Source organism: Larus michahellis, chromosome 11 (genome assembly GCF_964199755.1).
Source record: "Larus michahellis chromosome 11, bLarMic1.1, whole genome shotgun sequence".
NCBI lineage: Eukaryota > Metazoa > Chordata > Aves > Charadriiformes > Laridae > Larus > Larus michahellis.
In genome coordinates this window covers 1414026-1471337 of record NC_133906.1, presented here as the reverse complement: position 1 = coordinate 1471337, position 57312 = coordinate 1414026, and the positions used below count along the sequence as shown (strand labels likewise).

Sequence of the window (57312 nt, the reverse complement as noted above, 5' to 3'; positions counted from 1 at the left end):
CTACTGACAGCCAGGCAGATGTGAGCTGGGACTGAAGTCACCAGAAGCAGCCAGGTCCCTTTCATGTCCAAAGCACTGTCCTCCTGGGTCCCTGGCTCCCATGGGCCCCTTTGAGTGTTCCCTGCCCCCTGCTTCCACCAAAGAAGCACGTTACCCACTTGAGACAAGGACTTTTCTGGGTTAATCCCAAAAGCCGCATTGCAGCCTCCCCAAGCCCGTCACTGAGCAAGCGGGGGGTAAGAGAAGGACAGCCACGGCGTGTGGCTGCCTCAGGACTTCATCCGAAGGTGAACCACTTCCCACATCGAGTCATCCCACCAGCACATACTGGCTTGCCTGTTTCCAGGCAGTTCGTCCCTACGCCCGCACAAGCCCAGGTTATCTCTGCAGCTCCCGAGGCAAGCTGGTGGGTGACGAGCATCCAGGGGAAAGCTTACATGAACCATAGAAAGCAATGCGCAAAGCCAACAATAAGCCGTTACTGCCAGCCCCAGCCCCTCTCCCCAGCAGTTCAAAGCCCTTTATGCCCATGCCTTGGTACAAATGCCTGCGGAGTCTCTGCCCAAGCTGGAGCATGGGGCAGGGAGCTGTGTGACATCTCTGGCCATGACCCCAAAGTGATCCCACGTACAGGGAGGGAGGGAAAGGCACCCTGAGCCCCAAGCATATGGGTGAAGTGAATAAAATGAGCTCTTCTGGGCTGCTCCAGCAACTCAGGAGGCCAGAGGGACACACATGTCTGCTGAAGCTGAGAGCCCTCCTCCAAGAGCTGAGCATTGATTCCCGCTTTCTTGTGCAGCTCAGGGACAGCCGGGAGACAGGGTGAGCTATTAAAATACAATTTATTGGTACAAATCAGACATCGTGAAACAAACTCGGTTTAGAAAGAGCTGTCATGTTCTGCACAGATGGATTGGAAATGAACTGTCCCGTGACCGGAGCGATTGGCAATGCTGGCAGACAGACCGGGTGGACAGGTGTAGGGCGAGCAGGGCAGGGGGAGAGACTGTTCTGGGGCTGGAGTCCTGCCCGTGAGGGCTCCTGACAGCCAACTAAAAGTCCTCAAGGAGATGCAGGGCACAGCGTGAGATGTCTGTCCCATGCAAGTGGGGCTCCCAGTGGAGTGATTCCCCAAGGAGTTCAGGACTTGGGGAAAACAGAGATCCAGGTGAGGGCAGGGGGAGGAGGGAAGAGGACTGTCACCTGTGTCAGGGCCCCTACAATGGCTGGAAACTCTCTTTCCTTCAGATGATGTTGCCTTGGGCTAGAGAGTTACCCAGCAGGGCCTCACCTTGTGCATTTCTGAGCCATCCAATCTGTGTGTGTGCTCCAGCCCATGCTGCTCCCAGAGCAAAGACTGGCTGTGTCCTGGACCCTGGCTGTGTCCTGGACTTTGGGTCTCCAGTCCTGCAAGTGTCAGGTCAGGGTTTGAAAGGAAGCACTCACAGTGGTTGGCTTTTGCACTCACTTCCTGGAGAAGCCAGACATCAACGGCTGCTCTGGACATGCAAAACATCCCACTGGGTCTCTGGGACAGAGCAATGGGTCACTGCCCCAATATGTAGGGTCAGGCTTGACTGAACCAGGCTTGGTCTGCGTACGTTTACCATGCCTACTGGGACAGAAATACAGGCATGCAGCTCGGTACATTCACACAGCCAGACAAGACAAAGAAGTGACAACGTTTACAGAGATGAATGGTCCCTAAGGGGACGTGGGAATGGATAAACTCAAGGCAGATTTGCTTAAATCTGGTTGTATGGGCCCCCACCAGCACCTGCTGCCAACACAGCTTTGCAGGATGAGGTGAGAGAAATGCCCCCCGCCCCCCTATCCCTATCACTTCTCAGTATTGTGCTCCTTAAATCCTTTCCCCATGCCCTGGTGGGCCACTATCTTAGCAGCCCCACAAAGTCCTGAGTGGTCCATACATGGAGCTGTGTGCTGCGGGGGGGGACCTGGCAGCTGAAATAATGCAAGTGATTCCCAGGGCCTTGGGCAGAGCCATCCAGGCCCAGCTCTGGTCATTATTTCAGGTCGTTGTTGATAACCACACTGTCATGCATGTCACAGTAAGTTGTCATCTTCTTCCTCTTGCCAAAGGTGGAGAAGCTGTTCTTGTTCTCCCGGCCTAGGAAGAGAGGCCCATCTTTGCTGGAAAGCAGAGTAGGGGTGCCGGGGATGTAGACATTGTGCTGATAATCCAGGGCTGGGATGTGCCCTGGGTACAAGGAGCTGTACTGTGGTGTCCAGATGCTGTTGGTGCCTACCGAGGCCTTCTGAAACTCTGGAGGAAAGATGAGTGGGAGAATGGCTCAAGGGAGGTCACACCCATGTCCCAGGGTGCAAGCCCATGGCCGTGTGTCGCCAAACTCCCTTCTGGAGCCTGGACACCCCTTCCACCCGGCAAAACTCTACCACTGCTAGGAGCAGGGCTGTGTCCCCCTACTGCACCTCCACCAAACGACAAGAAGGTCTGGTCCTCCCAGCCCCAGTGCACCGATACTAACCCGAGACAGGGGTCACCAGCGTGCACAGCCTCTCGTGCTCCTTCTGAAGGGCTCTGCGGATTTCCCCCACGTCCTCCAGGCTCTGGGAGCTAAAGAGAAAAGTTGGGTTCAAAACTGCGTTGGAGATAACCTCCCCATCCCCACATCCCCCCTTCCACCCACTCCCTCTGTTCCCACAGGGCCGGATTTGGTACCTCTTTAGAGCAAGTCGCTGCGTGCTTGGAGGCAGCCAGTCCATGTTGGGCTGTTTGATCTGGAAAACACAAGGAAGGGCAAGGCTGGTTATTGGGACTGTTAATCAGCCCAGCCCTGCCAGCACAAGGCTTCAGCAGCCAGGGATGCAGGACCCTGTCTCCTCCTTTGTGGAGAAGCACAGAGCACACTCCCATTTCAAGGAAACTGAGGCAGTTTTGAACCAGCCTGTTCTCTTCTGAACCTTCCCCACCCTCCTGAGACACTGGGATTGTCTGGGGCTTACTCTTCATTCTCTGGGAGTTTAAATGCCCAGGTCTGTCCTTCTGGGGAGAGAGAGGGGCTTTTCCTATTTCCATTAATTTTAAAAAGCCTTTTTTTTTTGCAGGTGTGATGGTAACTTAGCCCAGGTTTCAGGCACCAAAGGGTGAAAGGTGAAGAAATTGGCTGCAGACCCAACATCTCAAGGGGGGTTGCAAACAGCTAGGGGAAAATCCCATTAAGGTATTAGAGAAGTGAGTCCAGCGGTGCAAGGAGACGTGCAGGAAGAGCCTCTTGGCAGCGAGTCTTGGGCTCTCCTTGGAAGGGCTGTTTTATTAAAAGTCAAACGTAAGTGGATTAGACGCCTCATCACTCTCCATCCTTGTAATCGCGTTTCGGAAAGAGTCTTTCATCGGGAAAATTAGACGTTCCTCATTTCAATACCTAACAAATGTTGACATCAAAATCCCGCCCTGAAGACCCCACTCCCTCCCCGCTGGCACAGGCTGGTGCGGCACAGCGGCCAGGCCTGGGTGCCAGACATGGGGACACGAGCAGTGCCAGCAGGCTTGGGACCAGCTCTGGGTGCAGCAGTGGGACACCGCGGACCCCTGCCGGCACGGGGAAAAGCGGACCGGCAGCGACGCTCAGGCTGTCCCAGTGTGAATTGCTCACCCACACAGAGGAGATGCCACCCCCACCATCCCACCCCTCCAGGGCACGGGAGCATCTCCATTGCCTCTAATGGGTGCAAAAGGTGTCAGAAAGGGATTTCCTCTCGCCTCAGCCAAGCCTGACGCTCCCCCAGTAATTAGACACATCGGGAAGCTCGATGGAGAGTTTCCCGCTGCCTGATGGCTCCTAATTCCCGCACTGATCAAAGGTGCCAGTTATTCTCTGTGAAAAGCCGTTTCTCTCACGGCACAGAGGCTGACAAAGGGAGCTGGGGAGACCCTCAAAGCACTTGTAGTCATCGCCAGACATGACATTACCTGCTTGGAGACCTGGAGATGCTGTCCTGGCCGGGACCGCTTCCCAGGGTCCTTCTCGTTGTTCCGGGGCGGGCTGCAGGGTTTGAGGAACATGAAGTCGCTCTGGGCAGACTCAGGACCTAGGCAGACCTTGTAGCAGTAGCCCGGGGGGCCACCCCCGGGCACATCGAGGCAAGTGGCAGCCGTGGTCCCCGTGGGGGGCTGCGCCGTCAGGTTGGACGTCTTCAGGCTGTCAGAGGAGGGTCTGGACCCAGGGCAGCAGTGGCAGCGGGGCGGTGAGCAGCCATCGCCTTGGTGGGAGCGGTGCTCTCCACGGCACCGAATGGCTGTGAGGATGAGGATGGCGAGAAGGAAGGTGAAGGAGATGGAGCCCAGGGAGACAAGGAGGTAGAGAGTGACCGGGGAGGATGAGGAGGCCTCTGGGGGGAGGCTGAACTCGCTGAAGTCAGAGAGAGTCTGCGGCATGGTCTCCACCACCGAAAGCAGGAGGGACACGGTGGCTGAGAGGGCTGGCTGCCCACCGTCACGTACCTGCACCAACAGCCGCTGCCGGGTTGCATCCTGCTCTAGAAAGGAGCGGAGGGTGCGCAGCTCACCTGTGTCTGGTGCCAAGCTGAAGAGGGTGAAATCAGTGGCCTGGAGGAGCTGGTAGGAGAGGCGTGAGTTTAACCCCGCATCCGCATCCACTGCCGACACCGTGCCCACAAGGTAGCCAGGCCCGGCTGATCGCGGCACCAGCTCGGTGGCCACGGAGCCATTGCGCGGCATGGGGGAAACGATGACTGGAGCGTTGTCGTTCTGGTCCAGCACAAAGATGTGGACGGTGACGTTGGCGCTGAGTGGCGGGAAACCCGCATCCTGTGCTTGCACCTGGATCTGGAAGCTGCGGATCTGCTCATAATCGAGGGAGCGCAGGGCATACATGTGCCCGCTGTCCGAATTGATAGACACGTAGGTGCCCACAGGCATGCCATGGATGTGCCCATCGGCAATGGAGTAGGACAGGTAGGCGTTTTGTTGGCAGTCAGGGTCCAATGCGCTGACGGAGCAGATGGAGGCACCTGGCGCATTGTTCTCCATCACATAGACGCTGTAGGAGGGCTGGAGGAAGCATGGGGCATTGTCGTTCACATCGGACACCGGGACGGTGAGGGTGCTGCGGGTCAGCAGGGCAGGGGAGCCCATGTCCCGTGCCGTGATGCTTACGTTGTACTCGGATACAACCTCCCGGTCCAGCGCCTGCGTGGTGACTAGCGTGTAGTAGTTGCGGAAGGAGGAACGGAGCTCGAAGGGCACGTCGGGGCCGACCTCGCAGCTCACACGCCCATTGTCCCCAGAGTCCCTGTCCAGAACACTGATGACAGCGATGACGGTGCCTGGTGGGGCATCCTCCAGCACAGGTGTGGACACTGAGGTGAGGGTCACTTCTGGCGCGTTGTCATTCACATCAAGGAGGTGGACAAGCACTCGGCAGTGCACAGCCACAGCCGAAGGCCCACGGTCCTTTGCTTGCACGTAGAGCTCATGGAGGCTTGCCCGCTCATAGTCCAGAGGGCCCTTCAGCAGCACCTGCCCACTCCGGGGCTCTATGTGGAAGAGGTCCCGGACACGTGGTGGCGCATGCCCACTGAAGGAGTACTCGATCTCTCCGTTGGGGCCCTCATCCAGGTCAGTGGCATTGAGCTGGATGACCAGGGTGCCGGCAGGGGCATCCTCAGGAAGGCTCACACCGTACGAGGGCTGGTCAAAGGCAGGCACGTTGTCATTCGCATCCAGCACGGTGACAAGGATGTGAGCTGTGCCTGAGCGCTCGGGGACACCGCCGTCGAGAGCGGTGAGCAGCACCCGGTGCGCGCGTTGCTGCTCCCGGTCGAGGGCGCGCTCCAGCACCAGCTCTGCAAACTTGCTGGCATCACTGCGCGTTTGCACCTCGAGCGAAAAGAAACCATTGGGGCTGAGCCGGTAGGTGTGCACCGAGTTGGTACCCACGTCAGGATCCTGGGCGCTCTCCAGTGGGAAGCGGGCACCGAGCACTGCAGACTCGGCCACCTCCAGCACATACTCTTGCCAGGGGAATGTGGGCGCGTGGTCATTGATGTCCAGTACCTCCACCTCGACACGATAGAGCTCCAGCGGGCTCTCGACGAGGAGCTGCAGGTGGAGCAGGCAGGTCCCCCCGGCCTCGCACACCTCCTCCCGGTCGATCCGCTCGTTCACAAAGAGGATCCCATTCTCCAGGTTCACCTCCAGGTGCTGCCTGGCCCCGGCCCGCGACACGATGCGGAACCGCCGTGCCGACAGGGTGGACACGTCCAGCCCCAGGTCCTCTCCCAGGTTGGCCACGAAGGCTCCGTGCTCCAGCTCCTCGGGCACGGCGTAGCGCAGCTGCCCGCTCGCCGGGCGCGGTGCGGGGGGCCCGGCCAGCAGGAGGAAGAGGAGGGAGCGGAGGAAGAGCTGTCCCCGCCCGCAGCCTGCCTCGGCCCCCATGGCCCCCCAGCCCTCCCGGGGACGCCGGATCCCACTCGCGCCGCCGCGTCCCTCCTCACCTGTGCTCGCCCCTCGCACTCCCAAAGAGTTTCGGGCTCCCGGGGGCGGCGGGGGAGGGCCCTGCCCGGAGCTGGGGGGGCGGGGGGGGGGCGAACCGCGGCCACCGGCGGCCGCTTAACCCCTTCCCCGCTGGCCCCGGGGAGGGAATGCAATCCGGGCCCCCGGTGCCACACCGGAATCGTTCCACCGGAGCCGGGGGCGGCTGGGGAGGGGGCTAGCCCCGGGGAGGTCCCCTTAAACGGCGGTGGGAGCCCGATCGCTGCCGGGGGCACCGATATTACCCCGCAGATGCTGCGCTCGTCCCCGCGGTAGATTAAGAGGAGCCCGGATCGCGGCGGCTGCCAAATCCCCCCGCCGCGTCCCCCGCCGCGCCGGTCCTAACCTTTACCAGATGGTTAAGCCCCTCCAGACTTGATTACATTTCCCTGCACACCGTTTTCCTTGTAATGCGGAGTTTTTAATTACCGGAGCAGGGGGGATTACAGCTCTGGATAAAGCTGAGCCCATCAGCGCGGAGGCACAGAGAGACCCCCCCCCCGGCTCCGCTTCTTCCCTGCCTGCTCCCACCCCCGGCACCCCGCCCGCCCACAGCCCCGCGCCCCTAATCCCGGTCCCCCAGCGGGCACCCCAATGCCAGCCCCCTCGGGCTCGGGGGGCACGATCCCGCCGGAGACCCGAGGACCTCTTTCCCCCCCCCCCCGCCCCCTCCACGGAAGCTCCCCCCGCGGGCACAAACTTTCCGCCCTCCGCGGAAAGCGAGGGGGAGGCGGGCGCGGAGCGAGCCTCGGGTCCCCCACCGGCCCCCGGAGGGCGACAGACGGAGCCCCCCGCGCCCCCCCTCCCCCTCGCCTCCCCGCCCCGGTACCGATCACGGTCCCTCCGCTGGTCGATCCGTTCTCTCCGCAGACCCGTCTCCAGCCGCCGCCGTGTCCGGGCAGCTCCGCGCGTCGCCTCCCACCGCCGCCGTCCCCGGGGGCGCTCGGTAACGGGACGGGGCGGCCGCTCCCCCCGCCTCGCCCCGCGGCCGCTTAGGATGCGGATAATCCCCTAACGATCTAGTTAAGGGCTCGGAGGGGCTCGGAGCGGCTTTAGCCGTGCGGTGATATTCCGCCGCCTTTGTCTTTGCCTCCCGGTCCCCGGTGGGAAGGGAACAGCCCCCCCCCCGCTCCTCCGCTACCCACGGGGGAGGCAGGATCCAGGGGCGACCGGAGGAAGCGGGAGGCGGCGGGGCTTGGAGGGGTTTGGAAAAGGGATTTGGTCCCTGGGAGCGCAGCGCGCCCCACGCGGGACCGGTTTGGGACAGGGGCGAGCGGGTGGCACGGCGGGGCGAGCGGGTGGCAGCAGCGGCGCGGCCGGGTCACGCGTGGCCCCGGGCGGCTCCCGGGTGGAAGCGGGACGGCTGCCGGTAAGTGAAGCCCAGGCTGCATCGGCAGCGCCCATCACGGCCGTCCCGTCCCCCGCACCATCTCCCACGCCAGGGCCACCCCTGGCGCCGTCTTTGTCACCCCCCCGCCCCCGCCGCCCCGATCTGTTTCCTTCTCATCCCACAATTCTCCCCCCTCCACACACGATCTGTGTCCCCCCCGCCAGCCCTGCCTCACCGCCCAGCGCTGCCCGGGGCTGGGACTCCGGCGGTGGCACGGCCAGGGTAGGGTTGCTCCGGGAGCCCCCCCGAGGGTTGCTCAGGCCGGAGGGGGATGTTGGGGGGGGCGACACGACAGGGACGCTGGACAACGAGATTTTCCGGGGTCTCGTTTCCCGCCCCCCTCCAGTCCTTCCCCGTCTCCGACCAAGCGCGTTCCGGGAAAAATCCTCGGAGCGGCTCTCGCCCTTTTGTTGGATTCAGATTAAAATATTCATTCTCCCCCCTCCCTGGTGCAACATGCTCCCGGCAGGAGCCGTGGCCCCCCGGGCCCCCTGCCCGGTCCTGCCTGTCCTTTTCCCAGTCTGCTCGGCGATCCGCCCCCCGCAGCTCTCCATCACCCCTTCCTTGGGAGGGGATCCATCCGAGTGCCCCCCATTGCTTTCCTCCCCTAAGAGAGGTCACGGGATAGTCCCATTCTGTTCCTTTTCCTCCCTTCCCCAAATGCTGGGGTCCCCCGAGCCCCCACGATTCCAGGGTACCAAGTTAAAAAGTTGGGGGCTTGAGAAAGGGCACGGGCTTGTCCCCAGGATCCCTTTCCTGAATGAAATGGCACAGGCTGGGGGGGAGGCTGAGGATGCTGCAGAGGGATGTGTGATCCAAAAAAGAGCTTTTTTTTGGGGGGAAGGGGGGGGCATAGCAGAGGAGGGTGGACAGCAGAATGGGGGAGATGGCCTGGGGACAGCCCAGCACCCCAGCTAACGCCCAGTAGATTTTAAAGTCTCCCCTTGTGACCCAAGGGAGCATTCAGCTGCCACCGCTGTTCTCACCGGGTAAGGAATCAGGACACGGTTAGAAGCTTGGTTTTGGAAGATGCTGGAAGCTAGGAGAAGCGGGGGCGGGGGGGGGGGGTGTCTCTCTGAGATGTCTTGGCACAGGCGGGCGGGTGGCCGGTTGCCGCAGGTCGGCACTGATGTGGCTTGGCAAGGCCAGCCGGAGAGATCAGGGTGGGATGTTAGCAGGAGACGCCGCAGGTTGAGCCGCCTTGGAAAAGCCACGCAGAGAGAGCAAAGGGGTTTGGGGGGGTTGGAGGGGGAAGGCTGTCACCCAGCTGCCTGCAGGCGCCAAACCTTGCCCGGCCACCACCGTCACTTTGTTTTCCTGCCCGTCGTGTTCTGGGCCAGTAGAAGGGTCTGCAAAAAACGCTGTCCCTGCCAGCCCGGGCGTCCCTTCCCCCAGCTCCCCAAGGCGCCCGTCTGCCCAGCCGTGCATGTGGGTTTGCTGCTCCCTTCTTGCTCCAAGCGAGAGCGGTTATAGTTCCCAGTGCCCAAGAGGGCAACGGTGGTGGGAGGGGGCGGTGTCTCCTGACTGAAGACGAGATCAGCTCCGGCCCTGCGGCTGGCAAATCCTCCCCAGGCTCGTTGTGCAGGGTCAGGACCTGGGGGCTCGGTCTTTGAAGTCCCAGAGCTCTGTGCAGCGGGATGCCCAGCTCAGCGCCCCTTCCCCGCCGAAGCTTTGACTCCCTGCCTCCCCTTGGGAGGAAAAAAGTGCCCCGAGGGGGGTGGTGGCTGTCTCCGTGTGTTTGTCAGGGCTGGTGGGGCACTCTGCCTGCCTTTGGGTGCTGGGATGAAAACCAGGAAACATGTCCAATCTCCTTTCAGAGGCGCACAGGGATGGAATGAGAAGCTACGGGCATGAGCTGAAGAAGGGAAATTCTTGTTAGGTATTAGGGAAAAAAACAATCTTCACTGTGAGGGTGGTAAAACACTGGCACAGGAACCAGACTCGGGCAGGAATTGCCATTCTTGGAGATCCTCCTGAGAAACCTGATCTACCAGCCCTGCCCTGAGCAGGGACCTCTGGACGTCCCAACTGATCAAAACCATCGTGTGATTCAGAAAGCCCCAATCCGTAGCAGCCCCTCTGAGCAGAGGTGAAGTAGTCACCAAGGTGACAGAGACCGCTGCCCAGAGAGCCGTGGTTTCAGGAGAGCGCAGGTCCCATGTTTGTCAAGGAGGCATTTCTTTTCACAGACGCCTTGCCCAGAGGTGGGGTATGGAGCAAGGAAGGATGCTGGGGCTCCATTCCCACTGGAAGTCCAAGTCCCTGGGTTCTGTCCTGCAAGGTGCCTGAGTTGCTCAGCACCCTCGTGTTCCCTGGCGGCGGTGCAGGTAGACCTCTCGCACCAGGCAGGTTTGGAGCCAGGGTGCGTCAGTAAAGTTTTCCTGAAGTTCCGGGCAGTTTGTAGGTGAGAAGATGTAGCTCAGGTGGCCAACTCAAGGGCCGCTACTGGTAAACTGGATTCTCTTGGCCAGCGACACACAGCAACACATCCCCCAAGGCCTCCTGCTGGGACAGATGGAGGCTGAGGCAAAGGCTCAGCTTCACATGGACCCTCCATACCTATTATCTACTTTTGAGCATTTTCAGGACATGGGGGTCAGTCTCCGCTCACTTCTGGGTGAGCCAGTTCTGGCTCCCTGCAGGACACAGCTCAGGGAGCCACCGTCTCCGCTCCGGTTTCAGAGAGGCGGGGGGATCTTCTTGCAAGCCCAAGCCTGCAAAGGGAGCTGCTTCCATGGCCGGTGTCTTGTTCCTCTTGAAGGAAGAGACCTTGGAGCCAAATCCGAAGAAGGGCTGTGTTCCCGTTATCCTCAGAGCTGGGACTCGTACTGCCCTGGGCAGCCTCCTGGAGGCTCTTCCCTAAAATGTCCTGTGGGGATGTCTCTCCTCTGGGAAGGACTAAGGAGCGGAGGGGTCTGTGAGGAAAGTAAGGGTGGGCAACGGCATGATGCTTGCATGGGGGGAGAGCAGAGGCTTTGGGAGAGAGGAGGTAACTGCTCTCAGGCACCAGTGTGACTGATCTGGGAACACCGCACGCAGCGCCGGCGTCTGAACTTTTGAAAGAAGATCAAAAAGCTGATTTAAGGCTTGGAAAAATACCTTACAGGGAGAAGCGTAAGCGAACCTGCCTGAACTCTCCGTGCAAAAAGAAGCTGGAGGAGGTTTGACGGCAGGGCCAGGGAGGCGTCACAAGGAGGAAAAGCTGGGGACAACAGGACAGATAAAGGCATGTGGACCCGCAGCTTGAGCCGGACGGCTTCATGCTCTGGGCCGTGAGAGGGGATCGAGCTGTCAGACCTGTGGATGGTGTCTCTGCCTCTTGGTGCCTGCAGATCCCTGTGGAACAGAAGATGGGGGTTCATCAAGCCCCATTTCCCCAGCGTATCTTGATGAAACGGGAAGACTGGCCCTGGGGAGAGGGGTTCAGAGTGACCCCCCCCCTCCTCCCGCAGAGAAACCGCTGCAGCTCTCCCCTCCATGCGGGTGATCCTACAAGAAATTTGACCTGCTCTTTCCTATGAGAAGAAAGCCCTGTTGCCACCGGGAAGTATCTTGTCAGCTCCCAAAGGGCTCCAGGGAAGGGGCGATAACCTGAACATAACCCCAAAATAACCCTAACAGCTTCCCTCGGCAGGACTCCAGGATCCTATCCCCTCTCCTCTCCTCTCCTCTCCTCTCCTCTCCTCTCCTCTCCTCTCCTCTCCTCTCCCTCCCCCTCCCCCTCTCCCTCTCCCTCTCCCTCTCCCTCTCCCTCTCCCTCTCCCTCTCCCTCTCTTCTCTCCTCCATCCTAAATAGCAGCTGGAAATGTTGGAGTTGGGACCCCGAGGAGGACCCCATGGGGCGGGAGTTGGGGTGGATGGTTCCTCGTCCTCTGCCCACACACATCTTGCCACCAACACCCAAACAACAAATGGGTGCCTGCATTTCGCTTTGACATCCCCCGTCCCCGGGCTGGGTTGGTGGTTTCAGAAGGGAAAGGTAGAAAAAGGCATGCTCTCCTTTGTCCTCATTTCTGGTTTTTAGCCATCTGCTTCTGTTGAGCCATCCTGGATCTCCAGGGATGCATCTCTGGAGAAGAAATTCCCATTTCCAGTTCTGGACAGATATGGGGATGCTCCCTGCTTCCCTGCTGCGCCCCCCCCGCCCCGGGCCTTCACTTCATTTCTCTGTCCCAGTTCCCAGGCTAGGGACCACCTCTACCATCCCACCCCCTGCCGGGGGCTGCGTGACCCCCTGAGACACCCCCCCAACATCCCCATCTCCTCCCGGGAGCTTTGCGGATCCTCCAGGTCTCTCTTTTCTCCCTCCCCCCACCCCCCCCCACCCCCGCTTCCCCCCCAGCCCTACTTCTTTCCTCTCTGTCTGGGAGATCAGTCATCGAGGGTGTCGACAAGCACGCACCCGACTCCCCCGGGAGGATGGGGAGCGCTGGAGCTGGGGGTGGTGTTCTGCTGCGAGAAGGCAAAGCTGCCATCAGCAGGCGCTTTGATCTGCAGACAATTACAGACGAGTGTAGGACCTCGCTCCGCTCAGCCAATAAATAATGGAATTTGTGCGTTGACACAGACAGATTTCCCCCCAAACTGTCAGAGAAGGGGAGACGGAGAGTGAGCGAACGGGGGGCCCGAGCGGCTGGAGGGAAGGGGAGAGGAGCGGGCAGGGGAAGGGCCTGGGGGGAAAACAGGGAGAGGGGGCAAGGGAGGGGAAAAAGGACAAGTTTGGGGAGGCGACGCTGATGAGGGAAGCTGGGCAGGGAGGAGAAGGAGCCTGAGGAACACATATTTGTTGAGGGGAAGGAAAATCAAGACAGGAACTGTGGGTGGAAGGCGGGGGGAGTGCTGCATACGCAGGAGGCTGGAAGCAGAGCGGGGGGGAAAAAATAATATCTGAAGGTGGAAAAGAAAGAGAAGGAGGAACAAAGGGATGGCAGTGCCCCCGGGGCTCCCCGGCTGCCTGGCAGATCACACGCTTTCCGAGCAGGGACCATATTCCCGCAGCCCCTCCGCAGAGCGGCCCTGACCCCCCCTGGGGCACCCCGCGCACCGGCGGGCTGGGGGGAGGTACGCGCGGGGCGGCGAAACGGTGCCGCTGGTGCGCAGCCACCAGCAGAAATTTGCTCTGAGATCACAAGTCCCTGAAAAAACCTCCCGCGGACGCCCCGTCCCCATGCACCCCCCCGTCCCCACACCCCCCCCTGCTCCTCCCCGTCTCCCTCAGCCTTCCCCAGCCCGGGGCTGTTTGTTCTCCGGCTGATGATGGTTTTTTAACTTTGCCAGCGAGAAAGAGATACCTCTCCTTTGGTCAGGAGCCCCATCACCCAGCCTGGCAGAAACCATCCAGCCTTCCAGCAGCCCTCCAGTGGCAGCAGATCCAACCGGGATGGGGGTTCCCACTGGGGCCCTCTCCTTCCTCCCAGTTTGGAGCACTCAAGAGCGTTGTTTGCTCCCTCTTGGCCCCATCTGCGGCCCGACCATGCTCAGCATCGAGAGTGGCCCAACTTGCCAAGGTCTCCCGGCCAAGCACCACCTCACTGTAGGCGGCCCCCGCTCCCTGCTTGGCCCTTCGTGGAAAATGGGTGTCCAAAAGTTTCCCATCCAAGCTCTGGGTGGGAAGCAAACACCTCCCAGCCTAGGGACCACCCCCCCCACCCCAAGTCTACCTTCCCCTATCCCAGCCTCCCATCCCTTCCTGATCCCTTCTGTGGAAACACCACTCCAACCAGGGGCTGGACCTTTGCCCTTGCACAGTTTGGGGACACACCGTGTCCCCCCGGGTGAGAACAGCAAGACAGTGACAGGTTGGGCCAAGGGTTGACCAATGGGGGTGGCACCTAGGAAACAGGGTGTCCGTAGAGCTGGCGGGGGCAGGAATACCGTCCGCAGGGCTGTGTGGGACGGTGCTGCAGCAGAAGGTTGGCTGACGGGGTGTGGGAGACCGAGGAGCCTCGCAGCCCGTCCCCGGCAGAGTTTGGTGGTCCATTCTCCTGGCACCACGGCACCAGGTCAGAGCAAAGCAGGAGTCGGGGGAGATTCCAGGGATATCGCCCATGGAACCTGTTTAGCTTAATGACGGCAAACGGCGAGAATGGCTGCCTAACTGGGGCAGCGGTAGCTTATGGCCTGAGCAGTGGGAGGACCGGAGCTCCAGCCAAGCTCTTACACCTCTGTTTTGGGAGGGTGGAATGTAAAACTGGTGTAAATCGCTAAAAAGCTATGTCTTTTCCGGTCAATGTTGCTACTGAAGTGACTGCAGCAGGTAATGATTCAGCTGGCCAAGGCAGAGTAACGCACAGGGCCAGGCTGGAACCCCTTCTTCTCCAGGATCCCTCTAGGTCCCTGATCCCAGTCATTCTACTTGGGAAGGTGGGAATGCTGGGCTGGATCTGGCTGCTGCTGCTCCGGTCCCGAGCAGGACCTGAAAAGAGGGACGGGAAGGTGGGAGAGCAGGAGAGGGAGGGGTTTAGGGGGTGCACAGCAGCCTCCCCAGGTCCCTCTGAAGGAAGGAAAACGGGGGGAAAAGCAGCTTCACGCTGAGGTTCTGGTGCTCAGCCCCTCCACGAGGCTCCAGCCCTCTCTCCCTGGATGAGGCCAGGGAAGAAGATGGCTGGGAGAGAAGAAGCGGTGGGGGCAAGATAGATTCCAGCTTTCTTTAGGGTCTGCTGTGACACCCCAGCACTTCTCCAAACACTGCCATCAATATTTAACGGGCTGGAGCCACAGTAGCGCGGCTCAGGCTGATCATGGTCCCCAGCCTGGCTAGGACAGGGGGTGCGCAGGGAGGTCTGATGGAGCCGGAGATGCTCCCCCCAGGTCTTCCCAGCCGCATGCCATGAGGAGCGGCTCCGTGGCCAGGGCAGAGCCTTGAACCCTCTGCCCGGGCGCTGAGAAAAAGCACCAAGCTGCCTCCAGGCACCTCAAAAACACTTTCACGGTGAGACCAGGCAGGAGACCCCAGCCTGGATGTGGGAACCACGAGAAACGCCCCTCCTTACTCCACCAGATCCCAGTTTGAAGCTGTGGAAGAGCTGCGTCCCCTTTTTGGCAAGAGCGAAGCAGGAATCAGCAGGCACAAGGGCAGCCCGTGGGGGGAAGCAGGCAGGGCAGCCACAGAGCTGGGGCCTCCCTCCCTCTAATTAAAACCCCCAAACCCTGACCCAGGCGAGCAGGTCCAGCACCAGCAGCCTCACAGTTCCACATGGAGATGGAGCGCGCTCAGGAAGAGCCACGGAGCATCGCTGCTCCAGGGCTGGGGGCGTAACACCCCCCAGCAGCGGAGGGAGCAAAGGGTTAACACAGTGGATGCAGGCAATGTTATCTGTCTCTTCTCTAAATATTATTTCCTCCCATGAAACCAGCTTTTCATCCTTGGCTAGAGGCAGCTCCCGCTGCTGGGAATCCAGCAGGAGCTTGTATCTGCGGCCGCACACACCACTGCTCCCAGCAAGCCGCCCAGACAAAGAGCCGCGCTCCCCCGGCGAGAGCAGCCCCAGCGCTGGGAGCTGGGACCGGGCAGCAGCAGCGGCGCAGAGATGCTGGGGCTTCAGCCCAGAGGGTGCAGATGGCCTCGGGCTGAGGTTTGGGTATGGCGGGGCGTGCTACCGAAGAGGAATCTTGTTAATGAAAGGCCTCTCCCGCCCTGCTGGACCGCGGAGGGATTTCCTCCCCCGTCCCCCAGCATGGGGAGCAGCAGGCAGAGGCACAACAGGCTGGGTCGGGCTCCAGGAGGCTGCACGATCCCGGCCGTCTCGCCGGGGAGGTTTTTCGGGGGCTGCCCATTTCACATCTCGCCCCTCAGGTGCGCCGGGATGGACAAGAAACGGTGGGATGCTCCATAGGGAAACCAAGGCAGCAGCCACTGGCTCCAAGGTCACAACCTGGGAAAGAGGGAGGGGGTGCAGGGCAGCCCCCTCCCCAGAAACCCAAACCCAATTCAGGCTGCAGCGAGGGTCTGGTGGCTGCAGAGCTGGTGGCTGGGATAAAATGGCTGCTGTTAAATCTTCTCTGAAACGTCCTAAACTTTTAATGTGTATGAAACCACGGCAACATCCCTTTTGCACCCCGGAGGGCACAAAGGCACAAGCGTCTCCTGTTTCCCATTCAGCCGGAGCCACGTGCCGCAGTCTGAACATCGCTAGGTACGTGGCTGGAATGAAAGTCGCCTTTCCAGCTCGTGTGCTCAGAGAGCGTTTGCCGAAGTCAAAGGATTGCCAAGTTAAAAGGGTCAAACCTCCAAGGACAGTTGTATCTGACTGGCTATATATCATTTCAATAGCATCTTCAACGGGGATTATAATCTGAATTGAAGCGGAAAGACCCGAGGCAATGAAGCTGTCAGCAGTCTAAGATTAAGGAATTAAAACAGCAGCAAAGCATTACAGGATTTGTTCTAGATGTATTAGAAAGAGCAGGCTAAACACACTGCAGCCTTCCTTGGGTCGGAAATTTCATACGAGTACAGAGAAGGGCAAGAGCAAGGATCTCATCAATATACATAAAAAGAGAGAGGGGAGCGAGACAGAGCTATGAAAACCCAGCCACGCAAAATATAAATCCTAACTGTAGAGGGAAATGAGTCACACACGGTTTGACTGAGGTAAATAAAAGCAGAAATGAAGTGGATTTAGGGGAGGGCAGAGGTGAGAAGACACCGATAGCCAGCAGACAGGAAAAAAAATGGCCCTTAATATACTAAGGCTGGTAAATTAAGCAACGCAGCCCAGCCTGCTCTTGGATCGCCTAATGGAAACGCAGGTCCCCAGTCCTGTCCTCCCTTCCCCTTCCCCTTCCCTTCCCCTCCCATGTTCTTATACCCATCTCCAGAATCACTTTAAAAGGCCAAGGATGCCGGCAACTGCCTGCCTAGGGGAGCTGGCAGCTGAGCCGAGAGGGAGGGGGTGACAAGCCTTCCCTTTGCCTCCACCGAGGTCCCCAGAAGGCCACCACCAGCTCTGCGCCGCTTGGGAGACGTCAGCAGCTCTCCTCGGTGGGAGGCAGCAGCTCTCCAAACACAGACGGAATCAAACTCCCACCAAAGGACACATTAAAACGATTCATTTATTTCTGGCAAATTGCACGCGCCTTTCTTTCATTTGCTCTATCCTACACCAGTGGTGGGGAGGCATTTCTCCCCTGCCTTAAAGAGATCAAAGTTATGGGACGAAACACAAAGAAAAGCAGGGAAGTATCCCTTGCAGACAGGGATACAGGAAAGTTTCGGCAACCCAGACCCCACGCAGCCACCAGCTCTGCTCAGCACAAGCCGGGAAGACGCTCAACCCCGCTGGCCATGGCACGTTTCCTTCGGTTACGTGATCCAAAAAGAAACTGCATCACTTCCTGCATCTCAAACACACAGCCCCGTTGACAACTAGAAGAACTAGGGCCCGGAACAACGATGCCTGGTTGACAATTAGATTAATTCCGAACCAGGCCACCTGTACAGAACTGTTGGATTTTATCGACACAAAAACGTACCCAGCAGAACACTTCCCTGCACGCACAAGGCCATAGAGCAGTGATGAGCAGCCGGATCTGGGACGCAGAAGGAGCTGGGAAGCTAATGACAGGCGGAGCTTGTTCTGCAGCACAGGTAGAGCATGGAATCGCTTTTCGACTCCTCCAGCCAACTTCTACCGGGAGATTTACACACAAGTCCTCAATCAAGTCTTTTACGAGTTATCCAGAGTCCCCTGGGTAAAAACAATCTGTTTCAAGAAAGAGGAGAGTCCAGAGCTGCTCAGTGATTCTTTTTGGTTGAGCCGAAACCAGAGAAACCCATCACAGCTGCCATTTCATCATCCTCTTCAAATGTCAAATCTTCCTCCGCCCGCCTTTTCTTCTCTCTCTGCTTCTCCTTCTTGTAGGCCTTGGCCTTCTCCTCCTGCAGCAAGGGACAGAACAGCAAAATAATTTGAACTTCCTGAGCCGAGCAAGCTTTTGAGATACCGGGTGCTGCACAGTTAACCCAAGTCCTACTGAGAGCACCCCAGTTGTGTCTGAGGAAATAAAGTGGCCACCTGGAAAGAAATCCTGGACCGCAGCCTCCCAGGAGGAGGTTTCCCACTGTCTCCACCCCAAGGGCAGAGTCACACAGAGGATGTAGCCAAAAAGAAGCGTTATTGAAACTCTCTCTTCTGCACAAACGTCAGAAGTTTCATCTGGAAACAACACTGAGACAAGAAGGGGCTGTTTTCAAAGCAGGAGGCCTCTCCCTCGCACGATGCCCCGTTCCAGCGACTGTGGTGCCGAATGTCGCTGCCTGTTGGCTTCCAGCCTGGCAGAGTGACAGCTGCTCACTGGAACAAGAAGCTGAAGCTCTGAGCTGCTCTGGGGGGGGTTTTGGCATCAAAGAGTCTGCGCTGCTCTAATCAAAGTGGTTTGCTCTGCAAGGATCACAAGCCCTGGAACAGCGCCAGGCTTGTACCGGGCGACGCAGAAGCATGGCTTCGGCTCACAACTTAGCAACTGCTCCTGCCATTCCCATCACTGGCCGCTGCCGCTGCGCCGCAGCTACTCGAGACAGCCGTGCCCTGGAGAAAGCTACACCAGGAGGTGCTGCTGATTTCTTTGTGGCCATACGTTGACTGGCAGATTCAACCCACAGCCCTCCCCTGTGCTGCCGGGGCACCTGTCTCCGACCTCCCCCGAACAGATCGAGCTCAGCAGCAGCAAAGCCTGTTGGAGAGCAGAGCATGGGGCTGCTCTCTGCGCACCCTGTGGTGAAGCAAAGCTCAGGGTTTGAGCAGGGAGACTCAAACGGGCAGCAAGTTTTAACATTTGGTTGTTCTGTGACTGCTGATGGAGGAGAAGCATCCACAGAAGCTCCTCAACTGTCAGAACTTTGTCAGGTTTTCAAAGAAACTTGACATTCGTGTCAGGGAGCTGACACCTAAGCCCAGGTTTCAGAGGAACCTGCTGTCTTTCATTGCCTCCAGGCACATCTCACACCACGGCACACAGCTCACAAAGCCCTTCCGCACTCGGTGAGGCCACACAGAAGCAATGTGTCACATGGAGAAGGAAGCCCTGCAGTCCTAAGAACCATGGAAGATGAGAATCATAGCATCACAGAATAGCAGGTTGGAAGGGACCTCGAGGATCATCTGGTCCAACCTTTCTCGGCAAAAGCACGGTCTAGACAAGTTGGCTGAGCACCTTGTCCAGGTGAATCGTGGAAGTGTCTGGTGTTGAACAATCCACCACTTCCCTGGGGAGATTACTCCAATGGCTGATAAGGGACAAAGACACAGATCTGCTTATCAGAGCACACAAATTCAAACACAACTAATGGGAGACAAAACCCAGGTGCGCTGTCAGGGCTGTGCTGCTCTCAGTGGAAATCGGAAGCATCGTCAGCTATCCTCACGCAGAAAGAGGGGAAAGGGGCTTCCAGGGACAGCAGCAGAAGACTTTTAAAAAAAGCAAACAACAAAGAAACAAAACCCACTCATAGCAGCAGACAAGCAGCCCGTGCTTCCAAGAACAAGGCTTCTGTGGAAAAAGATTAGGAACCAGGGTTGACTTCCTCAGGAGACACGTTTCTGGAGGATTTGCTTCATCAGCCATTGCCCAGACTCACCTCCTCGCGGAGTTCCTTCATCCTCTCCTCAAAGTCATAGTCCTTCTGCTTCTCCTCCATTTTCTTCTTGTTCACCTCAAAGCGTTTCTTCACCTGGTCCAGCGTGGAGCGCTCCACCCGCATGGACATGCCCAGATTTCTCTGGTCTAAAAAGAGGAGAGGAATCGGCCATGTTCAGCGATAACCTTAGCCTTGGAAGATCTGCACATAGGCCCCCGTCCCTGACCCCAATTTAAACACCTCAGCACGGCAGCCTCTTCCTCCCTGTCACCCATCCCCTCAGAGCAGCTTCCAGGGCCAGACTACACCCATGCACAAGACCATATGTCCTCGAGGCTCAGAGCTCCAACCTGACGTAACCGCACTGACTCATGGGCCGCCCATCACTCAAAAGCACAGGGAGCAGCGTTGTCCCCCGCGCTCCCGAGCGGCAGAGCCTGGCGTGGCCCAGCCTTCAGGGACTCCTCTCCACACCAGGTCCCACCATGGACATGCCAGGTAAGGCAGCCTGGGGAGCATGATGCAACAGTGCCTCCTCCCCCAAAAGAGACACGTGCTTTCTGGCCTCGTCTGGTCCCATGTTCTTACACAGACTGGGATTTCTTATGTTAAAGGGGATGTTTAAGCCCCAAAATAGGGCTTTAGGGGGACACCATAACCTAAATCAGGCAGTGACTACGATGACAGATTACAAGGAGGAGGATGCAGCCTCTTCTTTTAAGGTTCCCTATTAGGATGCTCCTCACCACGTTGGTGTCCTGACGCTTCAGAAAATTTAATCTCGGACCAGCGGAAAGGGTTGGAGTGTTGGAAAAGGGGCTAGAATAAAACTGGCAGGCTGGCATCTCTCAGCTGTGGGAGATGCTAAACAAGACATCAGTGGTTCTCAGTAAGAGATCCTAAGTACACAGGACATTTCTAGCTAAAGCAGAGACATGGAATATTACGCCAGCCTCTGATTCAGTGGCTGTTTAGAGCAGATTCATAGAATCACAGAATGGTTAGAGTTGGAAGGGAACTTACAAGATCATCCAGTGCCACCCCCTGCCCCAGGCAGGGACACCTCCCACCAGACCAGGTTGCTCCAAGTCCCGTCCAACCTGGCCTTGAACCCCTCCAGGGATGGGGCAGCCACAGCTTCTCTGGGTATCCTGGGCCAGGGGCTCACCACCCTCACAGTTAAGAATTTTTTCCTAATCTCTAATCTGAGTCTCCCCTCTTTCAGTTTAAAACCATTCCCCCTTGTCCTATCGCTCCACTCCCTGATCAAGAGTCCCACCCTACCTTTCCTGTAGGCCCCTTTAGGTACTGAAAGACTATTATAAGGTCTCCCTGGAGCCTTCTCTTCTCCAGGCAGAACAACCCCAACTCTCTCAACCTGTCCTCATAGACCTGATTCCCAGGTTTCAGCTCATGAGTAAGCCATGGGTGAAGGGGCCATCCCTGGCGATGTCTCCAACCCACGCTGCCTGATGGATCCAAACAGCCCATTGATTCCAGTAGCCATGCACAGGTTTGTTCCAGGAACGCTGCAGCACTTGGAAGCTCAAACTACGCACCAGGAGGTATGTAAGGGGGCTGCCAGGAGAGCTGTATGGGACAACAGCAGGAGCACATGGCAGCTCTGGGGTCAAACTGACCCACTTCTGCCCGCACTCATCCTCAGCCTCCATCCTTGTAGAACTCCAGTCCACACTCTGGAGCTCAGGGACCAGCTAGTTTTGAGTTTCATACTCTACTTCTACAAAGAGAACCTTCTGATCCCAAAATAGTCTAGTCCCATACCTTTTACTTATCTAAGAATTTCTTTCAAATTTCAATGCTGTAAAAAAGCCTATCTCCAGGTGTTCAGAGGAGACATCAGCATTTGCTGACCCTGCAGCACAGACACTCTAAGTGGGGAAAATATGTCCCCCTAACCACGCTAAACCAATCACTATTTCTTCTGGGCTTATTCCATACAAACGGTCCAACACCCCGGAGAAGTGCCAGGAGATAAAGGCAGCACCTCCACAGCTCTCATGAGCAAACGCTGCCTCCCATCCTGATCTCCAAAGCACACTTCGTGGTCAGCACTCAGACGCTGGTGACGTGCGAAGGGAACAGCCCAGAGCGCTGCAGCAGCCCTCCAACTCAACTAACCCTCCAACAAGGCAGGAAAAATTATCCTTACGTTTTTTGCCATTGATGTGATCCAGGAAGTTAATGGAGTCTTTCACCACGCAGTCGCATACGTTACAGTAATACCTGGCAGGAGACAGAGAAAACATTAATGCCAAAGCATGAGTCAAACCTCATCTCACACAAAAACTATTTGAGACAATCTAAATCTGCATGTCACTTGGGATACGGCTCCTTTCTCCGAGGCACGAGGGAAGCTACTTCCATCACAGAGAGCCCCAGTGAAAAGAAATGTGCAAGGGCATATCTCGGATCGATGGAGCCGCCCCGGATAACACTGGAGGTACCAACCCTTATGCCGACGCCACTCCGACAGATGACAGAAACCAAGACATGAGCTAATCTGTAATACATCAGCCTTCCAGTCACAACTAACAGGGTGGGACAGACTCTGTGACACCGCAGGGCTTGGCTGCCCTCCTCCACGGCAGGACACGCAGGTTTCCAAGCTGCAGCCTGCTGAAGGCTCTCACCTGGCTGCAGGGGAAGTCCTTCCATCGCCTCGCAGCAGCAACTCCCTGCTTTACACAGCAGTGCTCTGCCCATCTTAAGAGCCGTTGCAAAAACCCAGCCAGGGCTCGCACTTCCATCCCTGGATGCTGTTCTGGGCCGCGCATCCCCCGCAGAGGCAGGGGTGCGGCTCTGTACATTAGGGAATGTTTTGATTGTATAGAGTTAGATTCCAGTGATGATAAAGCCGAGTGTTTATGGGTAAGGATGAAGGGGAAGGCAAATAAGGGAGATCTTGTGCTGGGAGTATGCTATAGACCACCCGGCCAGGATGAGGAGACAGATGAAGTATTCTACAAGCGGCTGGCTGAAGTCTCGCAATCGCCAGCCCTTGTTCTAGTTGGGGACTTCAACCGGCCAGGTATCTGCTGGAAACGTAACACAGCGGAGAGCAGGCAGGCTTGGAGGTTCCTCGAGTGCATGGAAGAGAACTTCCTGACACAACTGGTAGGGGAGCCTACCAGGGGAAGTGCCTCGCTAGACCTACTGTTCACAAACAGAGAAGGACTAGTGGGAGATGTGGTGGTCGGAAGCCGTCTTGGGTTTAGTGATCATGAAATGGTCAAGTTTGCAATTCGTAGTGATGTAAGGAGGGGGGTTAGCAAAACCTCCACCTTGGACTTCCGGAGGGCGGACTTTGGCTTGTTCAGAACACTGCTTGAGAGAGTCCCTTGGGAGACAGTCCTGAAGGGCAAAGGGGTCCAGGAAGGCTGGACGCTCTTCTAGAAGGAAATCTTAAAGGCCCAGGAGCAGGCTGTCCCCAAGTGTCGCAAGTCTAAAGGGTGGGGAAAATGGCCAGTCTGGATGAATAAGGAACTTCTGATGGGACTTAGGAATAAAAGGAGGGTTTACTGCCTTTGGAAAAAGGGACAGGCAACTCAGGAGGAGTACAGAGATCTCATTAGGTTGTACAGAGAGAAAATTAGGAAGGCAAAAGCCCAGCTGGAGCTCAACTTGGCCACTAACATTAAGGACGACAAAAAAAGTTTTTATAAATACATCAACAAAAAGAGAGCCAGGGAGAATCTCCATCCCTTACTGGATGCTGGGGGGAAAGTTGCAACCAAGGTTGAGGAGAAGGCTGAGATACTTAATGCCGCCTTTGCCTCCGTCTTCAATAGTCAGACCAGCTATCCCCAGGGGGTTCAGCCTCCTGAGCTGGAAGATAAGGATGGAGAGCAGAACAACCCACCCATAATCCAGGAGGAAGTAGTCAATGATCTGCCTCTGCACCTAGACGCGCATAAGTCGATGGGGCCAGATGGGATTCACCCAAGAGTATGCAGGGAGCTGGCCGGGGAGCTCACCAAGCCTCTCTCCATCATTTATCAACAATCCTGGTCAACAGGGCAGGTACGAGATGACTGGAAGGTGGCTAATGTGATGTCCGTCTACAAGAAGGGTCGGAAGGAGGATCCGGGGAACTACAGGCCTGTCAGCCTGACCTAGATACCAGGAAAGATCACGGAGAGGATCATCTTGAGTGAGCTCTCACGGCAAGTGCAGGGCAGCCAAGGGATCAGGGCCAGCCAGCATGGGTTTAGGAAAGGGAGGTTCTGCTTAACCAACCTGATCTCTTTCTATGACCATGTGATCCGCCTTCTGGACGCAGGGAAGGCTGTGGACATTGTCTGTCTGGACTTTGGTAAGGCCTTTGTTACCGTCCCCCACAGCATTCTCCTGGAGAAGCTGGCGAATCATGGCATAGAAAGTGTACTCTTCGCTGGGTTAAAAACTGGCTGTATGGCCATGCCCAGAGTTGTGATTAATGGGGTGAAGTCCTCTCAATGGCCGGTCACCAGTGGTGTCCCTCAGGGCTCAGTTTTGGGGCCAGTTGTGTTTAATATCTTTATCAATGATCTGGATGAGGGGATTGAGTGCACCCTCAGTAAGTTCGCAGACGACACCAAACTGGGTGGGAGTGTTGATCTGCTTGAAGGTAGGAAGGCTCTACAGAGGGCCCTGGACAGGCTGGATCCATGGGCCAAGGCCAACTGTATGAGGTTTAATAAAGCCAAGTGCCAGGTCCTGCATTTCGGTCACGACAACCCCAAGCAGCGCTACAGGCTTGGGGCAGAGTGGCTGGAAAGCTGCCCAGCAGAAAAGGACCTGGGGGTGTTGGTATACGGCCAGCTTAACATGAGCCAGCAGCATGCCCAGGTGGCCAAGGCGGCCAACAGCATCCTGGCTTGTATCAGGAATAGCGTGGCCAGCAGGAGCGGGGAAGTGATGGTGCCTCTGTACTCGGCACTGGTGAGGCCTCACCTCGAGTACTGTGTTCAGTTCTGGGCCCCTCTGTACAAGAGGGACATTGAGGTGCTGGAGCGTGTCCAGAGGAGAGCTACCAGGCTGGTGAGGGGTCTGGAGACCAGGGCATGTGAGGAGAGGCTGAGGGAGCTGGGCATGTTTAGTTTGGAGAAGAGGAGGCTGAGGGGAGACCTCATTGCCCTCCACAACTACCTGAAAGGAGGGTGTAGAGAGGTGGGTGTTGGCCTCTTCTCCCAGGTGAACAATGACAGGACCAGAGGAAATGGTCTGAAGTTGTGGCAGGGGAGGTTTAGATTAGATATTAGGAAGAATTACTTTACTGCAAGAGTGGTCAGGCACTGGAACAGCCTGCCCAGGGAGGGGGTTGAGTCACCACCCCTAGAGGTATTTAAGAAACATCTAGATGTGGCACTTCAGGGCATGCTCTAGTGGCAGAGATTGTAGGGGTTTTTTTTGTGTGTGTATGGTTGGACTCGATGATCTCAAAGGTCTTTTCCAACCATGAAGATTCTATGATTCCATGATCTCCCTGGCACTGCTGGCTGTTAGGCTACGACTGTGAGACACCAACAGCCTTACCCTTATAATGGTACAAACCTAATGCATTCTTCTGGCTTCGGATGTGCTAAGAATCCTTTCAGCCTTTGCCCAAACATGAGCCACACAAACAGTGGCCATACACCATTCCTAAGGACAGGTATCTGGATGTTTTTCCCATTCCCAGTGCACAGATATCCAAATCAGAAACTCAAATCAACAGCAGAGATCTGCCTCAGCTGTTTCTACCGGAGAGCAGAGCAACACTAATAACAACTAACAATGTCCAAAGGGGCTCAGCCTGCTGCGTTACTTCCATACTTTACCCCAGTAGACCCAGTTTCGGTGTAACACGGCGCAGCACCATCGCACCAGGCTCGAAACACGGGAGGAAATCACCACCTGATGCACCGTAAGGGCCCACTGCTGTATCACAGTCCCCTGCTCTCACCAGCACAACTCCAAGACTCCAACAAAACAACGACCACAACCTACCCTCCCATCTCTGACTGAGGGGTAGTTTTGGTGATGACGATGGTTTTCCCCAGCTTCGATTCCAGGTCCACTTTGTAGTCTCGGTGCCGCAGAAGTTCCCTTTTGACGGGCTGAGCTGGTTTGCCTAAAACACATGCAATAAACCAAACTGTTTATCAGAAAAGGTCACGCTCAACATGCTGGATTTCACAATTTCCTTGATGAAGAGACAGCTGCTGGGACCCTGGGAACTACCCGATTCAGGCAGAAATTGTACCTTTTTTTTTTTTTAAATCAGTAAATAACATAAGTTCTTCCTCACGATTCCCTGGTTCCTGTTAGAACCAGTAGATCTGTGAGGTACCTCCATCTCTGATGTGGGTCATACTCTGAGATCTCCTTGTTTCCAGGGGCCGATTGTTCCTCTCCCTCCCCAAAGAACAGGCAGACAGAGGCAAAGGTTCTCAGTAATTACTTTGGTCAAAAAAATCTATTCAGTGGCAAACACAGGAAAAAGGATCGGTGCAAGCCAGCCTTGAACTGCTGCTATTTCCCTTTGGGATTTCACTTCTAGCTGCTCTCTCCCTCTCCAACTCAAAGTGTTTGGGTGACTCGTTGCCAAATGAGCATGGAGTCAGTACACTACGCACCATCTTTCTTTTCTCTCTCTTCCGTGAGCCGCTTCTCTGCGAGTTTCTCATATTCATCTTTGTCCCACTTTCGGCGGAAGTCCAAGTTCTTAGTCTGGGAAGGAAACAAAACGTATTAACGTTTATTATACAGTTTGACTAGCTCTGAGGGGAGACTGGGGAAAGAGGTGGAATCACTCGGCGTGTGCGGCCACAGCTGTAAATTAGGGGCACTACGTTATATCCCCATGTCCTGTTTTCATATCTAGCAATTAAGGACATAGCTTAAGAGAACAACCCTCAGCACGCCCATATCTACTTCTTCTAGAAGGATATCGAAGCACTGAGAAAAGTAATGACTTTATCGTAATAGCTCCTGAGATGATCACCCAGGCTTTCGTTTTGAAAAACCAGACACCGACGGGATTTAAACCGACTGATCTAAGACCTCATAAGCGCCACCTGAGAAACACAGCACAGTCATTAGCACATTACACACACTTCTTCCCAAAGTCAATTACACCTGAGCTGCAAATATCAGATGAGGAAGCCGCAAAACACAACATGAGCTGTAAAGAGTTTGATTAAGATGCAGGAGTACAGAAGGCTGTGTAAGCCCACTCTCAGCAGTACGTCGGCGCATTACAGGAATCAAAGCGCCGAGTTTGCTATGAAATCACAGGAACCAGTACCGTTTTTTCAAGCGAGACACGTGTACAAGCAAACCAGAAAAAGCTCTGAAACCCCAACTGTCAAGGTGAGGCGTGGAGATACCAGGGAAGCAACTGTACGAAACGCACCGTGGGCCGCCCTGCTCCTGCAGCTTCACGCTGCGGACAGGCAGGGAAGGGAAGAAACACCTCTAAGGCAGACGGGCCCTTCGGCAGCCCCCCAGAGCACTCTACATGGCAGCGACAGGGTAAGTTGCGTGAAGAGAAGCTGAATTCAGGTGAAGCTGGCACTGAAGAGTACAAAGGCTATTCTTTTCAGGGGGGATTTTTACCTAGTCACCAGCGCTGAGGGCAGAAGTGACTGGACAAGAATCCCTCTTCCATTCCATGTGCTCACCAGACCAGCACAGCCTCTTCCCCCTACGCAGTTAAGGCCCCTGCACCTGGTATCGGTCACAGCTTATAACTCGGACACTTCTTTCTTGAGAAGGTAACTCTCATTTGGTTAGAAAACTGCATTTCACTCGGCATGGCAGTGCGAGGCTCTCAGTTTCGTATTAAAAGAAAAAAAAGACTGATGTATTTTAAAATATCTCCGGGAAAGAAGGACCCCCCCTACGCACCCCACCGCCTTCGCCGTTCAGCCAAATCAAGAATCCAATCACAATCCAAAGGAAATAAATCCCATTTGAAGCTATAGCAGCAGCACAGTCATTTAACGTTTTCTCCTCTGGCAATCCTTCAAACGGAACGAACAACTACTGATAGGAATGAAAATGCCTTAGGGAGGCGTAGAAAAATTCTCATTTATTCCCAGAGCTTCTTAAGCACTTTAAGCATGTCATAACAGGTTTTATTAACCACCCTGAGCAAAAGAAAAGAAAATATCATGGAGTGTAAATTAATGTTTGGGGGTATTTTCCAGAATCTAGACTCTCCTGCATACCAACGCATTATCACAAATCATAGCTGGTGGGAGCCCAGGGAGGAGGCGATTTGCTTGCTGCTTCACTCTCCTGTTGTAATAAAAGGGAAAGAGTCTTTCACAGCTCTTTTACCAATCTCCCTCGTCCAGGCACAGGGAAAGAAATTAAACCCAAATGCGTAACAAGATCTTGGCTAGACATTATCCGAAGAAACTTTTCTTAACTGGCCTGGTGGATGCAAACGTGGCTGCAAGCCCTGAAATCTTTACCTAACGACTGCTTTGGGTGACAGAGAGTATTTCCCGAATAAGTAACAACACTTAAAAACCAGAAGCGCCCCACGGTTTCCCATTCCCTCTGCAGACAGGCACCGAATGATCTGCCCAGTACCAACATCAAAGCCTATAAAATAACACAGAAGCCTCAAGTCTGGCTCAACCCAACACGAACGCAACTGCCAGCAGCTGAGAACAAAGCACAGGTCCCATCTCACTCCTGGGCAGACATCCTGCTCCCTGACCTCTCCCAGCACTCCTCGCTTCTCAGCAAGGGGCTTCAACTGAAGGAAAGATCAGCCACAAACGCAGAAAAACACAGCCCCTGCGCTGCTGATGGCTCTCTGGGGTATTACTGGAGGTTTTTAAACTGGTCCGGCTCTCCAGTCAGACTACGCCAATGGCATCCACCTCACTGATGAGATGGGATGCAATCTTGGCATTCCCAACACCAAATCCCGCGGGATCCATAAAGGCAGAAAGACTTCACTGCCACGTTACACAAACTGAGCAACGCCAACAAAATAATCAAGTTACTTGGAGCCTTCCGAAACTCCAGGATTACAGTCACAGAAAGAGCGGTTTCTCCATGAAGGGCAGATGGCAGCAAGCAGCAATTTCAGCAGGACAACGTGAGAGCCGTCCAGAAACAGGTAACCCCTTCCCAGGGGAGCCAAGAAGCCAAGGGGCAGGACAAGATGGACAATGGAAGGAGGGAGCTGCCTCCACCCCTACGGCCCAGCCCCAGGAGGCCCCTGGTATGGGCTGGTCCCCCCGGGGAACTGAAGGCGGGTGAGCATCCCCATCACGGGGGCTGGGGCAGGTTCGGATCTCCTCACACCGCCTGGATGAAAAAGGGGCTCCCATGGGGGAGGCCTGGCCTAGGAAGGGGAGACCGGGGTGAGGTCCACCCCCTTCTAGCCCTGAAGACACCGGGGCCTCTCAGGCGGCCCCGAATCTCCCACCGCCCACACACACAGAGGGCACAGCGCTGTAAAAAGCAGGGATGGGGCCTCCCCGCGGGTCCCGGTCCTCTCAGGCACCCCCGGCCCCGCCACGTCCCCCCTCCGGGGGGTCCCTCACGCCGCGGCCTGGCGTCAGGCCCCGACCGAGGCCCAGCCGCGGCGGGGCGACCCTTCCCGCCGCCTGCCCCTCCGGAACAGCCCCAGCCGCCCCGGCCCTGCCCGGGGCACGGCCCAGGGCCCACCGAGCGAAAGAGAAAGCAACGGGCGCGGCCCCGCCGCCGCCAGCACCTACCCCACTGCCCGACGCCATGTTGAGGGTGCGGGCGACAAGGGAACGGCAACTGTCGCGCGGTGGGGCCCGGGCCGTAAAGCGAGACAGTCCGCCCGAGCACCACCGAGTGCCCGCCGCGAGGGCCTAGAGCGCCGTGAGGCAGCCGTGCCGGGCGGTCACGTGGAGCCCGTTCGCTTCCGGGTTCCCCGGGACCGGCCATGCTGCGGCTGGGCCCGCTCGCCGCTGCCGCCGGGCGCCTCCTGCCCGTCGGGCCCCGCTTGGGGTCGACGCGCCCCGCCAGAGGCTGGGTGAGCCACTCTCGGGCCTGGCCGCCGGGGCCGGTGGGTGACCGCGGCCTCCTGTCCCGGCAGGTACGGGCGGTGACGGGCTCGGCCCACGGCGGCGGTCGGGGCCCGGTTCTGAAGACGCCCAAGGTAACAGCGGGGAGCGGGGGCGGCGCCGGCGGTTACCGGGTGTTGTTCCCCCGTTGTCCCCGCCGCTGACGGCCGCTCTCCGTCCCGGGGCAGGGCACCCGCGACCACCCCCCGGATCAGGCGGCGCTCCGGGACCGGCTCCTCGCCGCCGTGGTGGCCTGCTTCAAGCGGCACGGGGCGGCCGCCATCGACACCCCCGTGCTGGAGCTGCGGGTGAGGCGGCGCAGGGGGGGCCGCGGCGGGACCCTCTCCCTCCTTCGTGCGGGCGGTGACCCCCACCGGGGCTGCGGGAGAGCCCCCTCTGCCCCCCCCGCTGCGGGGCGGTGGGACCCGCTACTCTGCCCCCCGCCCCGTGGGGCTCTGGGACCCCCCTTTGCTTCCCCATGGGGCTGAAGAAGGGGGGCTGGGGGACCCCTCTCTGCCCCCCCGCCATCCCTGGGGCTGTGGGCTCCTTCTCTGCTCCCCCCCGTGGGGCTGTGGGGTCCCCCCTTTTCCTGCGGGACTGGGGAGCACCTCCTTTCCTTGCCTTGGGGGCAGGTGTGGGGCAGGGCTGGGGGATCCCCCCATGTGGGGCATGGTGAGGGGGGGCAGCCATGATAGTCCCTTGCGGGTCCCCGTTGTGTCGGGGGGACAGGGCTGTGGACCCCTCTTCTGCCCCAGGTCAGAGGGGGATGTGTGTCATGTCCCGTCCGTCCTGCCCCACTCTCTGCTCAAGTTGTGGGGCTGAGGGGGGGCCTGGCTCTGTGCTCTATCCCTGCACCTCAGAGCCCGCCCCCCCGGGTCCTTCTCCAGCCCCTTTGTCTCCCTGCAGGAGACTCTGACAGGGAAGTACGGGGAGGAGGCGAAGCTCATCTACGAGCTGCAGGATCAGGGAGGGGAGCTGCTGGCCCTGCGCTACGACCTGACCGTATCCTGCGCTGCCCTCGCTGAGGGGATGGTGGCACACCGAGGTCACTGCCACCTCCGCCTTGTTGGGTCACCCTTCATCGAATCACAGAATGGTTTGGGTGGGAAGGGACCTGTAAAGGCCACCTGGTCCAACCCCCTGCCATGGGCAGGGACATCTTCAACTAGAGCAGGTTGCTCAGGGCCCCGTCCAACCTGGCCTGGAATGTTTCCAGGGATGGGGCAGCCACAGCTTCTCTGGGCAAGCTGGCCCAGGGGCTCACTGCCCTCATCGTGAAAAAATTATTCCTTATATCCAGTCCAAATCTCCCCTCTTTTAGTTTAAAGTCATTGCCCCTTGTACTGTCACTGCATGCCCTTGTCAAAAGTCCCTCCCTATCTTTCCCGGAGCCCCTTTAGGGACTGAAAGGGGCTCGAAGGTCTCCCCGGAGCCTTCTCTTTGCCAGGCTGAACCCCCCCAGCTCTCTCAGCCTGTCCTCACAGCAGAGGGGCTCCAGCCGTGGGTTCATCTCCGGGGCCTCCTCTGGCCCCAGTCTAACACCTCTGTGTCCTTCTGCTGTTGGTGCCCCAGGGCTGGAGGCAGCACTGCAGGGGGGTCTCCCCCGAGCGGAGCAGAGGGACAGAATCCCCCCCCCTTCACCCTGCTGCCCACGCTGCTGGGGATGCAGCCCAGGATGTGGGGGGGCTTTCTGGGCTGCCAGTGCACATTGCCAGCTCACGTTGAGCTTCTCATCCACTAAGGCCCCCAAGTTCTTCTCAGCAGGGCTGCTCTCCATCCCTTCATCCCCCAGCCTGGATTTGTTCTTGGGATTGCCCCGACCCACGTGCAGGACTCTGCATTTGGCCTTGTTGAACCTCATGAGGTTTACAAGGGCCCACTCTCAAGCCTGTACACATCCCTCTGGATGGCATCCCATCCCTCAGCTTGGTGTTGTCCAAGCTGTCTATGTTGCTGATGAAGACATTGAACAGTATGGCCCTGCCCTGCCTGCGGGTCCCATCGCCGTGACAGAAACCCCCTTCCCACCGAGCAGTGGACACCACTGCTGTCATTTGCATGACCCCACCTCAAACCACCCCACAGCCAGTCCAGGAGCTGCAGCAAAGCGGCCCTTTTCTTCTGTGGACATGCACCAGTATGCTCCACTGTACTGGTTTTACCTCCTGCTGGTTAACAGTCCCCATGTCTGTGTGCTCCTGTCCTGCCCATCCCACCTTTCCAGTGTCTTGGTAGCTCTTCTGAGAGAGCAGCGGTGTTTGCTGCAGGTACAAAGCAGGTGTCCATCCTGGGCCTTCTCCATCTCCACATCTCACCAAGAAGCTCTCCACTTCAACGTCTCTATGACTCCCATATGTGGAATTGTCTCTGATTGCACCGTGAGAGGGCGAAATGACCTAGCAAAGGTCTGTGTGTGTGAGGCGTTGACATACTGTGGTTCAGAAGAAGGAGATGGAGGTGTCCTGGTGTTGGAAGACCTCAGTGTGGTTTCATCATACTCATCAGCCACAGTTGATGATCTCCCTAGAGATCAGGGAGCAGCTGGCAAAGCGGAAGGGGGACAGGGCGCTTTGAGGTTCAGGTTTCTGCAGCTCGGGGCATCTCCACGTTCCTGTCCTTAACTCCTCAGCCCCCCAGGTGCCCTTCGCTCGCTATTTGGCGATGAACAAGATCACCAACATGAAGCGCTACCACGTCGCTAAGGTCTACAGGCGGGACAACCCGGCCACGACCAGGGGCCGCTACAGGGAGTTCTACCAGTGCGTGAGTGTTGTGGTGGCTGCCGTGCGAGGGGACAAGACTGCTCAGGGTGGGAGGGCAGGGGGGACGTGTGGATTTTACCGGCTGGGTTGCCTTCAGCTGCTGTGGGGCCATGTGTGGTGCCTGGGGGTGCCAAAGCACCTCAGCTGTGCCAGGAGGCTCTGCCGTTTCTTCTGCCCCCAGGATTTTGACATCGCTGGGCAGTTCGACCCGATGATTCCTGACGCCGAGTGCCTGAAGATCGTGCACGAGATTCTGAGTGACCTGCAGCTTGGGGACTTTCTCATTAAGGTGAGATCAGACCTGAGTGGTTTTCACACTTTGGTGCCTTCCCTTCCTGTGGGATTGAGGTGCCGGTGAGAAGACACGAGGAAACACCAATAGCTGCAGCTTCCTGCACCCCTGGGGCAAGAAGAAGTGGTGGCGGGGGGAACTCCTCTGAGCTAAACGAGCCTCTCCCACCCCCAGGTCAATGACAGACGGATTTTGAATGGTGTGTTTGCCGTCTGCGGCATCCCAGAGAGCAAGTTCATAACTACGTGCTCTACTGTGGACAAGCTGGACAAGGTGAGCATTGTGCCCCTGTGGAGGGTGGATGTCTCGGGCTGAGCAGTGTCGTGGCTCTGCTCATCACGAAGAGGTTCACAGCAGCTACACCACTGGTGTTTGTAAAAGATTCGGGGAGCTCTTGTGCATAGTTAAGAATAAAGCCTAGCATTTCCAGTGGTTTCTGTTAATAATTCCTGGGAGAGACGCGGATCACTAGTGAGATGGCTGACTGCTGTCTTCCTGTGCGTGTTGTGAATACGTGGGCTGGTGGAGACAGTGGGTGATGAGAGTGTCCTGCAGCAGCAGAGGCTCTTGTTTCCCCTCGCAGATACCATGGCAGGACGTGAAGAATGAGATGGTAGGAGAGAAGGGGCTCTCTCCCGAGGCTGCAGATCGCATCGGGGAGTATGTCCAGCTTCACGGTGAGCACTTGGGGGGTCAAGCCTTTAGCCTTGTCCTTCCAGTCCGGGTAGGGCCAGCGATGCAGGGGTGCAAGGCACACACCCAGCTGGCCGGGCCCCTCATCGCGGGTGCTGCTGCACTGGCAGACCTGAGGCATGGCTTGTTCCCACAGGTGGCCTGGACCTGATTGAGCGGCTTCTGCAGGACCCCAAGCTGTCCCAGAACAAGCTGGCCAAGGAGGGGCTGGGGGACATGAAGCTGCTGTTTGAGTACCTGACCCTGTTTGGCATCACAGGGAAGGTGAGGAGGTGCGGAGGCAGGAGGGGGTGCTGCCTTTGTGGCCGGGCAGCCTGGGCCCCCCGCGAGTGCGCCCAGTGACGGAGTTCCCTCGTGTCCTACAGATCTCTTTCGACCTGAGCCTGGCGCGGGGTCTGGACTATTACACGGGGGTGATCTTTGAGGCTGTCCTGCTGCAGCAGGAGAACGATCACGTGGAGGAGCCGGTCAGCGTTGGGAGCGTGGCTGGAGGCGGTCGCTACGACGGGCTGGTGGGGATGTTTGATCCCAAGGGACGGAAGGTGCCCTGCGTGGGGGTCAGCATTGGGATCGAGCGGATCTTCTCCATCCTAGAGCAGAGGGCGAAGGTAGGTGGTGCATGGCATGGGAAAGGGCTCTAAGAAGCCATCTATTGTTTACTACAGAGCTCTGCAGCTCCACGGTGTTCAAGAGGAGAGGATTTGGGGGGAGAAGATGGATTCTCTCATGCCCGAATGTCCATGCATAGAAGATGGAGCCCTTTTCTGCAGCCCATCAGGATGCAGGCGCGGGCAGCTGTAGGCAGCATTTCATAGCAGACACCAAGGAAGCGTTAGAGACAGGCCCTGAGCTCTGTTCCTAGCTCTGAACTTTGTGCCCCAGTCACTTTGCTCTTGGCTCTTGCCTGTGAGTTTTTCTGTCCTGGGGATTGTGAAGTGATTAATTCGGTAACAGCTGTGGCACCCACTCTGTAATGAGCACCCTGGGAAAGCCTGTGAGGAAATTCATCAGTTTGCATTTAGTTCTGAGCTTGTGATTCGTTGCAAGTGAGGCTGAAGCAATGTGTTTGGACCTGAAGAATCAAAGGAGACATCAGAAAGCCGTCCAGGTCCCATCCCAGGGGGAGGAAGGAAGGCCAAGGTCTCACGGGAAGAGCAACACGCGATTAAGTAGCTTGTCACAATGCAGATTCTGTGGGGGACTCATTAAATGTGTCCAGGTTGTCTTATCTGTGCACTCTGGAAGGTTAGCCTTGCTCAGTAACGTTCACTAAAGGGTGATAGTTAGCTTTTAAGTATGCTTGGTTTGGGGAGCTAAGTTAAGGCCTGAAGATAAGGTGAGGTGAGCTTGTTGTGAGCTGCGGATTCCCTCAGAGCCTGTCTGTCCCTGCAGGCTTCTGGGGAGAAAGTTCGAGCAACTGAGACAGAAGTGCTGGTGGCTACACCTCAGAAACAGTTACTCGCTGCGAGACTGAAGCTCATCTCCGAGCTGTGGGATGCAGGGATCAAGGTGAAGTAAGGACTCGGGCTTGGCGTTGGTATGGGTGAGGGAGGGGGGAGCCTGAAGGAAGCTGTAACACAGCAAGACCAACACCATTAGTTGTGTGTCTCTTCAAGATGCGGGCCTGACTGAGATCTAGCAGGCAGAGAAGGAGAACAGCTGAGAGTGCTAAAGGCAACCGCTTGCTGCAGGAATAATGAGTCAGAGTTTTCTGTGGGGTTTTGGCGCTGCCTGGTTTGCTCCAAGATTCATCAGAGCAATTTTTTTTCCCCTCCCTCCTAGGCAGAGATGTTCTACAAGAAGGATCCTAAACTGCTGAAGCAGCTGCAGTATTGCGAGGACACGGGGATCCCCCTTGCTGCCATTGTAGGAGAGCAAGAGCTGACAGATGGAGTCGTCAAGCTGCGAGATGTAGCAACAAGAGAGGAGGTGAGAATGTCTTTTTAGACCAGGTTTCAAAAGTGCTTCCAAAAATCTAGAAATTACTGAAAGGCTCTGGGTTTTCCCTCAGCGACATTGTTCCTTTGGGGAGCTGTCGCACAGATCTGTTGGGTGACTGCTCCAGAAAACCAGTCACAAACTACGTTGGTACCCACAGCAAGTCCTTCGGGCCAGATCGAATGGTCTTCTGCTCAGGGTTCCAGTGCTGCTACCTGCTCTCCTTTTGCTTTGTAGGTTGATATCCCAAGAGAAAAGCTTGTTGATGAGATCAGAAGAAGGCTGGAGCCCTAGGACTTCTCTGGCCAGAGCTGCTTGACTGAACTGTACAACTGGAACCCTCCAGCGCCCTTTGCCGTTCACTTCCTGCTGAAGTCGGTCATCTGAGGCTCATCTGCCTGGGCTAAGGCGGTGTCAACACACGACATCTGCTTGGAAAGGAGCCAAGCGGGTTTTAAAAGTTACGGACAGTGCAGTCACCGGGTTAACCTTCTGGTTAACTGCTCTGAAGGACGGGTCAAACTCACGGGTTCCTAATATTGCGGTACCTGTGACTGCGCAGCCGTTGCCGTCCGCCGTAGGCGGTCGTGGTGATGGCCCGGGCAGACATGGATTGTGGTGCTGCTCAAGCAGGATCAGGCCGAGCTCCAGAGCACGGGGGGGAACAATCTGTGGCGCGTTGGGCGCCTGCAGGCTCAGGATGTAGGGAGAGGGTGGAAACGAAAGGCCAGCCCTTACCCCTCTGAGGGCTGTGAGGGCCAGACCCACCCGGACGGGCCCAGCCTGTGGGGAGCACGGGCGCCCTCAGGGAGGGATACAGCAGGGGGCTGGCTCCGGCTGGGGCGGCCGTGGAGGAACTCTGTATTTTTTTTTTTTTTTATATATATATTAAAAAATCCAAACAAAACGCAAAAACCCACCCTCGGGCGTTTATTCGCGCTTCGCGACGGCGCTGAGGCGCGGCACTGCGCGGGCGCGGGCCCGCTGCGCCGGCAACGGGCGGGGGAGCGCGCAGTGCGCAGGCGCGGGCCGGCAATGGCGGACGAGGCGGCAGTGCGGGCCCAGGCGGAGGCGGTGCGGCGGCTCAAGCAGGATAAGGCCGATCCCGACGAGGTGCGACCGGCCCCGCGGGGCTTCGGGGCTTGCTGGGAATGGGGTGGTGGAGGAGGCCCGGTAGGACTGGGAGCGGGGTGCTGGGGATGCTGGGAGGGCCGGAGCCCCTCTGCTGTGGGGACAGGCTGAGAGAGCTGGGGGGGTTCAGCCTGGGGAAGAGAAGGCTCCGGGGAGACCGTAGAGCCTCTTCCAGCCCATAAAGGGGCTCCGGGAAAGCTGGGGAGGGACTCTGGATCAGGAAGGGGAGCCATGGGACGAAGGGGAAGGGTTTTAAACTGGAAGAGGGGAGATTGAGATGAGAGATGAGGAAGAAATTCTTGGCTGTGAGGGCGGTGAGCCCCTGGCCCAGGTTGCCCAGAGAAGCTGTGGACGCTCCGTCCCTGGAAACATTCCAAGCCAGGTTGGACGGGGCTTGGAGCAACCTGGGCTGGTGGGAGGTGTCCCTGCCCAGGGCAGGGGGGTTGGAACTGGATGATCTTTAAGGTCCATTCTAGCCCAAACCATTCAGTGATTCTGTCACTGGGAGAGGGGGAGCTGGCCTGGGGATGCTGGGATGGGGAAGAGGGGATCGGGGGGAACTGGGGGTGCTGGTGCTGGGCTGGAGGGGGGCTGGTGAGGTGATTGGAGGGGGGTTGGGGTTGCTGGGTTTAGGGGGAGGGTGCTGTGGGCTACTGGGAGTACTGGTGTAGGTGTTGCTGGGCTACGGGTGGTGGCATTGGGAAGAGGAGTGTTGGGGAGGATGAGGGTCTGTGCTGGTGATCGGAGGGGCTAAGGTGCCCGGCGAGACTGGTGATACTGGTGTTGGATTGGAGAGAAGGATGCTTGGGGGTGTTAGGATTGGGAGGAGGGTGCCGGAGGTTGCTGATGCTGGGGTACATGTAGCAGGAGCTGGTGGTGCTGGGCCTGGTGCGGAGGCTGGTAGGACGGGAGGTGTGGGAACCGGGGAGGCAGGTGCTGAGGGTACTGGAGGTCGTGGGAGTCAGAGGGTGGTGGAGACATTGAGACTGGGGTGCTTGCAGCAGAAGTGGGGAGTACTGGAGAGGGGCAGGGAGTGCTCCTGTGGTTGCTGTGGTAGACAGCAAAGAGTGGATGTATTGAGGTTGAGGAGTCTGGGTGTATTGGGAATGCTGAGGCTGAAGGTATTGGGGAAGGACTGTGGGCTGGGCCTGGCAAGTAGGCTTACCCCCAGTTCCCTCCTTGTTCTTTCGCCAGATTGCGAAGGAGGTGGCAAAACTGCTGGAGATGAAGACGCAGCTTGGGGGAGATGAGGGGAAGCACAAGTTTGTGCTCAAGACCCCAAAGGTAACTTCCCCCAGTGCACGCGCTCGCGTGTCTCTCTGTATGCACGACCTACTCCCCTGCGCGCGCACAGCACCCCCCACGCACCTGCGTGTGCAGAATCTCAGCACAGACTTGCCTGTAGTTCTCCTTTCTGTTTCCCTTTTCACTTCTAGCAGCAGGGAAGAGGGGGGCAAAAACATCCCTGACAGCATCCAGCCCAGATACCCTACTAACTTAAAGACTTCTTGGTGCTTCTGTGACAAGCCACCCACTAGCTGGTGTGGTCAGGAAATTAAATTCCTTTTTGGTTAAGCTTTATCGTAGCTGCCCAGTGTAAGAGGGCTCATATCTGGTTGGATTGCGCTATTTGAAGTAAGGTCACGACTTGCATCGCCCTGATGAGTTAAGGGCTAGGACTCTTGAGCTTTTGTAGCACTGACCCCACTAGTGCCTGCAGATGTTTGCTCTTGTGGATCGAGGATCCTCAGGCAGGTCCTGTTCCCTGTTAACCTGGATGGAGCTGCTGGTAGGTTGGGTGAGCACAGAGTGCCGTGAAGCGCAGCTCCGCTGCTGCAAGGCTCATTGCAGGGGAACTGCAAAGCATAAACCAGCCAAAAAAACCCAGATGCCTGGCGGTGTTTGCCAGAAATGTTCAGCACCTGTTGAAATGTGAGGAGCAAGAGAGCTCTTGTGGCTTTTGGTCTTGCCTTTGTCCGTGGAAGTGGGTAATCCCATTTACTGAGCAGGTCTGGCCAGCCGCTGACGTTTTTGTGTCTTCCTGCAGAAGGACCCTTCCTTCAGGCATAGCTTTTCAGTCCCCTGGCCCCTGAAAATAGCGTCCATAATGCAGTTTATGCTGAAGTTTTTTGTAACCTGAATGTTTTGTCGCTATCAGCTGACCAAAGACCAACTGCACTTCCATGCTGCGGTGTGGAGACAGTTATGAATGTTGCTCACAAATACAACAGGTTATGCTAATGCCACTGACTTAGGAAATGCCTCAAACCTGTCTCCCTTGTCCATTTCCTTTATTGTATGCTTTGGTAAATGTAATTGTGATGTGTGACCTGGAAAGTGGAAGGGTATTTTACTGTTTAAAGGTGTGGAGAGAGGATTTTGCAGCTCTGTGAGTGCCAGGGAAACGCAGCTTGGGTTTCCAGCCTGTCTCAGCCACGTCAGTGTACTGCTGAGAGCTGCTCTTCGCTCTGCGACCTGCAGGTGGGGTGTTGCGAAGTGCCTGCTCTCTCTGCTTCCTCCTGCCTTGCTGCTGGTCACTAGAAAAGGAAAGAGGGAGGTCTCGTTCATTAACAGTGATTTATGTTACGCCTAAAGGTGGTCATCGAAGTAATTCGGTGACCCTTAACAGCAAAGAAATTAAAAGGGAGCGCATCCCAGTGAACAGTAGCTGGGCACTTTGCAGGTATCACACTCTGAAAAGATGATTTCTCTCTATGTGTGTTTGGAAATTGGAGAACTGCTGGTTGTTTCATGGCTTCAAAGTGTGTCTGTCCTCTGATTCCACTGCTCAGGGTGGCTTGTCGTGCAAGCGTCTGGCTAATAACATTTGATTTGGAGCTGTGGACAGCTATCATCCTCGGAAGTTCTGAACTCTCCCAAGTGTTGGATCTGCATCAGCTCCTTTGTTTCCTGCATGGTGAAACTCCTGAATTGGATTTAGCTCTGCAGACCATGGCATGTCTGAGCTGTGTCCTGATGTTTTCCAGTATTCTTTTGTGCTGCTTTTTACCAGCTCTCCCGATATCTAGTGTCCTGACCTGGTCTCTCTGGCTTTGTTAGCAGTATGATGGCTTCTTCACGTCACCTCTGACATCTATCTCTGCCGCATGCCTCTAACCTAGTGTGTGGTTTGCTCTTCTTTTCCTTGTCTCACCCCAGGGCACGCGGGACTACAGCCCCAAGCAAATGGCCATTCGCGAGAGAGTCTTCAATGCGATCATCACCTGCTTCAAGCGCCATGGAGCAGAAGTCATTGATACTCCAGTGTTTGAGCTGAAGGTGAGCGAGGACACAGCAAGTTGGCTGAGCTGATGAGGATCCTGCAGTCAAGGCTTGCGATGCGTTGAGGGCTGAGTTATCTTCTTCCATCTCCTAGGTGTCCTCCCTTTCTCTCCTTGTTTTCTGTGTGCTCTAGGGCTGATCCCCTGTCACTGAAGATACTGTTTGTTTGTGTGTCCTTTTGTTGTAGGAGACGCTGACGGGGAAATACGGTGAAGACTCGAAGCTCATCTACGATCTGAAAGATCAAGGAGGAGAGCTGCTGTCCCTGCGCTATGACCTGACAGTATCCTGCCACAGCCAGTGCTGAGGGGTCTTGTCATCCCCTTTTGGGGAACCGCTGTCCAGAGGGCCAGGGACATGCCCTTGGCTCTGACTGCATGCCGACTGGCAGTGTGGTTCAGTGGGTGCAGAACCCTTGCTCGGTTATTTACTGTATGTTGCTTCTGTTTGGCAACGTAATGCTTGTATGTGGAGGGAAGGAAGATCTGTATTGAGTGGGGTTTCTCCTACAGCAGGGTGCCCAGACTAGGCTGCTGTGCTACACGGCCCACGTGAGACCGGGATCCAACCTGAGATGGTGCTGGAAGATGCCTGTAGGGACCCTAAATGGCAGCACGCGTGGGCTGTGTCTCGGACAGTTGTGGAGGCCCTGAGAAGCTGCGGCAAGTCCAGCTGTCTCTTAGGAGTCGCTTTGCTCCACGGGTGCGCACCACACCGTGCTGGGTGTTGGGGAGATAGTGAGGACGTAGTACTGCCTGTGACTGATAACTGGGTGGGGTGATCCCTCCCTGTTCCCATCCTTAACCCTACCATCTCAGGTGCCCTTCGCTCGCTATTTGGCGATGAACAAGATCACCAACATCAAGCGCTATCACATCGCTAAGGTCTACAGGCGGGACAATCCGGCCATGACCAGGGGCCGCTACAGGGAGTTCTACCAGTGTGTGAGTTTGGCCATTGACAGGGACAGTGCTGAGCGGGGCTGTAGCTTGGGCAGCGCTCGTGGGGATGTAGCACCATAATAACTTAGGACCAAAGGCTGTGTTACCCTGCAGCGGCCTTCTCTGTGGCTGTGGAAAGCTCAGGAGGATCCACTGATATTTTCCTTGTGTGGCCTTATGGGTGTGAAAATCAGCTGGAGAGTGAGGACTATGGCTGGGACACGGGGTGCTGGTGTATCAGGGAACTTTGCAATACAGCCCCCAGGTGCCCCAGGTACCCGGCCTGCTTCCCGCTGTGGAGGAGGGCAGCTCCTTGCTCCATCCCACCGTGCTTGCCAGCCTGGTGGAGGGGAAGAATTTCCTTCTGATCCCAAATCTGGCAACAGTTGAACTCCTGGGTGTGTTAGCAGGACACATGAACCAGGCAAGCGACCCAGCCGTAGCATATGCTGCTTCTGTCTCGGGCTTAGTCAATCTTTATTTCAAAGGAAGGGAAAAACCCAGAGGCCAAATTACAGAACAGGTAAGAAAGCAATTTCCTTTGTGGCTTTCTCAGACAAGCGTGGTAGCCCCGAGGAAGGGCTTTGTTCCACTGTACTAACACAGTCCCCAGGGCCTCATATTGCAAATTCTTGTTTGAGAATCTTCCTGTTTCATCATACAGCCCCTGTGCATACCTTCCAGATCCAGCTTGGTGAATTCCTGTTTCCAGATAACTTGGGGTCTTTGCCTGCTGTCTCATCCGAAAGAACGTTCCAAGATCTCGCTGCTAGGATAGCTAGAAATAGTCTTCTAATAGCCAGGATAAACTTACTTGTGTCTGATAGTTTACTTCTCCCTGTGCCAGCGCAGCTCTTTAAATGGTAGCTGTCCTCCCTTGATATGGATTCTTCCCCATTCCCAAATAAACCACGTAAATCAAGCTCTGATACCGTCTCTCCCTGGAGATGCTTTGCTCAGCATAGTAGCTTTGCATCTTTTCTTAAATACGATACACCAGTCTTTGGTTGGGTTTTTTCAGTGAGATTTCACCTGTACCAGGCACAGTGGTGTAGCAGCACTTTCCTGGCTGTACCAGACCTCACCCAACTTCCACAGGGATTGCATCAGCCTTTCTTGCACTCGGCTGGTTGGGGATTAACTGATGTGACTTTATCTCTTTCCTCCTCCATTGCCCTAATTTATTTTGGAAGCCTGGTGAAGTTGAAAGGTACCCATTTAATTAAAATTATTCTTGTACTCAAAATATCATTGAGGACTTTGCATTTGGGGATTCATAAATGAGTCGAGTAAGAGGTCTCTTGTTGCTGTGGTGTTTTATTTCTCTCTGAGCGTTGATGTTGTCTTTGCTGTTTTCCAGTCACGGGGTACCAGCCTATTAAAACATCTTGCTGTTGTGCTTTAGTTCTACGTGCTAGTTCATCTGGTAATCTCTGGTGGAGACCACTCAGGCGTTCTGATTTCTTTTTCTGTCTTGGCGGTTGAAACTGGTTTTGCCTCAGTTGAGATTGCTTCTGTTGTTTTCTTCCCCTGATCATTAACTTGATCAGCATGTGTATGAAAAAAAAAGAATATCCTAAGAATCAAGATGAAACATGTGGCATTTAGGTCATACCAAATAATAGGTAGTTTTCTCCTCCCCTTACTGGTTCCTTTGTTCTATTTATTTAGTGACGATGATCTCTCTGCTGTCTCCTTTTTGTTGTTTTTCAAGTACCTCTGTTTTCAAAGCACATCACAGAGTAAACTGCTGTGTCAGAGGCAGGGAGCAGGTCACACACCTCCAGGAGCAGAAAGCAGGGAGAAGCAGAACGGCTTCTCGCAAACTGTCTGCGCTGCCCACCACACAGTATACAAACTCCTTGCAGTGTGGCGGACACAAGACCACTGTTGCCTTTGATGAAAAAGGGTCATAACCCACATCTTGTCCCCTCTGGATCCTACTGGGGAGGGCTCGTGCTCCCTTACACCCGTTTCTGTTGCTTTTTGTAAACAAACTGCTGTTAACAGCAGAGTTGAAGCTGTGTTGCTGCAGTCATGCCAGCGGTCCTGAATTGCTCACTGCCTTTTCCTGTGCCCCCAGGATTTTGACATCGCTGGCCAGTTTGACCCGATGATTCCCGATGCTGAGTGCCTGAAGATTGTGCATGAGATCCTGAGTGATCTGCAGCTTGGGGACTTTCTCATTAAGGTGAGACCGGGCAGGTTTCTCTTTGCCACGGTGGGAAGCAGTGGTTGTTGTTCCTGTAGTTTTACGCAGTGGCACCTGTTCCCACTCTAACGCCTGTTTCAGAAGCTGTAGTTCATCTTTCCTCTCTGCCTCCTCGGGGTGTATATGCTAAAAGGCTGGACCTCAGGTCAGACTTGCCTCTAGCTGGGAATGCACGGAGGTTTCCTGAGGCTGCAGTTAGCAGACTTCTCTCTAGCGCTACCCACAGTCCCCTGCAAAACCAACCGGCAGCCAACTAACCAACCAGGTGATTCTCATATTTACTGCCTGCAGTAAAGCGCAGGTTCTGGCCCAGGATCGCTGCCTCGTCCCAGCTCCCAGTGCCAAAAAAATCCTAAATGACATCTGCTCAGTGTGTGCTGTGCTGTCTGCAGACTCCTGCCTTCCCACCAAGTCCTTTCTGGGGTTGAGGCCTCCTCCAGAAGAAGAGTTGTGCCCTACTGTAGGCTGAGCTTGCGATTTGCTTCAAAACACCTCTGTTATCGTGGTGTGGCAGCAAAAGGTGCAGGTCCGGCAGGAAAGGGAAGGGTGTAGGAGAGCAAGGGGTAGGAGTGCCTGGTGTACAGGAGGGAGGTGGGACCTCTGAGAGGGTCATCGCTGGGCTCTGCAGGGGAGGTGAGCAGTGCGGGCTGGGTGTTGCGCTCCGATGTGCAGCCCCCACTGGGTAGGGGGACAGTTACCTGCCCTTGAACCTGTCTGGGGGGAGGTGAAGAGCTGAGCACAGGAACTGCCTGTCCAGCTACTGTGTGCTTGGGCAGTGGTGAAAGCGGATGCCTTTGAGGATGAGAAGGCACCTCTGCAACGGGGAACAGCGGAGTGACCTGCCTGCAGTTATTCTTGTCTTCCATGAATCATTCTCCGGTTCATGTTGATGCTGGAGGATTGCAAACTCCCGAGCACTCTTTGTTTCTGTCTAATTTAATTGGAGATGTTCTCACTACCCATGGAAAGGTTGAATCTGGCTAAGCCTTTGCTCTCAATGACCTACTATTACAGAGCATAATTAAACTATGCTGTAAAAATAAAAAAAAAATCCTTAGCGGGTTTTAACATAATCGGATGTCTCCCTTTGTTCTTCCATTGAGAGGGCAGGGTAACGCATTGAATTCATCTCCTTAGTCCGTGGTCTGTTCCTGAGCTGGTTTTACCTGTCCACATGACTCATGGGCCCCATTGGTTTTTCTTCTCTGTTGAGTGGAGGTGTCTGTGGCTCTAGAAGGAGAATGTGGTAGCTCTGCCCAGGCTTGGTAGGAGTCAGTTGTGTTAGCTGTCCTGCTGTGGGCAGAGAGGCAGCTTAGCTCCCCAGGAATGGGAGAGAGACTTAAAACTAGAGAGGAGAGAAACTTAAAACTAGAGAGGAGAGAAACTGGACACAGCTGAAGCATCTGTTTGCGTTCATAGTTAATGACTTGCTCCCTCTCTCCCAGGTCAACGATCGGCGCATCCTTGATGGGATGTTTGCAGTTTGCGGTGTCCCAGACAGCAAGTTCCGAACGATCTGCTCCAGCGTTGACAAACTGGATAAGGTACGGGCTGGAGCCCTGGGCTGCAACTGCCGCTGCTGGAGTTTCCGTGAGTCTCTGTCCTTCTGGGCTGCTCTTACCACGGTCCATGAGAACTGGCTGGAAAATGCTGATAAACATCGAGTTCTCCCCGTTCTCTGGAGGGGAGGCATGCAGGGCACAGGAAAACTGGGTCCTATGCTTTCTTCTCCGATGCTTCTCTCTATCCCACGTAGTCCTGACAAACGGAAAGGAGGGAGGGAAAAATGCTCTGCATATGGTAGGTTCAACATCCCAGACCTTTAGCCTTCTTAAGATGCTGCTGCTTATGAACCAGAGTCATGAAAACCTGCCCCCAGACTGGGCCAGGGCATTGAAAAGCCTTTTCAACTGCATTAGGTTCAGTCAGGTGGTGCACGGAGTCACAGTCGTGTCCTGGATAGAACAGCTCAGACTGGAAGGGATCTTGAAAGATCATCTGGTGCACCCTTTACTAAAATTTTAGACGTCAGTTGCAAGGCGAGCGTGACATAAACGGTAAATCTCGGTGGTAATGCAGGAGTAGAGAAGTGCAATCCTAAGTGACAGTCTCTAATCGCAGTCTGTGAGGCAGTTAGCTTGCGGGTGACAGGGCCGAGTTAAATGGAAATCCAAAGGTGAGTAGGCTGCCAGAGTGGTTGTGTTGTCCAGGACCCTATTCATAAACACCGTCCTGCAAGTTGGTGCTCTTATTGATCGGCGATGCGATGTCTGACATCCCGGCTGAGGACACGGAGTCTGCAGCATGTGCACGTTACTGGCCAGGCTGTTTCAGCATGATCAGGGCACCGCTGGACACTGTGTGCCTCTGGCTGCTCGAGGGACCCTCGAGAGATGATGAGGAGCAGGGAGACAGCAAAGAGAAGTGAGGTGGACGTGTACGGATGAGGTTTCTGTATTTTACCTGGAAGTGAAGAAAAGGATTTGGAGTGAGAAGGAGTAAGAGATCAGAAACACAGACTTGAAAAATAATCCCAGCAGCATGTTCCTGTCTCCTGGGCAAGGGAAGGCCGGTCTGTTCGGTGTTGTGCTGCACTCTGTGCCCCCCCAGCGTGTCTTCACACTCTTGCGTGGCTGCCATCAGTGCCAGCATGTTTTTTCTAGGAACAGGGCTCCTTGGGGCTGGCCTGGACCGTGCAGCATTCTAGCAGGGTGGACGCAGTCACAGGGACATCATGTGTGCCGCGTCTCCTGCTCACCCCACTCACACCTCTGCTGGTCTGGGCACGTAGCACGGGTACTTTTATAAAACATGCTGTGTGTAGACATCGCTGTTCGTGTGGCTGGCTTAGGTTTGGTGTGACGCAGGACGGCCCCCTCTGTGTGCAGCTGTGCCTGTAAGACACAAGGCAGGAGGGACCCACAAGTTTCTGCTGAGGAAGCTGCCTCGAGCACCGGCTGCTGTGAAGGTCTCTAAGGGATCTGGGGCCTTGTGCGGCCCTTTGGGAGGAGGGAAAGGTGTCCGTGTAGGTACAGCTTTTTATTTGCAGCTGATTGTTTTGACTGTAGGCCCTAGTCAGGTATAAAGATGCTGGAGATCGGTCTATAAATGTGTATACAGTCTTCTGCTAATAGCTAAGGGAGAGGAATCTTAAAATGAAGTGCAGTCTAAAACCTCCGTTTTCTTGGCTCAGGATCCGAAGCCGAATTTGGAGGTGAATTTCTGTGTGTGTGTTCAGAGTCACGTGGGGGACACTGTGGGCTAACTGCTTAAAGGCTGACGGCTCCTAACCTTCCTGCGAAACCCTGTTAAACAACGCAGCCTCATATCTTGTCTCCTGTGTTCGCTTTGCTTTGTTCAAGGATGAACTGCATTTTCCCTCGGAGGCCTCATCTGACGGTCAAATCAAGTCAACTAGAGGAAGGCTCACTTAAAGTCTTGTTAGAGCAGGGAGATCTATTTGCAAAGGCATGACCAAAGTGTAGGTTTGGGGGCTGTGTGCGCGTGGAAGAGCAATAGGAAGGGAGGACTGGGCTTCTTTAGAATGGGATCATTTCCTCGTTTTCATACCGAAATGCTGTGATTTAACCCTGTGCAGCCGGATGTGATCAAGACTCCGGTTCTCTTTGACCCTTTGGTCAGTGGGAAAACTGTGGCATGTTCTGCTTAGTGGCTTTTGCACCACCCAGCCATCTCCTCGCACCTTTCCAGGTGGTAGGCATGACCAGTAACCCTTTTTTGTTTTCGTATTTACGACTAAGTACCTAACCCGGGAAACCACAGCAGCAAGACATCTCTCGAACTCTGTGCATGTTCGATTCTGGCCAGAAATCAAAGCCAAAGTATTTGACCTGGGGCTTGAAGTTCTTGGCCAGCTTTGCTGACTGGAGGGTTGGGATACAGACTACGCAGAGGTATAAGAAATGGAGTTATGACCGTACGACCATGCTCTGAGAGCATTTGATCTGCTGCTTCTCTCATGCACCTCTCAACCATGCTGACACTGATGAGATTCTGCCATGTAAAGATCTGTTGAGGGCAGATACGTCTGTTCGTCTGTACTGGGCAGGGCCACCGGGGACCTTCCCCAGGAGAGAACACATCCCTGGAGCAGTGGCTGATGTTCTTCTCTCCCCTTGCAGATGCCGTGGGAAGAAGTGAGGAGTGAGATGGTAGGAGAGAAGGGGCTCTCTCCCGAGGCTGCGGATCGCATTGGGGAGTATGTCCAGCTTCATGGTGAGCACTTGGGGGGTCAAGCCTTTAGCCTTGTCCTTCCAGGCCGGGCAGGGCCAGCGATGCAGGGGTGCAAGGCACACACCCAGCTGGCCGGGCCCCTCATCGCAGGTGCTGCTGCACTGGCAGACCTGAGGCATGGCTTGTTCCCACAGGTGGCCTGGACCTGATTGAGCGGCTTCTGCAGGACCCCAAGCTGTCCCAGAACAAGCTGGCCAAGGAGGGGCTGGGGGACACAAAGCTGCTGTTTGAGTACCTGACCCTGTTTGGCATCACAGGGAAGGTGAGGAGGTGCGGAGGCAGGAGGGGGTGCTGCCTTCGTGGCCGGGCAGCCTGGGCCCCCCGCGAGTGCGCCCAGTGACGGGGTTCCCTCGTGTCCTACAGATCTCTTTTGACCTGAGCCTGGCGCGGGGTCTGGACTATTACACGGGGGTGATCTTTGAGGCTGTCCTGCTGCAGCAGGAGAACGACCACGTGGAGGAGCCGGTCAGCGTTGGGAGCGTGGCTGGAGGCGGTCGCTACGACGGGCTGGTGGGGATGTTTGATCCCAAGGGACGGAAGGTGCCCTGCGTGGGGGTCAGCATTGGGATCGAGCGGATCTTCTCCATTCTAGAGCAGAGGGTGGAGGTAGGTGCCTTTGGTGCTCAATTAAGCATGGAGAAAGAGCAAGGATTTACATCCCCCCCGTGTACCCCCAGTACAGCAGATGCTGAAGTGAGCTGAGCCTTCCTTGCTGCAGTTTCTGATGGAGAAACCAGCCAGGTCTCTGCTGTGCTCTGCAGCGGGAGTCTGAACCAGGACGTGATCTCCTGTTTTCTCTGGCTTGGGAGGTGATCTGTGGGGCTTTCACTGCAGCCCTTGGAGGCAGCTTGTTCGGCTGCAGCTGGTGGGGGCACTTCAATCCTCAGCAGTACCAGGTTCCCAGGTCAGGCGCCTTAGTGTTCCCCACTGCATTAGGCATCCGTGTGACCCCCACCTCCTCCTGGGCAAGCTGGCACTGCTCTGCAGGGAGACAGCAGCCTCCCACGTCTACTCATCCTGCCCAAGGCAGAGACCAGACAGGGATCGGATGTCCCAGGGTAGGGAACGCAGTGCCTCTGGGGGTTTTCCGGTTACCTTTTCCCTCCTCCCCCCTCCAAAAGGTTGCTGTAGCAGCGTGTTGTCCTCCATCCCAATCAATCGGTGTCAAGTAGGTCTTTGCAGGCTCCCAAAACACTGCCACACGTTTCCCTCCCCCAGAGATGTGTTGTGAGGAGTTCTCTCTCGGCAGCCAGACACAACCGGGATTTCTAAGCGGAAACTGAATTATTCCCCCACCACCTACAGTCCTGGCCGGGTTTGTTCGTCTGCAGGTGACCTTTTAAAGGATTCTCCCTTCAGCGAAAGCAGCGGCTGGAAAATGCCACTTTGAGTATCCAGCACCTGCCCTGGGAGCAGGTGGCTCCTGACAGCACCGCAGCATCTCACCTCGCCGCTGTTAAATCTCAGCCATAGTTACAGTAACCCTGGAGAGCAGGCAGCTGCCTCTGTCCTGCCTCTGCCGGGCTCGCTGCTCCTGAGCTGCTCCGAGCAGGTCTCTGGGAGGCCCTTGGGTGTGGAGGAGCCGTCTCTAGGCAGAAGCTGGCAGGGAAGTTGCTCTCTCTCAGGAGGGCAGCTGTGTTAAGCCCCTATCCTGGAACAACCTCAGAAGATGAGATTCTGCTCCAGGATGGGGGTCTGTGGGGCCTCCCCGACTCTCCTGAGTTCCTGCTGTTTATCCCACTGAGCCTAATCCCCTTCCCTGCTAAATTCATGGGCCTGGGCTGGGGATCCGTCCTGCTCTCTCGTATCTCTGTATGTCTGTGGCATCTTTTGAGTCTTGTCCATTTTCTAGGCCTCTGAGGAAAAGATCAGGACAACGGAGACACAGGTGCTGGTGGCCTCCGCCCAAAAGAAGCTCCTTGAAGAGCGGCTGAAGCTCATCTCCGAGCTGTGGGATGCCGGAATCAAGGTATGAGCAGGTGATGGCCAAGTCAGGAGCTGCCTGGTCCGCTCTCTGTGGCCAGGAGGAGCCTGGGCTGGTTTCGGCAGGCGTAAGGCACGCTGTGTGGCAGGGCCCTGCTGCAGGCAGAGTCCTTTGATGGGGCAGCAGAGGAGAATGTCTGGGCGCTCTGCGGGGCTCCTGACCCTGCAGGGACACCGCAGGGGTCAGCCCTGCTCTGACACGGACTAGAGCTAACGACCCGGGGTTTTCCCAGGATAAGCAGTGTCCTGTCAGTACCTTTGAGCTGTGTTGTGTTACTCGTCGGCTGTAATGCCTGGCCTTTTCCATTAGCCCATTTTCTCCCCTACCCTCACCAGACGGCAATTCGCAGACTGGCCCAGCAGTGCCTGGTTTGAGAGGGAGCAGAGCAGCGGGCCGGTGACGATTGTGACGTTACGCTCTCGCCCTCTCCCAGGCGGAAGTGCTGTACAAGAAGAACCCCAAGCTGCTGAATCAGCTGCAGTACTGCGAGGAGACGGGCATCCCCCTCGTTGCCATCGTGGGTGAGCAGGAGCTCAAGGATGGAGTCGTCAAGCTGCGGGTCGTGGCAACCAGGGAGGAGGTGAGGCCCGTTGGTGGCTTGGCGTGAGGGGGGTGGCTAGCTGACCCTCCATCCCAGCTCAGGCCAGACCCAGCCGTACCCCTCGGGTTGTACGCGGCGAGGTGGCTTTGCTGCCCCACATTTTGGGTGTGGTGCCCAAAGGGGACATCAGAGGAGTAAGGTGCTTCCACTCGACGTGACCAGCCTCCAGGGCTTAGCAAAGCTGCTGTGGCAGAAGGTGGGGCGAGGGGCAGGCTCTCCACACGCAGCAGGCAGGGGGGCACCAGCCAGGGCGGGCAGGCTGGAGGTGAGGCCTGTGGGCTGGTGGTGGCGACCTTGTGGGGGCACCTTTGGAGACTGGGGGAGGTGAGTTTCCTCAGCCCCTCTTGACTTGCTGTGGAGCACGTGCCCTGGTGTCATTTTGCCACCGAGCCCCCTATAACAGGTTCTCAGGAGCTTATACATCAGCTTCGTTAGATTTTTTTTCAAGCACTGACTGGTCTCTCCAGGAATTTCTGCGACACCCCACGGTCCCGTTCCTCGCCCCGTGCAGTTTCCTGGAGCTGTAGAGCACTGCTGTCTCCAACTCTGGAGAGTCTCCCATTGCGTGGCCTCCTTGAACTCCCAGATATTCCTCAGTTCTGGAGCCTGGAGGGAAACGCAATGGGCTGTATGACTGCTCTGCTTTCCGTCCGGGGCATGGGACCATCGCCTGTCTCTGTCTCAACAAGCAGGACCGTTGCTGATCTGTGTCACTGGTCTTGGCTTTGGAACCAGTAGGGAAGACTGGGAAGAGCGTTGATATTGCAGTGGTTGGGCAGGAGAGGGCTCGGTGGGGCTGCAGAGGGACTGGTGACAGCACCACGGCGTCATCTCCCGAGACGCAGGGCCACGAAAAGCGGGTGGGGGACATCGCTCTGGGACCAGAGAAGGTCACGGTACGTCAAGCTGCTTGTGTTGTATTGAAGCAACCTTGTGCTCCCCTGTGTAGGTCAACGTTCGCAGGGAGAGCCTGGTGGAGGAGATCAGGATGCGAACGAGCCAGCCTTAAACCCCTGCGGGACACGTCGGCTGGTTTGTTGGATTCTGGCTGACACATTTCCTCCTGTAAATGCCTTCCACCAGGCCACGTGGCAGCGGGTGCGGGGTCGGGGTGGGGGGGGGCCTTTGAAAGCTGTATTTATTCTTGTCTCGTGCCCTCCCTTTCCCGGCGGGAGCAGAGAGGCTGCACCGACTCCTACCATGTGCCCCGACCCTCGAGTATGTCACTGGAAAGATGTTTTCAAGTGTCTCTGGTGAGTGCCACGGCGGTGGTGACACGCGGAGCCCCATGCTGGCAGCAGACCCCGGGGTCTTGGCTGCAGCTTCTTGTCCCCGTCGCTTTGAATCAGCATCCCGCCCCGTCTCTCTGCTCCGGCCGCGGGGAGGTGACCTTAATCCCGAGCAAAATGTAAAGGCGCTGCTCCTGGAAACGTAATAAACCTGTCGCTCCCACTCCGTGGCTCCTTGTCCCTCGCTTTGCGCTCGGGGCGAGGACTGACGTACCTGCCTCGCTGGCCTTTTTAAATGTCGCATTTTTAAATCGTGGTTGTGTCTCCAGCTGCCACGCTCCCTCCTTGCCTCCGCATCCCCTGCAAAGCTCCCCCTGAGCCTGGGTGGGCTCTCCCTGCCCCGGTCCCGGGTGGAACGAGGGGGGGGGGGTTCGGGGGTGCCCTCGCTGCTGTCCCCCCATCTCGCTCGCCATCCTGTCCCCCCCACAAAACCGCCTCGTTTTTCCTAAATCCACGGGTTCTTCGCGTGGAATTGCCGGGGGAGCGGAAGGCGGGGATGGGGCGGGGGGTGGTCGCTGCTCCGGCCCCTCCCGGGGCGGAGCGGGGCCGGGGGCGGAGCGGGAGCCGTGGAACTTTCCAGATCGCGGTCGGGGCGGCGAGGAGGAGCGGGGCGACTGGCGGCCATGGAGGCGGAGGTGGGCGGCAGCGGGGTGGGGGGAGCCCCGGTGCGAGGCACGGCTCACGCCGGGGCTGGGGGGGGCGGGGGTGGAGCTGGTGTCTCTCGGGGAGTCCCCGGTGCCATCCCCGGCCCGGGACCCCCCCGCGGTGGGCTGGTGGCCACGGTGGCCCGGGGGGTGAGGATGAGCGCCCCCCCCCCGGCCCTGCTCGGCCGGGGGTTGCCGGGGAGGGGCCGGGTCCCGCCTGGCCCAGGAGCCCCGGGACCCCCCTCCGTAGCGGGGGGAGAGGAGGTGCCCGGTGCCGGCACCCAAGAGCCGGGCAGGAGGGTTTGCGGTGGCCCGTCTGCATCCTCTCAGCAGAGGTTTCTCCCAAATGGGTCCCCGCCTGCATCCAAAGGTGTTTTCCAGTCTTCGGGAAAGAGGAAACCTCTTGGAGGTGCCACCAGCTGGGGATGCACCTGGAGATGCACCAGAGGAGGGTGCAGCCAGGCTGCACTGAGCCTGAGCTTGGGTTAATCCCACCCAGCGTACGGTTTCAGAGGCCCTAATGAGACTTTGCAGTACTTGAATGAGCTACAACCTCATGCTGTTGCCAAACATGTGGCTCCAGATCTTCCTTGAAACCTGAGGAGGTGCTGGTAGAAGACGGCTGTCTGTCTTGGGGTCCCAGCCCGCCTGGGGTCTCATGATGTGATGGGTCGCCTTGGCTCTGTGCTCCAGCCCCCTCTTGCAGCGCCAGCACGGCTGCCTGTGTCTTGGCTTTCCAAGCCCTCGCAGGCATCCCCAGAGGAACCGTTGGCGTCCTTCTGCTCTACCAAAGTTGCTGGACTCAGTCATGTGGAGCAGGCTTGGACTGTGAGCAGGGTAGTCCTTTGGATGTGCAGTGTTGAGAGGCTCCTCAGGTTTCCTGAGGCCAGAGAGGTTCAGCATTTGCTCCTCCGCGTGCTGGCTGCTGCTGGGCCCTGCAGTTGCTTCATGGGGTTGGGTTGCTCCCAGTTGGGAGGTTGCTTCTCTTTGCCCAGAGAAGTGCCAACGTCACCTCCCTCCTCAGATGTGGACCAACAGCATCAACCAGGCCAATAAGATGGCGCTGCTTACCTGGACAAAAGAAACCGGCATCGACCTGGTGCAGGTCAATGGGCAGAGGCGATACGGTGCCCCACCCCCAGGTAGGTGAGAAGAGCATCTCGGCGCCATGGTGCCCTGGGAGCATGGCACGTAGGGTGCCCGTCGGGCACAGAGGCAAGGTGAGTCTCACCCACGGCCACCATGTCTCTTGTGTGCCTACAGGCTGGGTGGGCGACCCGCCGCCGGCCGGCACAGAGGTGTTCATCGGGAAGCTGCCGCAGGACATGTACGAGAACGTGTTGATCCCGCTCTTCCAGAGCGTGGGGAAGCTCTACGAGTTTCGCCTCATGATGACCTTCAGTGGGCTCAACCGGGGCTTTGCCTACGCCAAGTACAGCAACCGGCGCGGCGCCAAGGAGGCCATTGCTGCCTTCAACAACTACGAGGTGCAGCAGGGCTGCACCATCGTGGTCTGCAAGAGCACGGAGAAGTGCGAGCTGAGCATGGACGGCCTGGCCGCCTCGGTGAGCCGGCGGGAGCTGGAGGCCGCGCTGCGGCAGGTCACGGAGGGATTCCTCAGCATCACCCTGTATGCCAGCCCCTGCCAAAAACGGGCCCAGCTTGCTGTGCTGAGGTACAGCTCGCACCAGGCTGCTGCCATGGCCAAGAAGACCCTGATGGAGGGTAAGTGGGAGGCCTGGGTGCTGCTTGGGCTGGTCTTCCCGGTGTCCTAAGGACTGATCCCAGCTCCACGCTCAACTGCGGGGTGACTTCAGGCTTGAGACATCCCGTGTTCTCTCGCTGTTGTCCCCTGGGAGGCCATCTGTCCTTAATGGGGCTGATCTCCAGCAGTCCTTGTGCAGACCTGGTGGCGGTGGGGTGAAGGGGCTGCTGGAGGTCTTCAGGCACTGCCTGCTCAGAACAGGAGCATCACCAGTACCAGTCCAGGGCAGACAGAGCTTTGGCCAAGTTATTAAATCCTCCCGATGGAGATGCCCTACCCCTCAGTGCCCCGTCCCGTGGTTGCACTACCCTCCGATGGGATGCATTTCCTAGACATCCAGCTGGAACCTCCAGAGTCCTGATTTGTACTTGTTTCTGCCCCGGCTGAGAAGCATTTGGCTTTGACATCTTTTGCTCCTGTCCCTAAAGGCAGGCGGCCCCTAAAATCCCCAGAGCTTTGGCAGCCCCAAGCCCACCTCGGTGGCAAGAGGAGCTGGAGAAGCTCCAGGTGGTGGAGGCGGGGGAAGGATGCTTGTGGGTCAGTGCCGCGCCACCCGCGGGGATCGCTGTGCCACGTGCTGGGGGGCGGGATGGGGTGATGCCGGAGGGCTGGCGCCTGAGCATCTCCTGTCGGTCTCTCCTAGGGAGCACAAGGCTCAGCGGGTTGGAGGTAAGGGTGGACTGGCTGAACCCCAGTCTGAAGCAGAAGCTGCAGTCGGGCAAGGAGAAGCCGCCGTCCAGCCGGGTGCAAGGGGGCAAGCGCCTGGGGGTCCCCAAGCCAGCGCCCCTGCCCCCGATGCTGCGCAACGCGCTGGACCGCCTGAACGCCCTGTGCCAGAGGCGGTACCTGGGCGCCCCCCTCTTCCTCACCAAGTGCATCCAGGCGAACCCCAACGGGTGGCTGCGGTTCTGGTGCCGGGTGGTGATCCCGGGGTGCCCGGTGCCTTTCGGTGGGTTCACGTGGGTCCGTCCGGCTGGACCAGGCAGGAGCGGCCATGAGGAGGCGAAGGTGGCGGTGGCTCTGCAGGTTCTCCGGCTGCTAGGTGAGTCCTTGCAGGGTGTCCGTGCCAACCCCCTGCCTTTCCCAAAGTCTTGGAGCTTCTCCTGGGAGTGCGGAGCGGCGGTACGTCTGGGGTTGGGGGGGGGGACCCAGCCTGGCAGGGCTGAATCACTGTCACCTCCCGCCCACCCCCCCCGCCCCCGCCAGTGTGGCCCCGGTGGCTCTGAGCTCCGGGTGGGATTCCTGGTTGGAAGCGGAGGAGACAAGGGGAGGGGGTTTTGGGGTGCTGCTCCCCGCAGCACCGCGCAGAGCCCCATGCTGTCCTCTCTGCCGCAGGGTGCCCGCTGACGTAGCCAGCCCTTCTGCCCCAGCCACGAGTTGAACCTCAACCGCAGGAGCGGCGCGCGAGCCCCGCTGGGGACCTGGGCCTGTTCCAGCTTTGCTTTGAGTTTGTTTGGGTTTGTTTCGAGAGCCGGCTCTGGAGGATGGGGCTGCTGGCCTGGTCCGTGACAGCTGCCCTGTCCCCGGCTGGCCTTTGGGGACGGTTCTGTTTTTCGGGGGCGTAGCCGAGTTTGGCTTCTTTTAAGTTGGTTTGTGTTGTTCTTCTGTGGTGGAGGGGCCCCAGCACAGGTCTTGGGAGAAGAAGCAGCTCCTTGGAGAGTGCTGGTGTTGCCGAGGGGACCTTGGGGCTGGCCTGGGCTCACCAGGGGATGGTGCATGGCCACATCTGCCATGCCTGGTCCTTGAGGAATGGCCTCCAGTGAGAACAGGGCCATACGCAGGGACAGTCTTGGTGAGCAGGGGATGTCCCATGGGGTGGTGGAGCTGCTTTTTAACGAGGGGAGTGTCTGCGGGTGCTGGGAGGTGCAGGGCTGTTTGTGCTGTGGGGCAGCAGCCGAGGGTTACCGGCTGCCTATGAATGATTCCGCGGGCCCAGGAGGTCCGGCTGCGTGCTGTTCACTTGGTATTAAAGTAGCCTGGAAAGCACCGGCTGTGTCATGTCATGTTTTGCTGCTGCGTCCTCAGCTCCCTGCCCGGCCAGCACCATCTCAGCGCATCCATACATCCATCATCTCATCTCTCCATCCGCACCAGGAAGCCTGTGTTCTCCAAGCTTCTCACCGGGGTCTTCTCGAGTGCCTTCTGGTGTGGGCCCAGGCTCCTCCGAGCGCCTCTTGATGAGCCCTCAGAGGTCTTTGACTGCCTTTGGGTGCAACTCTGGGCCATCGTAGCACCTTTCTGCTCTCCTCTGGGGCCTCTGAGTGCCTTTGAGCGTGCCAGGTGGTCTACGAGTGGTTTCCAAGTGTGTTTCAGGGCACACTTGGGTGCCTGAAGTACAGAGCTCTTCTCGTCCCTTCTGTGCAAAGGTCCCTCAGTGGCCTCCAACGCCTTTTTGTGCTCACCAGTGTCCCCACATTTTGGACCACGAGGGCCAAGGGGCTCTACCGAGGTGAAATTCTGGTGGCAGACAGGGTGGAGGCAATTGTGAGGTAGACACTCCATGGGGCACATCAGAGCTGAGGAAGTTGAAGAAGCTGAAGGGAACGAGCAGAGCTGATGTCCCAAGGCTACCAAGGCTAGCCCTAGTGGATGCCCCAAGGCTACCACAGCCAAGGCTGGAGCATCTTACCTTGAAGATGTTTATGTGCAGGTGATGATGGCACGGGTGTTGACACAGGTCTCATAGGGGTCTGAGGCAATGGAGACCGGGCTGAGCAAGGTCTCAGGAGGATAGCATCCAGGAGAGCTTCAGTCCCAACACCAAGTCCAACCTGTCCTTCCACGTGGAGCACCAGTGGGCAATGGAGAGCAGGCAAGATGGAAACCAGCACAGTCACAGCAGAAAGATGCTCCCAGGGACACAAGTGCCAGGCCTGGGGTGGCATCAGCCACCTGCTCCAAGCCTTGATGCTGGGGAGCACGAGTGGCTTGTGGTCCCATCCACCCCAGGTGTGCGTTGGCCCTACCTGTATTGATGGATTGGAGCAGGTCCTGCATAATCTGCTCATTCTTCACCCTGAGGCCATAGAAGTTGATCTGAACCTCATGAGGGTCAGCAAGGCCAGGGCTGCTCTCCATGCCCCAGCCTGTATTGATACCTGGGGTTGCCCTGACCCAGGTGCAGGACCCTGCACTTGGCCTTGTTGAACCTCATGAGATTCACATGGGCCCATTTCTCTACCTTCTCCAGGTCCCCCTGGATGACATCCCCTCCCTCGGGCATGTCAACCGCACCACTCAGCTTGGTCCAACCTGCAAAGGTGCTGAGGGTGCCCTTGATCCCACTCTCTATGTCATTGGTGAAGATAGCGAACAGTACTGGTCCCAGTACGGACCCCTGAGGGACACCATTCATCACTGATCTCCATCTGGACGTTGAGCCATTGACCGCTACCCTCTGGATGCAACCATCCAGCCAGTTCTTCATCCACCGACCAGTCCATCCATCAAATCCACATCTCTCTAATTGAGAGAGAAGGATGTTGGGGGACGCCGTATCAAAGGCTTTACAGAAGTCCAGACAGATGACGTCAGTAGCTCTTCCCTTGTCCACTGACGTTGTCACTTCATCATAGAAGGCCACTAAGTTGATCAGGCAAACGGTCCCACCAGGCTAACTGGTGTCCCAGGCTGGATGCTGGGGTGGACCAGAGACCTTCCTTGTGCTTCCCAGGATAGAGCTGCAGGGACAGCCTGAGCGCAGCTCACTGATGGGGACAGAGGGTGCAAGACACACCCACACTGCTCTCGGGAAAGTGGTTGCTGATGCGCTGGTCTGTACCGATGGCATGGACTGCTTCCTCCATGTTGGCCCTGGTCACCTCACCTGGGGTGCTGATGTAGTTGGTGCTGCTGATCCTCCGAGCCAGAAACATGATGGCGGTCTGGACAACGTCAGTGTGTGGGATCCTCAACCACATCTGCGCGAGATGGGGGATGGAGGCATGTACCAGCTTGGAGAGTCCTGAGGAC

At 56.9% G+C, this 57312-nt stretch overlaps 5 protein-coding genes across 8 annotated transcripts; 3 read left to right on the top strand and 2 right to left on the bottom strand.

The window, feature by feature from the left end:
• Positions 1–824: 824 nt before the first annotated feature.
• Positions 825–6600, bottom strand: LOC141749778 (protocadherin-10-like). Its single transcript, XM_074603863.1, has 4 exons — positions 3956–6600; positions 2705–2763; positions 2511–2599; positions 825–2287 (listed from the first exon to the last, which is right to left on the bottom strand). The coding sequence occupies exons 1-4, from the start codon at positions 6440–6442 to the stop codon at positions 2028–2030; spliced, it is 2895 nt and encodes a 964-aa protein (XP_074459964.1). The 5' UTR covers positions 6443–6600; the 3' UTR covers positions 825–2027.
• A 10364-nt stretch (positions 6601–16964) lies between these two features.
• On the bottom strand, positions 16965–29649 carry ZMAT2 (zinc finger matrin-type 2). Its single transcript, XM_074604585.1, has 6 exons — positions 29235–29649; positions 26127–26220; positions 25498–25621; positions 21680–21753; positions 19507–19652; positions 16965–17808 (listed from the first exon to the last, which is right to left on the bottom strand). The coding sequence occupies exons 1-6, from the start codon at positions 29250–29252 to the stop codon at positions 17665–17667; spliced, it is 600 nt and encodes a 199-aa protein (XP_074460686.1). The 5' UTR covers positions 29253–29649; the 3' UTR covers positions 16965–17664.
• Positions 29432–36152, top strand: LOC141750076 (histidine--tRNA ligase, cytoplasmic-like). Of its 2 annotated transcripts, none has more exons than XR_012589556.1 (12): positions 29432–29647; positions 29741–29860; positions 30459–30554; positions 32190–32315; positions 32496–32603; positions 32781–32879; positions 33190–33283; positions 33436–33563; positions 33665–33907; positions 34692–34813; positions 35082–35228; positions 35475–35611. XR_012589556.1 is itself a non-coding variant. In XM_074604581.1 (12 exons), exons 1-12 carry the CDS (start codon positions 29432–29434, stop codon positions 35529–35531), a joined length of 1551 nt encoding a protein of 516 aa, XP_074460682.1. In that variant the 3' UTR covers positions 35532–36152. The 2 variants fall into 2 exon arrangements, 1 of the variants encoding a protein (XP_074460682.1); XM_074604581.1 differs by having other exon boundaries at positions 34692–34808; positions 35475–36152.
• A 54-nt stretch (positions 36153–36206) lies between these two features.
• Positions 36207–51094, top strand: HARS1 (histidyl-tRNA synthetase 1). 2 transcript variants are annotated; one of them, XM_074604582.1, is made up of 13 exons: positions 36207–36350; positions 37563–37652; positions 39528–39647; positions 39838–39933; positions 40469–40594; positions 42675–42782; positions 44249–44347; positions 46946–47039; positions 47192–47319; positions 47421–47663; positions 48910–49026; positions 49475–49621; positions 50592–51094. In XM_074604582.1, the coding sequence occupies exons 1-13, from the start codon at positions 36273–36275 to the stop codon at positions 50649–50651; spliced, it is 1506 nt and encodes a 501-aa protein (XP_074460683.1). In that variant the 5' UTR covers positions 36207–36272; the 3' UTR covers positions 50652–51094. The 2 variants fall into 2 exon arrangements, with proteins under 2 accessions (XP_074460683.1, XP_074460685.1); XM_074604584.1 differs by having other exon boundaries at positions 36218–36350; positions 50110–51094.
• A 377-nt stretch (positions 51095–51471) lies between these two features.
• Positions 51472–55325, top strand: DND1 (DND microRNA-mediated repression inhibitor 1). 2 transcript variants are annotated; one of them, XM_074604580.1, is made up of 5 exons: positions 51521–51566; positions 52600–52717; positions 52839–53300; positions 53984–54382; positions 54676–55325. In XM_074604580.1, exons 1-5 carry the CDS (start codon positions 51555–51557, stop codon positions 54690–54692), a joined length of 1008 nt encoding a protein of 335 aa, XP_074460681.1. In that variant the 5' UTR covers positions 51521–51554; the 3' UTR covers positions 54693–55325. The 2 variants fall into 2 exon arrangements, with proteins under 2 accessions (XP_074460680.1, XP_074460681.1); XM_074604579.1 differs by having other exon boundaries at positions 51472–51566; positions 53984–55325.
• Positions 55326–57312: the final 1987 nt, after the last annotated feature.

What these genes read in the sequence shown, in the direction of transcription:
- LOC141749778 (XM_074603863.1), bottom strand. Translation starts at nt 6,442, where the DNA reads ATGGGGGCCGAGGCAGGCTGCGGGCGGGGACAGCTCTTCCTCCGCTCC. An exon ending in ATCTCCAGGTCTCCAAGCAG is followed by an intron (nt 2,764 to 3,955) that starts GTAATGTCATGT and finishes TGTGTTTTCCAG; the next exon opens with ATCAAACAGCCCAACATGGA. An exon ending in CAGCGACTTGCTCTAAAGAG is followed by an intron (nt 2,600 to 2,704) that starts GTACCAAATCCG and finishes TTTTCTCTTTAG; the next exon opens with CTCCCAGAGCCTGGAGGACG.
- HARS1 (XM_074604582.1), top strand. Translation starts at nt 36,273, where the DNA reads ATGGCGGACGAGGCGGCAGTGCGGGCCCAGGCGGAGGCGGTGCGGCGG. An exon ending in ACAGGGAGTTCTACCAGTGT is followed by an intron (nt 40,595 to 42,674) that starts GTGAGTTTGGCC and finishes CTGTGCCCCCAG; the next exon opens with GATTTTGACATCGCTGGCCA. An exon ending in GCGTTGACAAACTGGATAAG is followed by an intron (nt 44,348 to 46,945) that starts GTACGGGCTGGA and finishes CTCCCCTTGCAG; the next exon opens with ATGCCGTGGGAAGAAGTGAG.
- ZMAT2 (XM_074604585.1), bottom strand. An exon ending in AGAGAGAGAAAAGAAAGATG is followed by an intron (nt 25,622 to 26,126) that starts GTGCGTAGTGTA and finishes CATGTGTTTTAG; the next exon opens with GCAAACCAGCTCAGCCCGTC. An exon ending in CCTCAGTCAGAGATGGGAGG is followed by an intron (nt 21,754 to 25,497) that starts GTAGGTTGTGGT and finishes GTCTCCTGCCAG; the next exon opens with GTATTACTGTAACGTATGCG.
- DND1 (XM_074604579.1), top strand. An exon ending in ATACGGTGCCCCACCCCCAG is followed by an intron (nt 52,718 to 52,838) that starts GTAGGTGAGAAG and finishes GTGTGCCTACAG; the next exon opens with GCTGGGTGGGCGACCCGCCG. An exon ending in CAAGAAGACCCTGATGGAGG is followed by an intron (nt 53,301 to 53,983) that starts GTAAGTGGGAGG and finishes GGTCTCTCCTAG; the next exon opens with GGAGCACAAGGCTCAGCGGG.
- LOC141750076 (XM_074604581.1), top strand. Translation starts at nt 29,432, where the DNA reads ATGCTGCGGCTGGGCCCGCTCGCCGCTGCCGCCGGGCGCCTCCTGCCC. An exon ending in CGGTTCTGAAGACGCCCAAG is followed by an intron (nt 29,648 to 29,740) that starts GTAACAGCGGGG and finishes GTCCCGGGGCAG; the next exon opens with GGCACCCGCGACCACCCCCC. An exon ending in TGTGGGATGCAGGGATCAAG is followed by an intron (nt 34,809 to 35,081) that starts GTGAAGTAAGGA and finishes CCTCCCTCCTAG; the next exon opens with GCAGAGATGTTCTACAAGAA.